The sequence below is a fragment of the Gossypium hirsutum genome, chromosome D08, assembly GCF_007990345.1.
Source record: "Gossypium hirsutum isolate 1008001.06 chromosome D08, Gossypium_hirsutum_v2.1, whole genome shotgun sequence".
In the NCBI taxonomy this organism is placed as follows: Eukaryota; Viridiplantae; Streptophyta; class Magnoliopsida; order Malvales; family Malvaceae; genus Gossypium; species Gossypium hirsutum.
The window spans coordinates 6108999-6179549 of NC_053444.1; the positions used below are offsets into that span (position 1 = coordinate 6108999).

General features: G+C 32.0%; 6 protein-coding genes, 1 long non-coding RNA gene, 1 other non-coding gene and 2 pseudogenes across 13 annotated transcripts; 3 read left to right on the plus strand and 7 right to left on the minus strand.

The window, feature by feature from the left end:
* Positions 1–7570: 7570 nt before the first annotated feature.
* LOC121220238 (nuclear transport factor 2) lies at positions 7571–11853 on the minus strand. 2 transcript variants are annotated; one of them, XM_041099663.1, is made up of 11 exons: positions 11629–11837; positions 11420–11511; positions 11139–11209; positions 10916–11053; positions 10073–10361; positions 9768–9994; positions 9471–9654; positions 9217–9338; positions 9074–9133; positions 8671–8734; positions 7571–8304 (listed from the first exon to the last, which is right to left on the minus strand). In XM_041099663.1, exons 3-11 carry the CDS (start codon positions 11193–11195, stop codon positions 8030–8032), a joined length of 1416 nt encoding a protein of 471 aa, XP_040955597.1. In that variant the 5' UTR covers positions 11196–11209; positions 11420–11511; positions 11629–11837; the 3' UTR covers positions 7571–8029. The 2 variants fall into 2 exon arrangements, with proteins under 2 accessions (XP_040955597.1, XP_040955596.1); XM_041099662.1 differs by lacking the exon at positions 11420–11511 and having other exon boundaries at positions 11629–11853.
* A 933-nt stretch (positions 11854–12786) lies between these two features.
* LOC107908525 (GTP cyclohydrolase 1-like) lies at positions 12787–24584 on the plus strand (annotated as a pseudogene).
* On the minus strand, positions 20733–23556 carry LOC121220239 (uncharacterized). The gene is made up of 3 exons (XR_005917400.1): positions 22864–23556; positions 22123–22479; positions 20733–21987 (listed from the first exon to the last, which is right to left on the minus strand). It is a non-coding gene; the product is annotated as an uncharacterized lncRNA (long non-coding RNA).
* A 2753-nt stretch (positions 24585–27337) lies between the features above and the next one.
* Positions 27338–29694, plus strand: LOC107918866 (40S ribosomal protein S8). Its single transcript, XM_016848449.2, has 5 exons — positions 27338–27466; positions 27534–27606; positions 28351–28681; positions 28903–29072; positions 29469–29694. The coding sequence occupies exons 1-5, from the start codon at positions 27463–27465 to the stop codon at positions 29548–29550; spliced, it is 660 nt and encodes a 219-aa protein (XP_016703938.1). The 5' UTR covers positions 27338–27462; the 3' UTR covers positions 29551–29694.
* A 1685-nt stretch (positions 29695–31379) lies between these two features.
* On the plus strand, positions 31380–31452 carry TRNAK-UUU (transfer RNA lysine (anticodon UUU)). Its single transcript has one exon. It is a non-coding gene; the product is annotated as a tRNA-Lys (tRNA).
* A 1106-nt stretch (positions 31453–32558) lies between these two features.
* On the minus strand, positions 32559–35829 carry LOC107916415 (probable sodium/metabolite cotransporter BASS3, chloroplastic). 2 transcript variants are annotated; one of them, XM_041099664.1, is made up of 5 exons: positions 35306–35829; positions 33912–34007; positions 33500–33756; positions 33158–33405; positions 32559–33040 (listed from the first exon to the last, which is right to left on the minus strand). In XM_041099664.1, exons 1-5 carry the CDS (start codon positions 35502–35504, stop codon positions 33019–33021), a joined length of 822 nt encoding a protein of 273 aa, XP_040955598.1. In that variant the 5' UTR covers positions 35505–35829; the 3' UTR covers positions 32559–33018. The 2 variants fall into 2 exon arrangements, with proteins under 2 accessions (XP_040955598.1, XP_016701190.1); XM_016845701.2 differs by having other exon boundaries at positions 33500–33806; positions 35306–35826.
* Positions 35830–41251: 5422 nt separating this feature from the next.
* Positions 41252–46263, minus strand: LOC107916407 (linoleate 9S-lipoxygenase 5). The gene is made up of 9 exons (XM_016845691.2): positions 45950–46263; positions 44513–44838; positions 44168–44411; positions 43564–44064; positions 43374–43459; positions 43202–43288; positions 42802–43094; positions 42449–42712; positions 41252–42353 (listed from the first exon to the last, which is right to left on the minus strand). The coding sequence occupies exons 1-9, from the start codon at positions 46110–46112 to the stop codon at positions 41465–41467; spliced, it is 2853 nt and encodes a 950-aa protein (XP_016701180.1). The 5' UTR covers positions 46113–46263; the 3' UTR covers positions 41252–41464.
* Positions 46264–47036: 773 nt separating this feature from the next.
* On the minus strand, positions 47037–50425 carry LOC107916396 (rhodanese-like domain-containing protein 4A, chloroplastic). Of its 4 annotated transcripts, none has more exons than XM_041099666.1 (5): positions 49703–50419; positions 49511–49613; positions 48464–48667; positions 48074–48137; positions 47037–47523 (listed from the first exon to the last, which is right to left on the minus strand). In XM_041099666.1, exons 1-4 carry the CDS (start codon positions 50416–50418, stop codon positions 48090–48092), a joined length of 1071 nt encoding a protein of 356 aa, XP_040955600.1. In that variant the 5' UTR covers position 50419; the 3' UTR covers positions 47037–47523; positions 48074–48089. The 4 variants fall into 4 exon arrangements, with proteins under 4 accessions (XP_040955600.1, XP_040955599.1, XP_016701168.2 ...); XM_041099665.1 differs by having other exon boundaries at positions 48431–48667; XM_016845679.2 differs by lacking the exon at positions 47037–47523 and having other exon boundaries at positions 47831–48137; positions 49703–50425.
* A 2754-nt stretch (positions 50426–53179) lies between these two features.
* On the minus strand, positions 53180–56333 carry LOC107908516 (mediator of RNA polymerase II transcription subunit 19a-like; annotated as a pseudogene).
* Positions 56334–56787: 454 nt separating this feature from the next.
* Positions 56788–60476, minus strand: LOC107908513 (60S ribosomal protein L5). Its single transcript, XM_041099667.1, has 9 exons — positions 60257–60476; positions 59318–59387; positions 59138–59229; positions 58729–58855; positions 58559–58638; positions 58338–58454; positions 57574–57708; positions 57274–57443; positions 56788–57125 (listed from the first exon to the last, which is right to left on the minus strand). The coding sequence occupies exons 1-9, from the start codon at positions 60257–60259 to the stop codon at positions 57014–57016; spliced, it is 906 nt and encodes a 301-aa protein (XP_040955601.1). The 5' UTR covers positions 60260–60476; the 3' UTR covers positions 56788–57013.
* Positions 60477–70551: the final 10075 nt, after the last annotated feature.

Sequence of the window (70551 nt, forward strand, 5' to 3'; positions counted from 1 at the left end):
AAAAAGAGAAAGAAAGAAGGAGAAAAGTTAGAGTTTCAAGGGTTCAATGTTCAATTAGTTAGTCAATTTAGTCTATTTTCTTGTAATTTTTATATTTTTGAAATCTTAGTATTAAATACTACTTAACCTATGATGATATTGGATTTTTAGATGTTGTCTATGTTGAATAATTTGAGTATTAGGGATTAAATTGATAGATTTTTAAGTTAGAATTGAGAAAGGGATTAAATTGTGGAATAAATTATAAGTCTTGAGTAATAGGAACTAAATTGTGAAAATTTTGAAATTTAGGGATTTATGTGAAAATGGGGAGTTGAATTTAGTCTAAAGTGGAATTTGCATGAAAATAAAGAACTAAATGTGAAGAATAAAAGTTAGTCTTGGTTTAGGGACTAAATTAAAATTTAGGCAATATTTGAGTAAAAATTGAAATATGAAATATGAAATTGAAGTGTGTTGTATTGATGAATTTTAATTATTTTAATTCCGTAGCTAACGTCGTACCGGAATCATCGATTAAAAAGGGAAAAGATAAAGTCGACGTCGAATAGCTCGAAATTTTCGGTTTGTATTTCTATAATCCGAACCAGTTATTAATTGTTGTATTTTTAATTTAATGTATATGGTAAGTGTTGAGGTGAGAATTATTGTGTTTTGCAATTGAAATGGATTGATTTAATATGTGATGAATTTATTGAATTTATATTGATTGAATTGATATATATATCTGAAATTAAAATGAATATTGGTTATATATTGAAAAGTGAATTGGAACCTTATTAACTGTAGCAAGCTGAATCGGATATAGATGGCATGCGATTAATTCACGAAACAATGTAGACTTCAATCAAAAACAAATTAGAAACCACGATAAAAAATGTTGAAAATGTTCAGACCAACAACTAGCCGAAAGTTAGCGCCGCCGCTGATAAAAGCAAAAAATTAATTTGAATTTTAGCAATTGAAAAGGAAAGGTTTTTTTTTCATAGAAGTGTATTTTCAAACCTTTAATAGTTTAAAGAAAGCATTTTTGTATTAATATATTATTAAATTTGAATACTGAAATCATATTTTAGTGTATTAAATACAAAACTCTTAATTAGGAAAATATTAATTGGTACTAGTTGGACTATTTATTTGTGTACTCCACATTTATTTTTCATTTAAATTTAACAATAAATATGTGAAAAATAAAGACATGATAGATGAGAACAATTTTTTATTACGAATTTAATTAATTTTTAAAGGTAAATTACACTCAATGTCATTAAATTATTAGTAAATTTACATTTTGGTCATTAACTTCAGAAGTTACAAAAATTTTCATTTAAGTCACCGAGCTATTAAAATAGCTATTGTATGGCATTATTTATTTGTACTACCTGCACAAGTCGAAAGCTATTCTTCCTCCTACTCTTTACAATTCAGTTTTTTCATGAAACAACTTTGAACATCATGAATTTACGAACCAAAATTCAAACAACTTTTTTCTTTGATCTCTGACATCGATTGTCAGATCGACTTAGATCTAAGGTATGTTATTCTACTTGTCGATGGGTACTGATCCATTGTACCATCGTTGAATCGTCGTCTGGTGCTCGCTAGCCGAACTTTAAAAAAAATACTTAACAGCCTAATGATTGAAATAAAAACTTTTAAATAGTTCAGTTACCATTTGTAACTTTTTAACGTTGAGTGACCAAAACTTAAACTTACTAATAATTTAGTGACCTTGAATGTAGTTTACCCATTTCTTAATTATTTTACAAGTACCTTTTTGAAAATCTAAAAAAAATAAAGAATGGTAAAAGAAATATTTTTTTTGAAAGATTCAAGAAAGTTAAGAACATTTTAAGAAAATTTTAAATTTTTTATAAAATTATGAAAATTCTAATTTTTTTTAAATGCTAATAAAATCTAAGAAATTATAAAATTTTATTAAAAAACTAAAAGCAAAATTTATAAAATAAAAATTCAATAAAAATCAATACACTCATTTTTAACTGCATTTACATAAGAAATTACTCATTTAATTATGGCATAAAAAATATATTTTTTAATGGTGGATGTAACTAAAATAAAATTTTTTTATAGAAAGTAAATATTGGGATATATTACTATGAGAAAAGATTGTATAAAACTGTGATTCCACGTCATTCCTATCCCTTACTAATAGGAGAATGACAAATCAGATTTTTCCTCCTAATTTTCTGCTTTTTACTCCTGAAAAAATTCAAATTCAACTAAAAATGCTAAAAATCGTGAAAAAAAATCTAATTTGTCATTCTTCTATTAAAAAAAGATAGAAATAACGTAGAATTACAGTTTTATACAATCCATTCTCATCTTAGTATATTGTTTAAAGAAATAACTCCAGGATTTTAATGCACAAACCAGTATTTATGAAACATCTAAAAATATTCTAAAAATATTTACTATCATTTATAGATGCATCAATCAATGAAATAAATTCTTTACTTGGACTGCCATTTTTTTTATTAAAATTTAATTTGATAAAGTAAACATTTAATTTGAAAAAAAATTTAGCAATTGAAAAGGAAAGTTTTTTTTCATAGAATTGTAATTTCAAACCTTTAATAGTTAAAGAAAGCATTTTTGTATTAATATATTATTGAATACATATTTTAGTGTATTAAATACAAAATTCTTAATTAAGAAGACATTAATTGGTATGCCCCTCATGAAGTGCTAGTTGTACTCAAATTAGGGTTTAGTATCAAAAAATGCTCATTTCTAAAATTATTTACGGGAATGGGCCGTTTCAAAAATTAATTATGAGTATAGACTGAAAACCCAAAAATGCGCTGACGTGGACGCGTTTTCAAGAGAAAACCCAGAAAAACGCTTCCACATCAGCGCTTTTTCCTTGTGCCAAGCAAAAAGGCGCTGACGTGGACACGCTTTAGTAAAAAGCACTCACGAGGGCGTGCTTTTGGTCGTGTAATCCCCAGTGGGTCATTTGCAAATTATGGTTTAGGAAAAATTAAATTAGGGTATTAGGTTTTTAATTGTTTAAGATTTAGATAAGGTTTAGGAAAAATTAAATTAGGGTTTAGGTAGGGTTTAGGAAAAATTAAATTAGGGTATTAGGTTTTTTTATTGTTTAGGATTTTAGGGTTTTAATTTTTTTAATTGCTTAGTATTGTTCTGGAAAAAATAATTTTGTCAAGATGAATTCTGAAAAAATAAATTTGAAGTAATGTGTTCTGAAAAAATTATTTTGACAAGATAATCTTTTTTTTTTAAATGCTCTAAGTAGGATGCACAACCAGTAATATATTTGTACAAAAATATTCAATTTTATTAAATAAAACAATATAAAAACAATGTGTAAAAAAATAGTCAAAAGAAGTACAACCATTTATTCCTTTATTCCTCCCTTTGATGTTTACAACTTTTACTGATTTCAATTTTTTGGTACCACTCATATTTGTAATCATGATTATTAAATATAATTTTTCATGTAATTCCCGGTTTTTATTTTTACTTTCTTTTTAGGTTTAAATGCAAAATTAACCCTTAAATTATATCATTTTTTTCAATTAGGTACATAAACTTTTTTTTGTCCAAAGTATTACCTAAATTTAATATTGGGTTTAAGATCCACTTCATTTCATTTTCATCTATTAATATTCAATACAATGATCATAACCATTCAAATATGTAGAATTCATCTATTAAATGTGAAAATCAACTTGTGAATCAGTGGCGGAGCCAAAAAATTTGGGGGGGGCGGAATTAAATTGCATATTTATACGATAATAAAAATGTAATTTCACCATTTTAATAGTCTATATCTTTATAATTTTTAAAGGATTAAATCAAATTTTTATTATTTTTAGGGGACAAAATATAATTTTACTATTACTAGTTTAAAATTTTATAAATTATAAAAGACTTAAATAAAAAAAATTTATTTTAAGCATCCCTTTAACTCCACCACTTCTGTGAATGGTGATTAAATATGTATTAAATATAAATAGATGAAAAAATAATAGGCGGAAGCCAAATCCAATTAAATTACCCCAACCTCTATTGAAAATATCATTAACCAATTACATGGTAATACCTGACATTTTTTTAACTAAAATGAAAATTAATTTTTTTTAAAAAAAAGGCTAATCATACATTTTAATTAAATTAAAAAGATTTTTTTTCACCCAAATTTTCGCATATTCTCTCAACTTATTTCCGGTTAGTAAGGTTATCAAATATTAAATCCAATTTCATAAAAGAAACGTCAACACCAATGAAATACGAGTACCGATTAGATACTTTAGAACAAGTTAAGGGTAAACTACATATTAACATTTCAATATTTGTCTATCAAAATTTTGGTTCTGTACGATTAGTCTCATGAAGTGATTAGCTGCAAAGCAAACAAGCACATTAGGATTACTAATAATGTCCAAGACATGATAGTCGATACTGCTCGATATCATTCGTATCGGTTGGAACACTTTATTCTAATAGTAAACCAAATCAATAAAATTTACGTTTTATTTCGGTTTAAATTTTGGTCGTGCCAAAAAAAAAAACTTAAAATATACTTTAGATTTACATTTAAATTTTTATTATTTATTTGTAACAAAAATCATATAATATACAGTCAACCCTTTCTATAACAACCTCTATGACATGTTGTTATAAAGAGAAAATCATTGTAAGCTTACCATAGAATATATATCGTGAATTTTCATTGAAGAAAGAAAGTAAGAATTATGTTAAAAAAAGTAGAAAGTGGGAACGAAATAAACAAAATTAAAAGACAAATAGCATGTGCGTTTATTATTGCTTTTATGCATATTTTATTTTACATTCTTTCACGTGATTGATTATAAAGTTCATAAATCTAACAAGTTCAATCAATCAATATGAGTTATCAAATTAAATTAATCAATTTATCAGTAGTTACTAAATTCAAATAATCAATTTATAAGTTTATGATGCTCCAAATTCATAGTAGAATATTCAATTAGTGAACTTAACTGTTTATTGAATTGATATCTTTAATTCAACTCATTAAAAATTATTTTCATTTAATGAAACATGATTAATAGATTTCTTCACGGGAAATTTAATCATTTTATTAAAATAATATTTTAATTAATATCATTTTCATTTAATAAATAATAATTAATAGAATTGTTTGTATAAAATAGCTATAATTTTACTTAAAAATTTAGATAATATGCTGTTATATATAACTAATTTAATAAAAACTTACTTCATAACTATGGATGTTGTTGTTATAAGTGAAAATCTGCTATAGAAAGTTAAAATAAAACATAAAAATCGATTCTTTTAGAAACTTGGTTGTTTTGGCGAAATGTTATTATAGCGGGAGGCTTTTATATAGAGGATTGACTGTATTTTAAAATTGAATTTATTATTATTATTATTATTTATTTTGAATTTATTGAATTATGGATTGTTACTTGCATAGTATTGGATGATCTTATTGTTTAATTTAGGCTTTAGGGTAAAAACAAAAAAAAAACCCTTAGTGAAAAATGAAAAAGAATCAATTGAGCCCTTAAAAAAGGTGCATCTTATTGAGTCTTTAATGACAAAGAAAACAATCAATTTGGCCATTCGGTTAATAGAAACCGTTAGTTAACCAGTTTGACCATTAAAAGCATTGATGTGGTTGATGGCAATCACCAAGAGATTGACATGTGGCATGCCACGTGGAAGAATGTTGACATGGCATGCCGCATTATCAAAAAAAATATTTTTTAAAAATAATTAATAAAAAATACATGTAGAATGAATATAGACGTAATATTTTCAAATGAATCTAGACAACCATTTGTCTAGGTTTATTCTAAATGAGTTCAAAACTTAAAAATTCAGAAATTATCAAAAATATTAATAATTATTTAAAAAATATAAAAAATTATAAAAAATTGAAAATTGGAAAAAAAATTCAAGTTTTTATTTATATTTATTTTCATTAATATTTTTTTATATATTCAGATATGTATTTACTTTTAAAAAAATAATGTTTTAAAATTAGTAAATTAAAAATTATTAACCTATTATTCTATAAAAAGAATTATCAACCTATTAAAATTTATTTAAAATAATTACTAATAATGACACTGGTACATAAATTACCGAATCTACATCCGATGCAGCAGTGGACCCAATTCTTTGCAGCAGTGTTAATTAGCAGCAATGGCAATGAAACTCAATTCTTGTTTCATTCTTTGCCTGCAACTAATTTTCATTTTCATGGCGGCCCACATCCTGGTCATCACCTTGGCCCTGCCCTTCCGCCATTTCCGAAGTGGTGACTATGCCATAATCCCACTCGGCAGTACCACTGCCATCTCAATCCTCAGCCCCTTCACCACCGTCAGAATTAGCTCCACCTCCTCCTCTAATTTTCATATTCGAATATATATATATAAATTATTAATAAAAATTAAAAATATATAAAAACTTGAATTTTTTTCCAATTTCAATTTTTTATAATTTTTATAATGTTTTATAAATTTTAAAAAATTATTAATATTTTTTTATGATTTCTAAATTTTTTTAATTTTGAACTCATTAGAATGAATCTAGACAATAGATTATCTAGATTCAAATGAATCTAGACAACTAAATATGTTTAGATATATTGCAGATATAAATTAATTAATTTTTATTTTTTTAAAAAAATATTTATTTTATTTAAAAAATCAAACTTTTTTATGACCTTGCCACATCAACATTCTTCCACGGCTCATCTCTTGGTGGTTGTCATCCGTCACGTCAGCGTTGTTAACAATCAAGCTGATCAACTAACATTTTCTATTAACAGAATGGTCTAGCTGATATTTTTTTATCATTAAGAACTCAATAGAGTGTAATATTTTTTAAGGGTTCAATTGATTTTTTTTAATTAAAGGATTTTTTGACCCACTTTTTAATTTATGGAGTAATTTTTTTGTAAATTAAAATTTATATATAACGAAATTTAAACATACACCACCAACATTTTTAAGTATTTTATATTTGAGATTTATTCAATCTCATTATTTGATATTTATAAATATTTTTTATATACATGTATATAAATCAAATTTTAAAAAAAAAACACACACCATTCACTGACTAACAACTTGGTCCACGGACCCAAAGTCGAGCACCAGCTTCAGAGTTCAGACTTAACGTCACCCACATACTGCAATGCATGAAACTAGATTACGTTTGGTCACTCGTGTTGGAGTAATTGTTCGCAGAAGCAAGAAAAATAGGTTAAAAATTCATGTTTGTATACAAAGTAACGGAGTTAATCGGTCTGATCTAACCAAACAAGGTGTAGCACTTTAATTTTTATCCCAAAACAAAGCACGGGCTTCCAACATCTTTGAACTCAACACCGCTTGATACAAACATAGTTGAAGCTAGGTTTCACTATTAAAAAGTAAAAATACTAAAATAAAATTAAAACACTTTCATAATTAAGTTTCAATATAAAAATATCGGTTGTATTATTGAAAAGGAAAAAAAAAAAAAAACAAATCATTCTAGAATGAATTATAACTTGCCTTGGCAATTAACCCAACCCCAACCTTAGACTTGGGGCTTGTATTACCTCACTTATTTTTAACATTCATATCCAAGACAAGATCACATCATGTCCCGCACTAAACCAAATCCAAACTATGTAAGTTGAGACTACAACAAAAGGCAAAAAACCTTGATAAAGGTACATTTTCCCAAAATAGAATGCTCCCTATCCAGAAGCCTAAAAACACTAAAATTGTATGGTGAACAAACAAGAATTGGATCTACAATCCACGACCACCCAAAACCTTGCAGTATTACATTGTCAAAAGACAAAATGGGCTTAATGAGGAAGCGAAAACCCTAAATTAATCTCACAGCCAAATTTCCTCTGCTAAGCTTTCAACGCTTTCTTCTAAATGATATGCAACAATGTCAATAAATCACTACACTACACACCAAAAAACTTATCTTTGATCACTCCCAACCAATTTCCAAATTAATGTCTTCAAGCAGGGGCAGGTACCCTTGGTGCCATGTTCTTCGCTGCTGCATTAACAGCAAGTCCACCAGTGCGGTTCATGCGGCTGCCACCATTACTCCCCATGTCACCCCTTTGATATCCATCACCTCTGCGGTTGGAATACCCTCCTCGGTTGTTGCTCCTGTTTCCAAACTCACCCCGGCTGTAGCCCCTGCCACCACCACCACCATAGTTTCCCCTCCCTCTTGCTCCATCATTTCTGTATCCAGCCCCTGAACCAGAAGGCCATCCTTTGTTCCCTGTAAATGAAGACAGCCTTGTAACATGCAAAAGAATATCTTTGACTAAATTCTATAGTCTGCACTGATCAAAAAACTTGCTCTTCAATTAAATACGATTTGTATCCAACCAAGAATTGAAACCATTAGTCCTACACCAATCAAATATTTCAAATGCTGTAGGATGGAAACACTTCTTGAATGTTAACCTAAAAGAAACACCTAATTGGAGATGACCAAAGCTCATTTTTAGCGAATTCTCTAATAACCATAAAGTGTCATGTATGATAAGTGAGAGAATCTCATACCCCAATCAATCTTCTTTTGCCAAATCATGCAATATTATTCACTAAATTTTGGGAAATTTTAAAAATAAAAGCAACTTGCCTCGAGAGGTAGACCGCTTTTCTTCAACAATTGCATTGCGCCCACCAATATTTATAGGTGAAGCCTGAGAAAAACGTCAAAGAAAAAAGGAAATAAGGTAAAATCATGTAATTTTTGCAGAAAAGATTAATAAATGCAGCTGAAAAACATTTGGGACATTAATATAAACTTGTAAGATTGCATCCATGATGCACATCAAAAATCAAATATAAATCATGAATTAAGTTACATTTCATATCAACTACAGGAGGATAAACAGATCAAAAAAATAAAGAATAAAGATTCAACACAATTCACATAACCTGTTGCAACCAATGCCATGATACGAGATCTACATATGAACCAAATGCAATATGAAGGAAAATAATAAAAAGAAAAAGCAAAGTACAAAAAAGATAAATACCTCTATGGCACTTTGAGCAGAACTTGCAAGTTCAAACTCCACAAAACCAAAACAGAATCCCTATTGAGAAATACAAAGAAAATATTAACTGGACAAACTGACACTGAACATTTAATGCACTGAAAAATGAGGTAGATGTCTACCTTCTGACTTCGAACTTGAATACCACCGTTCTTAATAGGTCCAAACTTCTTAAACTCATTCTCCAGCATGCTAGGTGTGGCATTCAGGGGCAGACCTTTGACATAGATGGAGGGGCCCTCAGCTGCCACACAATCAGACAACATAAGTAATCATATACAAAGCAAAAATAAATAGATGACCATAATAAAGCAGATTACAAATAATCCGCCTGAGTTCTTTTGAAAGTTGTGCAGGAAAGATGAAAAACTGATACCTTCCACATCTTGATTGATCCCATTTTCTGGAATACTGTTGTTGGATATCTGTGCATCAGACACTGGGGCTGGAGAAATAGGTGGTGCCACAGTTCCTGGTTGGTCATGGCTCTTAACTGTAGACTTCACAAGGGAATGCGTAGGGGTGGATAAAGGAACTGCGTTCTCCTTCATAAACTTCACCTATAACAATAACAAAAGAGGCTAAATCATCACCTTAAAGTTGGGAATATAAACACTAAAGAGGTCATTTTGAGAAAGATTAGAAGCCTAGCATGCAGCAGAGTGCTACGTACAATAGACGCATATGATTTCTTTGGCACTTCCTCAATTTTGGAGTTGGAGTCATCAAACATTTGCGAATCATCAGGAATTTCATCTACAACCTCAGCCACCGGTACTTCCTCTTCTTCAATAGAAGCATCTCCATTTTCAGAAGGGTTATAAACTTCTGGCCCATTAGCTTCTTCAGGCATTGCAGCCAGTTGCTCAACAATGTGATCCTCAGGAGCAGGAGAAGGATCTGCAGACAAATATCTATATCAATTGAAGAAATCGTTACAACTCTGTATTTCATAAGGAGGCCTGGGTTTTCAATTACCCTTCTCGGTAATAAGAGAAGCTTCAATATTACTAACTAGTTCCTGGCTTCCACTTTGATGTTTGGCTTCATCAATGTATCTAAATACATCATTTAAAACAAAATAGCCCTTGTCTTGAGGTGCCAAAAAGAAACTCTGAGTGAATTTCCGCTTTACTTTGTCCTTTCCAGTTAAATGCCCAGTCACAAGAACAATTACTCCACCATTGTGTGAGTCTTGTGCATCTACAGTTGTTATCTCAGCCAGAAATTCTCCATAACCAAGTGAGAGTATCTTCTCATTGATGGCCTGGTCCACAAAATGAAGCACCATGGTTTCAACTCTACCAACTCAAACTATAAGTTGTTAACATTAAGATATTACATAAGAGAATTCAACTTCACAGAAGTTAAGTTCCAATACAATCAAACGTATAAAAGTAGAAGAAAATTGGTATCATAACCGGTTCTTATATGAATATCAAACCATCTCATGGATGGGAAATAAGAAAAATTATCAATCATAACTTTTATTTTTTATTTTTTAAAGCTCTTTACATAATCTTCACTTGTAGAAATATAGTTTAGGCATCAGGATCTTCACTATAATCATAACCGGTCCTTTCATTTTTGCACAAGTGAACCATGAAGAGAGTAGATTTTCACACCAGAAGCAAAGTAAACGTGGATCTACTAAGGCACATACTTTCAAAAGGGTAGAAAACATTGTTTCCAATAAAAACATTGTATTAAAGAAAGAAAATAAGCATGAACATGATGGTACACGTACAACATATGCCCTCATTTAAAATGTCTGACCCAAGCCAAACACGTGTGTGAAAGGGACAGGCATAGAGAACTTACTTGCATGGTTGTTGTGATACTCATGCCGCCATTTTCTTCAGGGCGACCGAGTTTGCTGTTATCATGGTAAAATCGGTGAACCAGTGCAGGGGATTGGTGTAATATAAGGTAGTATTGATGAACGAAGGCATTACCCACCTAAAATCACCAACAACATAGATTAAAACCTAACTTCATATGTATTCTTATTACTAAAACATAAAATAAGAGGAACCCAACATACAACATCAGCAGTAGGAGCTGTAATTCCAGATGGGACTTGTTGTTCAGTAGATGCCATTGCCAATTTGGTGCCTACAAAGCAACGAAATACAAATTCAAATCACTAACATAAATCAAACGAAAAACCCAAACTAAGATTTAAGCCTAAAGGAACAATATGTTTTAGTCCGCAAATAGTCACGAAACATCCCAAGTTAAACGTCCACCGAACAAATAAAGTATTGAGCTATCGAATATACTGTAAAAAGTCCCGGAAATTTCTTTCAGAGAAAACAAACAGACCTCATAGATCCACAGAATGAAATTCTTGTTCAGAGTTAAAACCAATCGTATCTATTTATTGAGAAAAGTTCAGCATCTTTTTTCCACTAAATCTGAACGTTAATGGTTGATATAAGAGGTTAAAGCAACAATAATAATGAAATAAAAAAGAAGAAGCGAAATGGAGAAACAGAAATGAAGTGAAGAATAGTTGAGAAATGAGGATTTACCTGAGCTTTTAGATTTGAATCGCAAAGTATTTATATTTATATGAACTTCGTTTTTTGGTTGTTGATGGCCTTTCACTGACCTCCCTTTTCCAATGGGTTGTTTGGCGCTTTCTAGGGTTTTTGTGGATCTTGAAGAGGCGCGAGACCGAGGGAGGAATGTGAGATGACTCGGCTCAGCTGAAACAGGGTTTTTGGCTTTTATAGTTGGAAAAATAATATGTTATAATTTTCAAATTTACATTTAAATAATTGCCTCTGCTTTCAGATGAATTTGAGTTATAAAAATTGTTTGATGTGTTATTTAAAATTAAATATTAAATATAATTATATTATTTAATAAAATATAATATAATTTTAAATGAAATTAAATAAAATAAAAATAATTGAATTTATCTATTAATTTTTATTACGGCGGGTTACTGAACATAACTAAAATATTAAGTTGTCGAAAATATTAATTTTTAATTAATTGAATTTTTTAACATTTTATCAAACAGGTCTAAATCTTCTCATTTCTTTCTTTAAGGATCTAATATATTTTATCACTATAGATTATCATTTTGTTGATAAAAATATGATTTTATATAATTATATATTATATTTAAATTCCTTTAAATATCATTTTATTATTTATATAAAATAAATGAAATTAAAAATCATAATCAAAATGTACACGAGTCCCACAAAAGCTCAAAAAGACAATTAAAAATTAAATCAAAGATATCACGACAAACTCCCTTAAAATAGGCTTTAATAAATGATCAACACGAAAATAAAGAGGGGCTCATGTCGATAACCTTGGTGGATAGCCATTTGAACGAGTAGAACCACCTTGATACAAAAGAGCTTAGTTGCATCACTCTTATTTGAGGTGGAAAATTTTTTACTGACAGTAGCGAAGTAAAAAAAAAAATTTAATAAAATCGAAATTAAATTATATATTTTTATGATAATAAAGATATAATTTCGTCGTTTTAATAATTTATATCTTTATAAGTTTTAAAAAAATTAAATCAAATTTTTATCATTTTTTAAAAGTAAAATATAATTTTATCGTTACTATTTTAATATTTTATAAATTATAAAAGGACCTAAAAGGAAAATTTCCGTTTTAAGGGACCCCCTAGCTCTGCCTTACTTACTAACTTGAAACAAACAATGAGAAGCTTGGAACATAGCAAAGGTAAACCCTCTAGAAAATTGAAAAATGCCATCTATAGCAAACCTCTAAAATTAATCACTAACAAATGATAACTGCTAATAACATCCAAACTGGAAGGGACTAATATCCCACTTGTAAATGAGCGGAAGGCCAAGGATCTTACTATAAAGCTTTTATAAATGAGGTCTCTTCAATCTTCATGTTGAAAAATGATGGAATGTTGGAAAAGGAGGAAGCAAACCCCATCAAGAGAAGGATATGGGAGAAGAGATAGAAGGAACAATAAGGAGGAATGGATGAAGTGGAAAAGGGAGTAATGGCCATTAATAGTCGTAATGAGTTGGGTCATGGGGTTTCTAGGTTGTTTCCTTTTAATTGGCTAATTGATTATACAAGTTTAGTCCAATGAATTTTTTTCGGTGTCGCCAGTATGTATTTTTTGTAACACCCGTGAAAAATATGATTATTTACTGTGAAAAAAAATTAATGGGTGTTGTCGGTTTGTCAATAGTACTAAAAAGTTTTCAATTTTTTTTTGGTATCGTCGGTAAGTCAGGCGGCACCCATTAAAATTTTTAAAAAATATTCTTTTTAAGTGCCACCATATGTCCTTTTTGTTTTTTATTTTATTTTATTTTATTTTATTTTTTTGCCGTACTCAATAGCCACTGATGTCGCCATTTATGGTGGCTTTTCATGCCGATTTCGACACCAAAGAAGAGATTTCCTTCTCGTTGACTTCTACGATTCAAATCTCCTAGTAGTCGACTCCAAATATTCTAAAACAATGACCAAAGTCGATGCCGCTTGACATGATAGCGACATCTAAAAAAATATTTTTAAAAATTTTAATGGGTGCCGCCTGACATACCAACACAATATATATATTTTTCCTCCATCGTGAATATTTGTATTTTTCATGGGTATTAGGAAAAATACATACTAATGCAGAGTGACACAATGACAGCACCCAATTTTTTTTTTTAAAAAGGTCGATTATTAGCTCATCATTGGGGGCCAACAACATTCCAACAACATTGTAGATTTCAAGTCATTTTCGTATATAATTTTTCACTTGGGTTATTTTTGTAATTAATTAATTAATTGAGTTGTTTAAAACAATATCCAAAAACTAACATGCAAATGGTGTCCATGTATTAGATTACAATTTTTTTTACAGGACTTAACCAGCTAAAGAAAAGCCAAAACAAACAAATAGAAGAGAGATATTTTTGAAAGATTTAAGTATGTTGGGGTTGATTGATTAAGTATATTTTCACTCATCTTGCAATTTTTGGTTTCTAATTCAAACATTAGTATACAATATTACAAAAAAAAAATTGTAAGAAGCTTTTGGAACTTCATGTATGTTTGTATGAAGTTCGTGTTAAGTTTACAAGATCATAGTAAGGTTCTTTTGCTAGTATTTTCTTTGTAATATATATGTGTGTTATTATGTTATTGTGATTTCATATTTTGTGCTAAGTTTTGATCAAGGCTTTTCTATTACATGTTTCAGGTTACAAACAAAAAGTAAAGGATATTGCTGAAATAGCTTTATTCCCTGAACTGGGTTTGCCTAATGAAGTTGGTCACACTGGAGGAGCAGGCAGGGTTGTGATCGTTCGAGATCTTGACCTGTTTTCGTACTGTGAGTCAGTGCTTGCTCCCGTTTCAGGTCAAGTGTCATGTAGGATATGTGCCATCCTGTGATGTAGTGGGGTTAAGCAAACTCTCTAGAGTAGCGGATGTGTTTGTGAAACGACTGCAAGACCCACAACGTCTAGCAGATGAAGTATGTTCAACTTTGCACCGAGGAATCAAGCCTGCAGGGGTTGCTGTGATTGTCCAGTGTTTGCACATTCCCTTCCCAAACCTGGAGCCAGTTCTTGATGGGCATCAAAACCACCAAATAAAAACAATTCATACAATAAAATAACTTTAAACAGTAGTAAAGAGTAGTAAGTTCGATTCCATAGGGATTGGTGATTATGATCAACTTTCGCATTTTTCTCGTGAACATAAATTTTTTGTGCCGATAATCATGGCAATAGACGTGCCAATGACTCCAAACGACCTGCTGAAAAATAAATAAATTATAGGAGTTTCGAAATGACTAGAAATTAAATAAATGAAATAACATAAATAAACAATTAAATAAATCAAAAAATAAATTAAATTGAGAAATAAATTCAGATTTTGTAAACAAAGTTATAAAGCCTTAGTCCTAGACTCAGTAGATTCCGGTTTTTGAATCGATCCTCGAAAATTAGTTTTCTCATCCAAACAATAAGCTGGTTAAGAACGTCATAATCGCCAATTCTTCCTCTCGTAGTTGATCCCGGTATGCCCTGCAAACCAACCCTTACCGATTATCTAACCGCGATATACGTGTTTGCAATTCAAGACGCCGGCAGCCTTGCGTTATGAAGAACCCAACTCGGATTAACGACCTCAACCGCGCAGAAGTTTAAATCCAATCACAATCTCCTTTAACTTGTTCACAGAAATCCGGATACAACACGGCCGATTCGACTTCCCAACTGTACGCCAAAACAACTCCAACCCAACGCACTTTTTGAATTAAAATCGAGTTAACTTTAAGGGATTAATTTGTCAATCTCGATATTCCAAAGAGATGATGAATACCGATTTAAAGGATTTTTAGTGCGGATACAATTTCTCACGATTCTTGACCGGAAAGAATACCGACCTAAAACTAATTTTTAGTGTGAATTTAATGGTAATGGAGAAAGATGGAAAGGGGAATAGACTTGGGAAATAATGAAACAAATTTGCTAAGAAAAATGAAATGAAATGAAATGAAAGTGGTAGTATGCCTACTGACGCAGGAAATTGAAAGAATAAAAAACAATTTCAATTCAATTCCAGCTAATTAAGATGTATTTTTTCAAGTCTATTATGCCACATATTTATATATAAACCATATGCAAAAATTAGGCTAATCCCACCTACCCATTAATTACATGAAAAATATCAGATTTTATTTTCTAAATTTAGCTTTTACAAGGTCAAAAAAAAATTGATCAGCACTTTAATATCTCCAAATTTCTGGTTTGGCCCTTCTTCTATTGTTCATGCTCCAATTGAATCCTTTTCTGCTTGTTTTTTTGCTTTAAAGTATCCGAATTTCATTCCTAACAAGATTTAAACATAGAATTCACCAATTAGCAAGAATTAATTCAAGAACAAATTGATTTGAGCACGTAAAATATGCAAAATAAAAATGCTATCAAATCCCCCTACTTAGCCTATGCTTGTTCTCAAGCATACTGTACATTCCTCCATTAGAAATTATTCAGTAACTTATCAAAAATCAAGTCTCTTTTCCACAACCATGATCAATGCAAACAATTTAGGCGAAAAATGAATCAGTGCTCAAATACTTAGTTTGATCAACAAGTGTCCATAAAATTCAAACATATAAATTAAATCATTTCACTAAATTGAGTTTGAACCAAAATTTGCAAGGTATTATTCTTAATTAATTATGTATTAAATTTGGAACATAGTCAAACCTTTTTACGCGAACAAGGATAACAACCCAAGCACTCTACTCCGGTTACTCAATTTGATATATCTCTAAACGGACTATTTTTCCCTACTCATGGCAACTCGGTTAGCGGAATGTTTGTAAGTTTTCGGTTCGTCACTCAAACCTTTTTATGTGAGATGAGATGATAACTAAAGCACCTCATCCCAGTTACTAAATTCGATCATTTTTACGAAATCTTCACTCATAACTTGAGCCATCAACGGAGTAGTATTTTTATTTATTATTATTACTCATTTTTTTCTTTCTTTATTTATTTACAAGAAAATACAATATTCTTACCAAGCAATTATAAACAATCAATTTTCATGAAACAATCTAATTATATATATCAACTTTATAACACACATGTCAATTAAACTAGATAATGAACACTTTAATTCAAGAATCACTCAACTATCTAAGTTGACTAAGCAATGGAATTAGAGGTTCAATGTCAAACAAATTAACGAATAATCTAGCATAAGAATTAACACATGTGAAAAAGAAACAAACATGCAGCGAAAAGAAAATCAATCATGCACACTGACTAATCCAACACCCCTACTTAATCTATGATTATTCTCAAGCACGTTGTATACGAATTAAAATATAGTAGAGAAAAAGTTCAAGTATACTCCCTGTGTATAGTGGTTGTCGGCGTTGGGAGTGGCTACTTTGCAAGATGGCGAGAATTGTGGGGACTTGGGTTTATTTGAAGAAAAATGGATTGGGTTAGGTGTGCATGTGTTTTTTTATTTGGGTTTGGGGTGTTGGGTTGTGAAGAAAATAAATGGCAGTACTGAGCAAGGCGTGCCCATGCCACGATCAATATTTGATTTCTGAAAAAATCGACGGCCTCCACCAGATTCTTGAAAAACAACACATTAAATGGATTAAATAATAATATTGTTATTATTCATTTTATTTTCAACCTAAATTTTACTGAAATTTAAAATTAAATAAATTAAAATAAATTTGGGTTGCCTCCCAAAATGCGCTTTTATTTAACATTGTTAGCTCGACGACCTTAAATGTTATCTGTTTGGCTCATTAAGAATTAATTTTTCCATCTCATGCACTTAGATGTTCTTGTAAAAACATTTCAACCTTTGCCCATTGTCCTTAAAGCACTTCCCGAATTCCCCCATCATCGGTGGATTGAGGTGTCTTTGAGCTTCTCTGTTCAAGTTTGCCTTTTCCTCTATCGGAATCCTTATATGTTCTAGAAACGGTTGGAGCTCTAATTTTAAGGCCTTCATGCGAATGACAACTTCACGTATTGATTTTTTTATCATCGAAAATTCCTCTTGCTTAACATCATGATCTACACTCCTGCAAGGCACAAATTGTAACTTATCCTTTTCAAAATGTAAGTTTTTCAATGGTTTCATTCCATTGACATTAGAGACATTTGTTATTGCACTGAGATGTCTCATATCCTCATAAACATTAAACCTAACCACGTCACTGTCAAATTCTATGGTGAGTTCCACTCCAAACATCAATTTTCATTCGCGTGGTGCTTAGAAATGGTCTCTCGAGTAGAATATCGAAAAAATTGGCGGAGTTATCCTCTATGTAACAGCCCAATTTTCAGTAGTGTCAGAATAATGATCTGAGATCACTAAATTCGATGAAAAAGTTAGAAAAAATTATTAATTAATAAATATAAGTTAAGCGTGATTTTAGAAATATTTTTGAATTAGTGAATTTTGTGATTTAAAAGAAACTATTAGGTAAATTGGTTGAAAACGAGGTATCGAAACCTCGATATTATAAATTGAGCCATAAATATTTTTATAAATATTTACAAAGTGTCATTAGGGTAGTATTAAAGTTTCGTTAAGAAATTTTAACGTTTCGATGGTTAATTGATTAAAAAGGATAAAATTGAAAAAAAATATTCTCGAGACTCCATTTCGGTAAATTGGACTCGTAAATATTTATGATAAATATTTACGAAGTTAGTTGTGTAGTTAATTAGGTTTTAATTAAGTGAATTTGTCTAACTTGAGGTTAATTATAAAAAAAGATTAAATCACCAGAGAGATAAAAGTTTAATTATAGATTAAAGAAAAGTTAAAAGGACCAAATAGGAAATTATGCCATCAGCCTAAATTGAGGTGGCATAAGAAAAGAAATATCTAAGATATTTTTAATTTAAAATATATATTATATATTATGTTTACTTAAATAATAAGTATATTGTTATATTATATTATTATAATATTATATTATTATAATAATAAAACAAGAAATAAAAGACAAAGAAACAGAATTGAAAAACGAAATAGAGAAGGAGAAAGGAGAAAGAAAAGAAAAAAAAAGAGAATAGGGGTTTTGAAGTTCCAAGCTCAATTGGTAAGTTAATTTAGTTTTTTTTTTGTAATTTTGATGTTTTTGGAATCCTAGAACAAAATACTACTTGATTTAAGTTGAAATTTCAAAAGTTTGTAAATTTTTAGATGTTGTTTATGTTGAATAAATTGAAGAATTAGGGATTAAATTGATTGAATTTCAAGTTAGAAGTTAGTAAAATGTTGATTTGTAAAATAAATTATAGGCTTTGAATTAATAGGGACTAAATTGAGAGAATTTTGAAATTAGGGATTTATGGTGAAAATGAAGAGTTAAAATGAGTTTATAGTAAGAATTAAGAGAGAATATGGAGTTAGATTGGGAAAATAAAATTAGTATTGATAAGGGATTAAATTAGAATTTAGGTATAAATGGAAATATTTTAATGAAATTGTGTATTAATGCTTTTTAATTGTTTAATTACGTAGCTAATGTCATGCAAGAGTCATTGTCCAAGAAAGGAAAGGAGAAGGTGAACAGTGAGTGATTCGAGAAAATTTCGGTTAGTATTATCATAATTCGAATTTAATTATTAATTGTTAAAATTTAAATTAATATACATGATAAGCAAATTGAGGTAAATATCATGATTGAATTGAATGATAAATACGTATTCGTATTGAATTTATTAATAGTAATTGTTGAATTTTGAATAATATGTTTAATAAATAAAAATAAGGTGAATATCAATATTGAATTAAATGATATTGAATTGTTTGTGAATTGAAATAATAGATGTTTTGAATTGATTGAATAGTTGAAATTGTTGTGGAAATGAATTCGATATTGGAAAAGTAAAATAATACACTATTAACTTATCGGACTAGATTGGATACAAATGGCATGCCATAGGATTTGTGATGTGATGAGGAGATTTGTAGTTCGGCCAAGAAGATGATTCTGTTATTATATGCTTCGGTTTATCCGAAGAGGCATCTAATGCCTTATTGGTGTGTTTGGGAGGATATGATATATTGGTGCGTTAAAGATGATTTATATTATTCCGGGTGTGTTAGGTTGGATATTCTATTGTGTTTGGTTAGATCCGTGTATCCATCAAGGTCCGAGTTTTGTTAATAAGGGTAAATAATTAAAATGAGAAAATTTGAATAAGTGTGGTTGATTGAGCTATGGAAAGAAATGAGAAAGTGAAATTGTGATTTAATATGTGAATTGGAAATCGAGATATGAGATTTGAATATATGAACCCAAAGTTCATGATTTGATTAAGAGTAAATTTTTGTTATATGATATTAGTGAGTACAAATTGCAATAGAATTGATATTGAATATAGTGAATAATTGAATGAATTGTATATGAATTGAAATGAACTATTGGAATGAGATGTGAAAATTTCAATGGAATTGAGATAGTCAAAATAGTGTATGAATACAATTAAATACAAGATTTAAAATATTGCTTATTGTTATTAATTATCAAGTTGATTTAAAGTATGAGATAATTAATGAATAATTATAAACATAAATTAAATGTATATAATTTATCGATTAATGTTAGAAATTTGAATTATGACAATACCATTGAATATTCCCATACTCAGTGTACGGTTATTTCCGTGCGCAGGTTAGTAGAAAGCCAGTGTCCGGTCCAGTATCCAGAGCAATCCCGACCTCAGAGAAATTTTAGTGATGTACCTTTCTTTTGATAATGTGGCTTGTGTCTAGGTGATGTATTGATTAAAGTACGCTATGTATGTTATTTATTTTTTAATTAGTTATAAGTTATCCGATATGTCTGGTAATGCTCCATAACCCTGTTTCAGTGACGGTTTGGGGTTAGGGGTGTTACACTCTATGTCGATAATGTATATATCTGCAGGAAAAATAAGTTTGTTTACCTTGGCAAGAACATCCTCCAACACTCCTTCTGGATGCATTACTGACCTATCTGCAACCTGAATGATTACACATGTTTCCTTAAAAGGACTAGCATTCAGTAGTTTATAAATAGACAAAGGCATAACATTAATAGATGCACCTAAGTAGCACATAATTTTTTTAATCCCAACACTACCAATCTTGCAAGATATAGAAAACATACAATGGTCCTTACATTTAAGTGGTATTTTCTTTTGTAAAATAATGGAGACATTTTCTCCTACACTTACATTTTCATTGCCTAAGAGCTTCTTCTAACTCGTGCATAATTCTTTTAAGAACTTTGCTTATCATGGAACATGCTTAATCGCATCAAGAAGATGGATCTTTATTTCTACCTCTCGAAATGTGTCAAGGATCTTCTTTTCTTCTCACTCCTTTTTGCATTGGACGAGTCTTTCAAGAAATGGAGACGGTATTACAAACGACCTTTGAGGAGTCAAATCTGTAGTTGACACTGGAACGGGTTTTTATTTTTTCTGTTTTGGGTTATGGGTACGATTTGTGTCAGAAACTGACTCCAAAATGGTTCCACTTATCAATGTCTTAACACTTACATTATGTCGAGGATTAGTTTTAGTTTGATATGACAATTTTCCTTGTGACTCGAGTCGACTGACTGCAAGCGCAAGCTTACTCATTTGTTTATCCAACTCTTGAAGATGTGATTTCATCTTCTGTTGGAATTTTTAGGTACTGTTGGCTAGCATTTCCATTATGTCTTCCAGAGATGATTTTGGAGGTAGTAACTGTTGATTAGAAAGTAACCTTTGTTGATATGGCTGATTAAATCGAGAATTTGACCCATAATCAAGTTTAGATGATTTTTCCACCACACATTATAGTTGTTTGAATAGCATATCGCCTTTGGCGTGGCCTTAGAAAGTTTCTGACAACATTCGCTTGTTCTGTCGAATCATTGTGCAAGATAGGACATGAGTTCGTCGAGTGATCTGCTATAACACAAATTTCGTACAACCGAACTAGGCTTATTTTTTCTGTAAGCAAATTTTGAACAACATTAGTAAGCTTATCAAATTTATCTTTTAAAGATAGAGAACTTAACCCATGAACCTGTCTCGTGGGTTTTGTAGCCGGTCAGAATTGCTGAGAGTTTACAGCCATAGTCGAAATTAACTCCCTTGCTCTCTGAGGTGTCATATTAACAAGTGCCCCTCCACTAGCATTATTTATCATTTTCTTTTTCATTTCCATTGGGAGTAACCCCCTCATAGAAATACTGTAAGAGTAACTATTCAGTCAGGCCATGTTGTGGGCAACTTGCACATAACTTTTTGTACCATTCCCAGTATTCGTAGAGCGATTCACTCATCTTTTGTCGAATTCCTACAATGTCCCTCCTTAATTCGGCTGCTCAAAAGAATCTGTTAAGAAATAAGCAAGACGCGTCAAACCATGTTTTGACAGATCCGGAAGGTAAATAAAATAGTCATTCTCTAGCAGAGTCGGCTAATGAGAAAGGAGAAACACGAAGTTTAATTTGATCTTCGGTTACTCACTGAGGTTTCATGCTTGTGCAAACCATGTGAAATTCCTTGAGATAGGTATGCAAATTTTCATTTTGTAATCTGCGGAAGGTGGGCAATAGATGAATCAAGTGGGATTTCAACACGATCATCATTCCTCCTGCTGGATAAGTTATACATAAGGATTGTTGTTCATCTGGGGCTACTATGAGTTGGTGTATAGTTTGCTCTGCCATCTCGTATGGTTCGTCAAATGAGAAAATGTCCTCGGTGTAATATACAATTTTGAACTCGGGATGTGGTCGTTTATCACGTCAAATGGCTTCTCTTTGTAGTTTTCAAGCCAACTTCTCTATTTTTGGTTCAAATTCTAGAGACCCCGGTTCTGATCTGGTCATAAGGAAAATGAACAAAAGTTAGAAAAATATTTTCAATCCCCGGCAACGGTGCCAAAATTTGATGGGCATCGAAACCACCAAATAAAAATAAATCCTACAATAAAACAACTCTAAACAGTAGTAAAGAGTAGTAGGATCGATTCCACAGAGATTGGTGATTATGATCAACTTTCGTGTTTTTCTTGTGAACATATTTTTTTTGTGCCGATAATCGTGGCAATAGACATGCTAACGACTCCAATTAGGGGAGTTTCGAAATGACTAGAGATTAAATAAATGAAATAACATAAATAAACAATTAAATAAATCGAAAATAAAATTAAATTGGGAAATAAATTCGAATTTTGTAAATAGAGTTATAAAGCCTTAGCCCTACACTCGGTGGATTTCGATTTTTGAATTGATCCTCAAAAATTAGTTTTATCCTCTAAACAATAAGCTGGTTATAGCAGTTAAGAACGTCCTAATCGCCAATTCTTCCTCTCGTAGTTAATCCCGGTACGCCCTACTAACCAACACTTATCGATTGTCTAACCGCTATATACGCGTTCACAATTCAAGACCCTGGCAACCTTGCATTATGAAGAACCCAACTTGGATTAAAGGCCTCAACCACGCGGGACGTTTAAATTCGATCACAATATCCTTAACTTGTTCACGGAAATCAGAATACAACACGACCGACTCGACTTTCCAACTGTATGCCAAAACGACTCCAACCCAACGCGCTTTTTGAATTGAAATCGAGTTAACTTTAAGGGATGAATTTGTTAATCCCAATATTCTAGAGAGGTGGTGAATATCGACTTGAAGGAGTTTTAGTGCAGATACAATTTCTCACAATTCTTGACCGGAAAGAATACAGACTTAAAGCTAATTTGAATTTAGTGAAGCATGAAATTTATCATGCTTTGTTGGTTATGGAAGTGGATTTAATGGTAATGGAGAAAGATGGAAAGAGGAAGAGACTTGGGAAATAATTAAACAAATTTGATAAGAAGAAAAAAAATGAAATGAAAGTGGTATGCTTACTGGCGCAGGAAATGGAAAGAATAAAAAACAAATTCAATTCAATTCCAGCTAATTAAGGTGTATTTTTTCAAGTCCATCATGCCACCTTTTTATACATAAACCATATGCTAAAATTAGGTTAATCTCACCTACCCACTAATTACAAGAAAAATATTTTTCTTAAAGTTGACTTTTACAAGGTCAAAAAAATCTGATCAGCCCTTTAATATCTCTAAATTTTTTATTTGGCCCCTCTTCTATTATTCATGTTCCAATTGAATCCCCTTTTGCTTGTTTTTTGAATTAAAGTATTCGAATTTCATTCTTGACAAGATTTAAACATAAAATTTACCAATTAGCATGAATTAATTCAAGAACAAGTTAATTTGAGTACTTAAAATATGCAAAATAAATATGTTTTCTGTCGTTCTTGACTCAAAGCATCAAGGATGGATAAAGATGTTGGTTTCTTCGGGTTCGGGAGTTTTCGAAAATGGAAAAACTGATGTTTGGAGTGATTTTCTGGGTCCTTTGAGTTTCAGAGGTGTAACTGTGGAGAAAATTCCAACTCGAGACTCCACAAAACAACGTTGGTGCGCTTCCTATTCGTCTTCTGTTGCTAAAATATCCCATGAGCATGTAAGACCGAACCCTGGTATGCTTGTTGCAGTAGCTTCTATACTTAGATCATTGAGTTGAACCTACCATTCTGGTCCCAATGCGAGCATCATCTACTTCCTTTTCATGGTATCGTCCATATCAGATACATCCGCCCTGCAGGCGAATTCAATCCTGTTGAAACATCCCTTTTGCAATTGATCGTGCATTTTTTTGGATTCAAGCTTCCAGTGCAAGAACGACTCACCAGGCAAATAGCAGAAGCACTTTCACCAATCTTAGGTGGAGATATCACGGTGGTTGTGGAGGCTAACCATACATGTATGATCTCTAGAGAGATTGAGAAGTTGGGCAGTAACACGACCACCATAGCTATACTCGGTCAATTTTCGACCGATCCGGCAACTCGGTCCGTGTTTTTGCAGAACATTCCAAACAATACTACATCTGGAACACTGTAAGTTATAACTTGATTTTTTTTTATTTCCTTTTCCAAAGCTTTATATTGACATTCTTTTGCCTTTGTTCATCTTTCTGTTAGCCTGCAACAATGCATAAAACAGAGTTATTTATAGTGTATATATTTTGTTCATAGATCACCAACACCGACCCTCGCTTTTGTTCATAGATCATCATATCATATATACCTACATATACATATGTCTATCTATACAACTACATTCACAGTGGACACCTGTCCATTTCTTTTTCGTTCTTTTTTTCAGGAGAACTTTATACGTAAATTTCAATTCCAATTTTTAGATTATAGGAATGATTAAATTTCAATTTGATTCTTATATTTCACTTAAATTAGAAATTTAATTTATATATTTTAAATTTGATATAATTTGATACCTTAAATTTTATACTACCATTAGTTAGTCTAAATACTTTATTCTAATCAAAATGATTATGTGAATTTTTTAAGAAATGTTAACACCATTAAAATTCTTTACTAATTACAGTTTCGTTACAATGTTATTTTTTTGTTACGTAAATATAAAGTTTATTTTATTTTATTTTTCAAAATGCCACACTAACACAAAGGAATTCTAATAGTGTTAACAAATTAACCTAAATTTTTAAATTCTAAATATACAAAAAGTAGAAAAACTTTGAGCAATTTGTAACCTTTAAATTTTTACACCATAATTTAGTTAAGAAATAAATAATTAACCTAATACAAAACGTGTGTAAAAACCATACTATATATATTATTACAAGGTACACATATATGGCAACAATTCAATGTAGATCACTTCATAAAGCAACACATAAAAATCACAATGAATTTTTGAAGAGAAAATGGAGAGAGTAGAGGTGCCCATGGGTCGGGTCGGGTTCGGAAAAATTTTAGGCCCGTTTGCTAGGCCTGAACTCAAAAAACGGGCCTAATTTTTTACCCAAACTTGGCCCGGATAAAATATTAAAACTCGAGCCCGACCCAGTCCTCCCATATTAATTTTTTTATATAATTTTTTTAAAAATATATATAATACATCAAAAATACTAAAAACATTAAAATAAATGTTTCTCAACAAATTGAAAATAAATTAAAAAAATGTATACTTAAATAACACTAAGATAAATATAACTTAACAAGCAAATGTGAAAAATAGTAATAAAATTAACAATAAAACAAGAGTTATACAATATCCAAATAATAACAACAAAATAGTAGTAACATAATTGTGAAATGGTAGCAAAATAGTGAAAAAACAACAAGAAAATAATAAAAAAGCAAAAAAAGTAAAAAAAAAGCAACAATTTTTTTTTGTTTTCATTTTGGGGCTGGGCCAATAAAGCCTTACTCGAGGCTCAGTTCGTTTCTAAACGGGCCTTATTTTTTTTGTCCAAGCCCAATTTTTGGGCTTATATTTTTACCCAAACCCTCCCACTTTTCAAACAGGCTTTTGAGCCGGGCTAAGTGGCTCGGCTCATGGACAGATCTAAGAAAGAGTATCTTAATTTTTTTTTAGTGAATTACAAGAGAAGGGTTAATAGCAATGCGACTAGTGCGGCTCGGATCCAGGTCACATCTAGGACAATAAACATCTTAATCATCATGCCAATACATAAAGTTTGAAAATACCTTAAATTTGTTCGAAAGTGAAAGTAAAAGTAAAAAAAAAATATTAATTAAAAAAAAAGTAAAACACCAAATGTTAACGAAAAAATGAAGTAGTAAAAGTAATAGTGAACAGAACTAAAATAAATTAAAAAAACAAACTAAAATGCTAATAAATGCCGTTTTTTTTAATTATGAAAATAGGACGAATTTTTAAATATTTTTAGGTATTCACTGATTTAAGTAAAACACTTTCAGTTAGAAGTGGTTTTTGTCACAATAGGATTTTATATAGATCTTAAAGTCTTGTTTTCTTAAATAATGTGAGATATGAGATATGAGATATGTATATGTATAGACTCATGAATAGGTTTGCAGCTTGTTCCTAAATAATGTGAAATTACTTTCTCTTTTAATTAACTACATAAAATTAAAGGCTATGTATAAAGGAAGAAAAAAAAATCTTTTAACTAATATCAAAAAAATCTTTCTAGAAACATATTTATTGCTATTTTCGTAATTAAAAAAAAGACATTTATTGGTATTTTAGTCGAAAAAACAAGACAAAGGAAGAGTTACAATAAAGCTAATGAATATAAATTATTTATATAATATAATACATATAATCATAGAGATAATGAATACAGATTATCTCAATATATATATTTTAGTTTTTAAATTTAATTTGAAAATTTACTAAATATTTAAAGATGAAGTAGATATAATTTTTAAAGTAAAATTATAAATGTTAAATGTTATTTCTTTTAAAAAAATTAATTTTAAATGAATAAATAAATAAAAATGTTCTTATTTTATGTTAATTAGATAAATAAAAATTTACTTTTAAATTATTTTTATTTTAATATAATTTTTTTAATGAAACCTTTTTTATTTTAAATTTAAGTGTTAAGATAAAACATTTTAATATAATTTAAAATTCAATGATTTTTTATATTTTTAATTTGAAAATTCGCTAAATGTTTAAAAAGGTTAAAATATTAAATTTTTAATTTTATAATTTAAATATCCATATTAATAATAAAATTTAAAAAAATAAATAGATATTTAAAAAATAAATTTAAATTAAAATAGATTTTATAATTAAATAGTAGTTTAAATAAAATTTAGAAGAAAAAAATTTGTTCAAAATACGTACCGAATTGGTAGGCGATTAGCAGCTAGCCTCTAATATAAAAACAAATGTAGAGGTTTGGTAGCGCCTGGGAGAGTGAAACCAAAGAGTGAAGCAGAACCCGTCCCTTGCGCCGTTCTGTCATCATGGGTAATTTTCTTGATACCTCCATTTTCTCACCCTCCAAACAGTCTTTATGGTGTTTTTTTTTTCTCAGGTATTTCCAGGGATTCTATGCACAAGAGACGTTCCACCGGTGGCAAGCAGAAGGCTTGGAGGAAGAAACGAAAGTAATTTTCCATTTTGTGCCCATTTTTCTACGTTTTTGTTTTTTGTTTTTCTTTTTGGTAAATCTGCCGATGAATAATGCGTTGGGATTCCTTTTCCTTAAACAATCGATCTGTTAAAAAATTTGTTGATCAATGATCATTGATGGTAGAAATGGAGTGGGATTTAGCAAAGGTGCCTCTTTTTGAAGCATAACATTTGATTTTATGATTTATGATTAAATCTGACAAACTAACCATTCTTGAGTCAATACGTATATATATGTATGGATTATGGAAGATTCAAATCACGTAATACCTACATGACACGCATATATGTATAATATACATACTTATATATGTATATGCATGGATCTTAATTCAATCATGTATATATATTCATGAACGATTGATATGTTTGTTTTTGATGTTGCTGTGGTCTTCACGTATGGTTTTATGTTTGAAATCTTACGCTTAGATGATTCAAGTTTTATTGCTCCGATGCTTTATGTTTCTTGAGTTATGCCTGTGTGATATCGGTGTCTAATGTTACACCTGGACCTGGAAATAAGGATATGACCTTCCAAATCCATGGAAAAACTCGCATCTGACACTTATTTCGAGTCCAAATAACATAAGATTCGAGGGCCAAGATGCCTGTTATTTGAGGTTCTTGGGCAGTACTTTATGGATGAATACTTTTGGCAATATAGATCCACTGAATTCCCGGTTTTCTTTATTGATGATCTCGGTTTTTCTCGGTTACAGGTATGAACTCGGCCGCCAGCCAGGAAATACAAAGCTATCAAGCAACAAAACCGTCAGGAGAATCCGTGTTAGAGGAGGCAACGTGAAGTGGAGAGCGTTGAGATTGGATACAGGCAACTATTCATGGGGTAGTGAATCCGTAACCCGTAAGACTCGTATTCTCGATGTCGTATATAACGCCTCGAACAATGAGCTTGTTCGCACACAGACTCTGGTAAAGAGTGCCATTATTCAAGTTGATGCGGCTCCGTTTAAGCAATGGTACCTTCAGCACTACGGCATTGACATTGGGAGGAAGAAGAAGATGGCCTCTAAGAAGGAAGCTACTGAGGTAGAAAGTTTATAAATTAGCTTTCCCTTACTGAAAATTGAAGGTCACTTTCAAACTATGCTGCTACATAATAAAAATGCTTAGGAAATGAAATTGAAGATGCTCATATTAGATACATACATATATAAGATTCTCAAACTCGAGTTAAAGTAGCGTAGGTTTTGATGATTGGGTTTAGCTTTGAGTTGATATTTATTGTTTCTGCATAAAAAAACTGACAGGAACCAGAAGGGGCTGCCGAGGAAACCAAGAGGAGTAAGCATGTAGCAAGGAAGCTTGAGAAGCGCCAAAAAGATCGCAAACTTGATCCTCACGTTGAAGAACAATTTGGTGGTGGTAGATTGTTGGCATGCATATCTTCCAGGCCAGGTCAATGTGGCAGAGCTGATGGGTAAGTTCTGGTTTCTAATCTGTTTCTTATTGGGATTTGCATGCGAGAGTCGTGTATGATTATGCATATGACATGTTTTTTCGATGTATCTGGAGGGTCATATTTAAAGGAAGTGAATAGATAGAGCAACACAACTTATTACTAATCTTTATGTTTTCTCAACATTTTTATTTGTTTCAAATATCTGTGTTTGACATATATTTAAAGCGTCTTTTAGATGATTATGGATTCTTCCAGTTTTTCTTAAGCTATCCTCCATCAAAGGACTTTCAAATACATCAAAAATTGAAAATATATATATTGAACATGCATGTGTAAAAAGATGCTTGCATGCCATTTGACATGCAATTTTATTACAAAATATTATATTTAATTTAATATAATTTATATGTTTAGGTACATATTGGAAGGTAAAGAACTGGAGTTCTATATGAAGAAAATGCATAAGAAGAAGGGCAAGGGTGCGGGAGCTGCTTAGATGAATTAATTTGGTGTTTTTGTTTTTTCAGTTAAAAGTTTGGTGAGAATAAAATGGAAATTGTTTTTATATTATTTTATTTAGTTGAATTAATGGTATTAAATTGTTTTTTAGTATGAATAAAGTTTTTAGCTGCTTTTTTTAGTTTGATTGAGTCTTAGTATTTGTGCGAGTTTTAGTTTAGTTAGTTCTAATTTGTTGGCTTTAGTTTGGATTGTACCAGTTTTTAATCTGTTTGTATTGTAATAATTTGATTCTACTTGGTGATTGCTTGGATAGTCTGTTTGTGATAGTTTGATACTTGTGACTACTTCAACTTGTAATTGAATTGGACTTGTTACACTTTAAAAAATTAAGATTAAAATTTGCTATTAATCCCTATAGTTTGCAAAAGATGTGGATTTAGTCCATGTACTTTAATTTTGTCATTTTTAGGCTTTATACTTTTCAAATTCTAAAGCTTTAGTCCTCATCAAACAGTAACTACCAAATTTATTAAGTTCAAGTTTTTCTATTTCCAATCTGATTGGTAGGCGCGTATTATCCTGTGTAATGCCTTGTCTGTTTATTATTTTCATATTTATGTGTAATGATCTAATTGGAGAATATGGACTAATTTGCAGCTACGCATATGGTACATGATTAGTAATTGAATTTAACCAAATAATTAAATACTATTGTTTGGTCCAGGACTAAAATTTTAAAATTTGAAAAACACAAGACTAAAATTGATCAAATCAAAAAGTAGGAACTAAGATTGATCAAATTAAAATATATGGACTAAATTTATAATTTTCCTAAAGTACATGAATTAATAATAGAATTTAACATAAAAAAATAATGTAGCAGTTTGTTTAAGGTTTAAACTCAGATGATGTATCAATTAAAGATTTAAAATCAATGCGAGTTCTATCTCAAAATTGTGTAACAAGCATTGTATTAATCGTTCCCACTTTGCGTTTGTTTTAAGGATTTATTAAACCAACTAGATATTGGGTTGTACACGTTACGTTATATAAAAAGTATTTCAATTCTTGTCATAATTGTACCATACTTTAAAAAAGTATTTCGAATTCTAAAAATATGGCTTGATTTATTTTTGTACATTTTCTTATACAAATATAAGATTTCTTTAAATCACTTCAATTTGATACATTATTTGTATATCCACTAAAATAAAAAAGAGGTTTTCTCCGTTGAGTAGAAAATAGGGGAGGGAGATATAATAATTCAGAGAAATAATGATTCGTAAAATCACAAAATTTAAACTTAATTATTTATCATTATAAATTGAATATTATAAAAATAACAAGTTATTATAACACTAGCATAACAAACACAAATGGGGGATGGGGAAAATAAGAACCCTAGAAATGAAAAAAAAAAGATATTCAAAAATTGAAGATTTTAAATCAACATAATTTTTTTTTCGGTTGTATTGGTGATAAATGACAAAATTCCATATAAAAATAACGGATAATTATTTTATACTCCACAAGCGGATCAATATGATGTTAAATATATATATTTTAATTATTTAATTATTATCTTATTATACCTTGAAAACGAAATTTTGGTATTCCACCCACAATGTATAGAATAATAATCCAAAAATAATATCTTAATATAAATGTATCCCCTAGAAGCCAGAGGTGATGAAACACAGTTACAGCTTCAATAGGGGAGTATTTGACCCTAACGTCCTAATTCCCTCCAAAGAGAGGGCAAAAGTTGAGTTTGGTTTGGAAATTTTACCCTACTCTAGGTTGGCATGCATTAAGTGCCGAGGTCAATGTCGACTTTATAAAACTTTCAACCGTGAAACGTATGCCGTCTTAGCTCAGCCGGTAGAGCGCATGGCTTTTAACCATGTGGTCGTGGGTTCGATTCCTACAGACGGCGGAACGGTGGTTGGGGTTTTTAGGTTCAGTAGTGTTCCTTCTCTTCTTCTTTGTTTATGTTATGATAAAACCCAATACCATCAAATAAAACAAATTTGATAAATGGTTGATTTATTTCTTTAAAAAAATAGGGTTAAACTTACTACAAGTGTATGTACCATATCAAAAAGTTCAATTTAGTCCTATTATTTTAGAAGTCGTTAAGTTCGTCATTAATGGGATGACATGTTTTAATGGTAAATCAAATTAAAAAGTTTACTTGTATTGAAAACAAATGGAATCACGTGGCTTAATGATGGCTAACGTGGACAAAACACAACAAAAATGTACAAAAAGAACAGAAAAAAGAATCAAAAACAATTTGAGGTAATAGCAAAATCAAATTCTTACCTTTGCTCATTCTTCAAAATTGTTATTTAACTTTTTAATTTAATTTAATGCCATGTCAGCCATGCCATTCCATTAATAACAAAGTTAACGTGCAGTGATTAAAATGTCAGCTTTTCAAACATACAAGAGCTAAAATATTCTTTTCAATAATAGAGGGATTAAAATGAACTTTATGATATAACAGAAGGACTTGTTGCAAACTTTAATAAAAAAAAAATAGATTGCCTTTTACTTCTATACCTTAAGTTTCATATGTAAAATATCGTGTTTCCTATATTTTTTTAAAAAGATGGAAAATGTTAGAAAAATATATTTAAAATAATATAATTTATTTTTGTAAAATACTAATATTTTAATAATTATTTAATTAAGTTGATTTATAACAACAATTTTAAAATGTTTAATATGGAATAGATATTTATAAAATATATTATTTACTAAGCAAATATATTTATAAAAAATAAGACTTTAATTGAAGTAGTAAAGTAGGTTTAAATTTTATTAGGTTGTTTATTCTTTTCATTTTTTATAAAAATAAAAAAATAAAAATACCGTCAAAATAATATAATTTACTTAAAAAATAGTGATATTTTAGTCAAAACTTTAATTTGAGCTCGAGTTTAGTGGCATTCAAATTTGGCTTGACTTGATTATACCCGAAACTCACAAGGTGAAAATTTGGGAAGAGAGAACGAACAAAAGAATGCACATTCACAGTGAGAAACTACATTTTGTGATTTATATACCTTACCTGTACATGCATACATACAAAGATTAGAAACTTTCAAGTTATAGGTACTGCTTTTCTAGCTGTTATATGTTCTAGGAACAGTTGGTTCTTTTACCTTCTATGAACTGTACAACATTCCTTTTCCTATTTCAGACCGTCTTGTGCCGGAACTTTAGCTTTGATTCAGTTCTGAGTTCCAGGAACATGTTTCGGGTCTTCGATTCATTGAGCCTCCTGAACAGCAGGGCCGGTTTGTGGGGCAAGTAAAGACGGTAAGTCTCTAAGACGGTAACCACTGCCCCAGAAAGAGGCAAGTGAAAGACCCATAATAGCCATTGCTATGACAGAGCATGCCGCTGGAACTGCTTGACTGCAACCTCCTAGGAACTGGATTGCCAGAAGCCCTGCCATTGTCGAGCTTTGCATTCCACTGCATAACGATACTGTTCAGCAAACTTCTTCTCTTTGCCTGCGCATAACAATATGGTATCCCCATATCGGTAACCGGTTATGTGTTGGACGTGGTTAAAGCAATTTTCGGGGAACTTCTAAATACATAGGATGTAATATAGGAGGTTTGAATTACCTGAAAGCAGGAATCTTCAAGATCCAATATCCCATAGCGAATGCCACAGCGTGAAACGCCAAAACCGGAAGAACCAATTGGAGACCATCTTTTGATAGAATTTGACTCTGATTCAGTGCAAGAGGGCTACCGATGCACAAGGATGTGCAGATCATAGCAACAAAAGGCATCACAGGTCGGAGGATAGTAACTATCGGTTTTGCATACGTATTAAGCACAAGTCCAAGAGCGACCGGAACAAGAACCACCTAACACGAACAACCGAGCTAACATTTTACATTTTTGCACCATAAAACAAGAATGCTAACTCCAGAATGCACACCGGTTTAATCTACACATTACCTGTAAAATTGACTTCGACATCATTACTGCATCAACTGGAACAACGGATCCAATGAGAAGGCCAGTTAAAAGGGGTGTGAGGAGCACCGATGCAATGGTGGTAAAGCTAGTGAGAAGAATACTCACTGCAACATCTCCTTTGCTTAAAAAGCTAGCATAGCTAGACAACTGTGCCCTTGCAACACACGATGTGAGTATAAAACCGGCATAAAACATTGGAGACATGCCGAACGCCTTTGCAATTAGAACCCCGAGACCTGGTTTGAGCATATACTGTACGATAAGTCCAACAGATAGTGGTAATGGTCTGTAATGAATCAGAAACATAAAAAACTTGAGAAAAACGTCTCAAATGAACTGATAGCAGCATAATTAAAAACTATATATAATACATATATATATACAGTTATACCTTTTGACTGCAAGAGCAAAATCATCCAAGGAAAGCTTAATTCCAATTGACAACATAATCCCACCAAGAGCAGGAGCATATAATTCCTTAGATACCCTGCACAATAGTTTTATTTATTAATTCCAGAATCTTTGTCCATTGTCCAATAAACTATTGAGCATTTCTGGTTCCAAAGCAAAAGCCAAGAATAATGAGAACTTAACAGAAATATAATAATAAAAACCTGTCAAAAGAACAAATATTTAAAACGCAAAAAGTGGGGCAAAAATAGTAATGAGTAACCAAGATATATATATAAATAAAATATCTTGAAGACTTGAATTAGGCAATTATTCTCCTATGGGACTTTGAAATTTTTTGGGGTTCTTTATAATTATTGAACTTGATAATTGTTTCATATTTAACTTGGATTAGGAGTGATATCGATTTAATTCAATCGGGTTTTTAAATTGTTTGAACTGTTCATAATTTGGTCCTCGACTTTTCATATTAATTTTTTATTTTAAAATTTTAGACTTATTTTAACAAAATGAGCTTTGCTTTATTTTATGGGTTTTGAATATTATTTGACAAAAATTCAAAATCCTTTTTATAAATACTTTAAAAAATCAATTTTCAACAGTTTTTAAATTATTTTCACTATAAAATGTTTATTTTTATATCATAAAAATTAAAACTTAATTATATATTAAATAAAGAAATAGACTTCATTCTGTTTTTAAATTTGCATGTCCAATCACTTCAATTCTAGTACATTTTTTATTTTTGAGTTTTTCTTGCTCGACATTGAATTGACCTAAATAATAGAGATAAAGTACCATTTAGTTATAAACTTGATAATTTTGTCCTTCCAAATTTTTTATCTACATCAGTTTCACAATTTGACAACTTTTTTAATTTAATCCCTAAATTTGAATTGTATTAAAGGTGTCAAGGCTGATACGAAATTTATATAGAATTTTAAAAGTCTACAAAATACAAAAAAATATTAAGAAATTATATGAAATATATATAAAATTTTCAAGTCTTAGAGTGTCTGGAGAATCCAAATTTAAGGACTAAATTATGAAAATCCACCAAATTAAGGGACTAGACGAAAAAATCAAGGATTAAAGTGTATAATATTGGCAAGTTCATGTGCTAAATGCTGCTTTATCCCAAAATAATATGCTTTCATGTATTGAAACTGTAGTTCTTCGAAAGGACTCCATTATATAAAAATAAGAGAGATTTCCCAATAACGGATTCAGATTCAGAGTACAAAGTAAAACAAAACAGTGGAATTTACACACACACACAAAAAAACGAAAACCCAGAAAGTTTAAAGAAAACAATCATTACAAAACTGATTAAAAAGCCAAAAAGGAAAAAAAAACAAATAAAAAGAAGTTTACCAAGTGAAAGTGGAGGGTTGAACAAGAGAAGCAACAGCAGTAGCAGCGACGACGAAAGGAAGCATCGCCGACAATGCCTGAGACAAATCACCTTTCCTTGCCCCACCATCTGTCTTATTTCCAATCGAGACCCTTTGCGACCCAATTCCTCGTACGTACGGCGTCGTCGAACAGGCGAATACCAACAACCTTTGTCCATTACCTTTTCTGCCGACGTCGACACCACCCTTCCTCCCACATGGAATCGAACCAATTCTCGAATAACAACACGGGGTCACTTGTTTCGAACAGATTGAGAGCTGCTTCCTGGTTGAGACTGCGAGAGAAAGAAACGGAGTGATCGACGTCATTGTGGTGGATCGATGTTTTCTTCACGATTTAACGCCGGCGCCGGAGATAGGTGGTGGCCTGCCGGGGAGGTTTTAGTAATGGAAGGGGGCGAAAACGAAATCAAAGGAGGTGATGGATTTGGTTTTTGTATGTAATATGTAGTTTGGGAATTTTAAATTGTCCTGATAGTGTAGTTTAAATTAGATGGTCATCATGAAGTCAAAGTCATTTTGTGATATTTGCAATGGAGTCCTTCAACCGTTACACATTTCTACTATCTTCCCAATTTTTTTTACTTTTGTCTCGTAAATAAGCAATATTATTTTTTCTTAAATGAAATTTATTGGGTATAATAATTAAGAAATTATTTTCTAAAATGGATATTTTTATTAATTTGCACTCTAATTTCCCTTTAATTACACATTATTAAACTTATTCACTTTAATTAAATTATTTTAATTTTCACCATTCACTTCCTTTCAAAACTAATTTTCTAAAAAGTTTATTAACTTTGCTGATATGATATATACATGAATTGCCACATGAAAGATATGTCAATATTTAATTAATTTAAAAAATATATTTTAATACTTTTTTTAATGATTTTGAATTAAAAAAACAATTTTTAAATTTTGTAAATTTTTAAAAATTAAAAAAATAATTAAATATTGATATGTCATCCATGTGGTATTCCATGTGTATGTCATGTCATCAAAGTGAAAACAATGTTATTTTTCATCCATATTGGAGTGATTTGACGAGAAAATGTAAATTTAATGACTAAAAAGATAAAAAAATAAATGAATGGTTGAAATAATATTTTTAAAAAATTGGAGGATAAAAAAAACCATTATGCCAATAATATTACTTAACCATCACAGTTTTAAAGTTTGAGATTAATAAAAAAATACATATATATTTTTAAAATAATAAAAATGCGAAGATTAATAAAACATAAAACATTGTTTATCGTAAAAAAAGATTTATGCCTGGTAGCAAGATAAATTCGTATTTGTAATATATTTATTTTTGGCTAATCATAGGATAAAATGCTATTAAATTTAAGTTTTTCTTATCAGGAATGAAGTTGGTTTGCTGAATTTAAACTCTTACAAGAAAAATGTTCTTAATTGGAACAAAAAGTAAAGAGGAGGGCTTGATTGAAAGATTGAAGATTTAAAGTTAGCTGGATAAAAATTAAAGGGTTGAAGATTTAAAAAAAGGGGCTGGATAAAGATTGAAGGATTTTTTATATTGTTAAAATTTTGTAATTAGTTTGAATTTAATTTCTAGTTTAAATTTAATTTTTAAGTTTTTGATTTATTTAGTCATAATATTTAGAAATACCTAGTGGCTACAGCCAACTAAACACACACATTGGCTTTTGGCATTTAATAAATTCTTTTTTTTTTCCTTCTTGTGTCATACTCTATTCTGCCACGTGGTTGGAAATTCGACAAGGGTCGATTTGCAAGTGATACTGGGATCGATTACGAGAGGAAAAATTGACGGTTTGAGGGATTCTCGATTGCTATAACCAGTTATCGCTTGGAAGGAAAAATCTATTTTAAGGATTGATTCAAGATTGGAGTACACCAAGACTAATGCTAAGCTTAAAAATATTTTAATTACCAATTTAATTTATTTGCTTAAATTTATTTTTGAAATTTTGATTTTGTTTTTATTACACTTCGTATTTCCTTATTTTATTATCTTTTTCAATTTAAATCCTCCATTTTATTTTTTCAGCATTGCTACGTACAGGTCGTGGGCACGACTGTGATTTGCAACAACGAATCTGGTCACAAGAAAAGATGAAATTAGATTTACTGTTATATTTGTCGTAAGAATTTATATTTGGTGGTTTCGACGCCCATCAATGGCCAATGTATATATTTAATTTGATCCATATATATATATATATCAATTATCGGCCATTTTACCAAAAAAAGCCTTTTTTTTTAATTTACCGAAATGGGCCACTTTTTTAATTATTTATCGGAATGGGCAATTTTTCGCGAAATCGCTGCCACGTAAGCGCGATGTCAGGGTACGTGATAGATCATCGCGTCCACGTCAGCGCGACCTGCTGACGTGGACGCGATGATCTGCCACGTAGCGCGTTTCCGGGGACGCGATTTTGACGTTAATTTTACGTTTGGGTTTTCTGGGTTTTAAAGTTTAGGGTGCAGGCTTTTTAGGGTTTAGGGGTCCTAGGAAAAATTATTTCGAGTTGACGTTTCTGGTCAAATAGTATAAAATCGCTTCTACCAGGATGCTATCAGAGAAGAAATTGTGAAATCGTGCCCTCGTAGACGCGATTTCGCTACAGTTGGTCATGTAAGAAATAATTTTTTTTGACGTTTTCTGAGCAAATAGTATAAAATCGTTGATACCAGGATGTTATATGAGAAGAAATTGTGAAATCGCGCCCTCGTGGACGCGATTTCGCTACAGTTGGTCATGTAGGAAATAATTATTTTTTGACGTTTCTGAGCAAATAGTGTCAAATCGCGCCCTCGTGGACGCGATTTTGCTACAGTAGCAAGTTTGGGCTGAGGCTATAAATTAGGTAGAAAATGTTCTTAGAATGCATAAGTCATAGAGTAAACATTTTAGAGAGGCTAAGAAAGTTAGAGTTTCAAAATGAGTGAACGTATTAATGCTGTTATTTACTACGATGGTGAGGTTTGCCACACCGAAAATGATGTTGTTTTTTTGTCGGAGAATATGGTGCGACTGTCATTTAGCCAAAACATAGATTTGACAGAACTTCGTAAAAGAATTAGGCGTAAAATCTTCGGAACGACGCCAATGAAAGTTCTGTCAATCACGTATTGATTTTGTTCTTCTGTTCATCCGGTGACATATGACTCATTCGACATAAAAGGTGCTCGTAGCTTGGAGGCAATGGTGCAGACTCATATTGCTAGCGGAGCAACTTATATTGAGTTATATGTACAATTTACGTCGCCAACTGATGTACTTCTGTCCAGTGTTCGAGATGTATACACGACCCCTGGCCGACACTCGGTTAGCGGGTTACAAAATACGGAACAACCCATGTTCAGTAGTGGTGTCGAATACACATCCCCACCAAGACACTCTGTCGGTGGATGGGACATGTACGTCGGTGGCTCGACGTTTGACGCTGGAAATACGAGCTGGGGAACTACATCAAGTTCTAGTGGATGGCAATCTACATCCAATTGGGGACGTTATCAAATGCCCAGATGAAGGGATGACGTACTACTTACGACATCAACCGGTGAGGGGACGTCGTACGCTGCAGATGATTGTGGGTTAGAAGATGAGTCCAATGTGGATCCACCTCGAGAGCATAATTAAAAACTATATATAATACATATATATATACAGTTATACCTTTTGACTGCAAGAGCAAAATCATCCAAGGAAAGCTTAATTCCAATTGACAACATAATCCCACCAAGAGCAGGAGCATATAATTCCTTAGATACCCTGCACAATAGTTTTATTTATTAATTCCAGAATCTTTGTCCATTGTCTAATAAACTATTGAGCATTTCTGGTTCCAAAGCAAAAGCCAAGAATAATGAGAACTTGACAGAAATATAATAATAAAAACCTGTCAAAAGAACAAATATTTAAAACGCAAAAAGTGGGGCAAAAATAGTAATGAGTAACCAAGATATATATATATATAAATAAAATATCTTGAAGACTTGAATTAGGCAATTATTCTCGTATGGGACTTTGAAATTTTTTTGGGGTTCTTTATAATTATTGAACTTGATAATTGTTTCATATTTAACTTGGATTAGGAGTGATATCGATTTAATTCAATCGGGCTTTTAAATTTTGTAATTAGTCTGAATTTAATTTCTAGTTTAAATTTGATTTTTAAATTTTCGATTTATTTAGTGATAATATTCAGAAAAAATCTAGCTAAATTTTAACACTAGAAATTAAACTTTTTCAAAAAAAACAATTAAGCCCTTTTTTTACAATTAATTGGGTACTTAAACTATCAAAATGTATAAAAAAAAACTTTCAAACTTAGAAAAAATACAATTAAGCCCCTGCTTTTTTTTTTACTCAATTGGGGTACTTGAACTGCCAAAATGCATAAAAAAAGACTAGGGGCGGGTCTAGGGGCTGGCAGGGGTCCCAACCCCCCTAAAATAATTTTTTTTCCGTTTAGGCCCTTTATAATTTATAAAATTTTAAATTAGTAATGATAACATTTCACTTTGCCCCCCCCCCAAATAATAAAATTTTAATTTAATCCTCTAAAAATTATAAAGATATAGGTTATTAAAATGATGAAATTGCATTTTTTATCATAAAAATATATAATTTAATTTCGCCCCCCAAAAAAATTTTGACTTTGCCCCTGCCCCCTAAGTCGTATTTCTGGATCCGCCATTGAAAAATGCCCTTTGGCTGTTAAAGTTAGTCGCCCTAATTTTTTCAGTTAAAGTCACCACATGTCACAATAACGACGTGAGAAGTGGTAAAAAAAAGGATAAAATTAAAAATAAATAAAAGTTGTAAAAATGATTAAATTTTAATAAAAATATATAAAATATTTAAAACTTGTTAAAAATTAGAAAAATATAAAAATCGTAAAAAATTTGTAAAATTTTATAAAAATCATAAAATATTATAAAATATATAGAAATATAGAAAAAATTTAGAAAATTATATAAAGTTGTAAGAAAATTATAAAAATGTAAAGAAATATAAAATTCGTAAAAAAATTACAAAAATTATTGTACCTAAAGAAGCATTTTATAATTTTTCTATAATTTTAATGGTCAAAGGGTCTTTTTTAGTGGTGGATCCAAAAATATGACTTAGGGGGTAGGGGCAAAGTCAAAATTTTTTTGGGGGGTCGGAATTAAAATATAAATTTTTATGACAGTAAAAATGTAATTTTATCATTTTAATAGCTTATATTTTTATAATTTTTAGAGGATTAAATCAAATTTTTATCATTTTGGGGGGTCAAAGAACAATTTTACCATTACTAATTTAAAATTTTATAAATTATAAAGAGCTTAAATGGAAAATTTCCATTTTAGTGGGGGTCGAGGCTCCTACCAGCCCCTAATTAGATCTGTCCCTGGCCTTTTTGATGCATTTTAGCAGTTCAAGTATCTAATTGAGTGAAAAAAAAAGCAAGGGCTTAATTGCTTTTTTTTTTGAAAAAGTTTGAGGGTATTTTTTATGAATTTTGGCAGTTTAAGTACTCAATTGAGTGAAAAAAAACAAAGCAAGGACTTAATTGCTTTTTTGAAAAAGTTTGAGATATTTTATGCATTTTAAAAGTTCAAATACCCAATTGAGTGTAAAAAAAAGAGACTTAATTACTTTTTTTGAAAAAATTTAAAGATTTTTTTACAACTTTAAGTCTATATTAAATTTATAAATGAACAAATTGTAATATATATATATATATATTATTAATTGAAACAAATTATAAAACCCAATATTTTTGTTTTGGATTAAGATTATAAAACATATTATATTCTTTTTAAATGTTGGTGCTGGTCATCTATTGGCCAAAACTCAATTTTTGTTCAAATACTAATATAATGTATATTAGTATGATACGCTGTCGATAGCCTGATGTCAGCCATTGAAATCTCAAAATAAATAAATAAAATCAATACTTCAAAGTCATAGGCAATCATTGGATCAAATATCAAGAGGATGTCGGCTATTGGATTCCCATAACCCAAATTAACTATTCATTTAAGGTCATTTGGATGAATGTTTTTGAATTATGATTATTTTTATAAATATTAAATTTTTTTTATATGATGGGTAAAATAGCCGAGAAAATTAAATGGAAATACTGTTAGGGATTCCACTTTCATTAATATCCGTCCTCTCAGGATGATGTTTCCCTTTCTCCTTAGACGTTGGAGGCATGGATTTTGACGTATCAGGGTACAAGAGCTTGTACGGAATCTTTGCATATCCCCACCTGTTCATTAAAAGATATTCTTTATTCCTCTCCTTTATATTTTGCTCTATTGCTTCAAGGTTTTCCCTGAATTCTTTAAACTTTTTCTGAATTATATCGTCATCCTCAATCAATGGCCACTCTTTTTGGGGGGATGTTTGACCCAAATAAACCTCATCTGATGTATGTCGTGACAGAAGATCCATTACCGCAATTGCCAACTTCATTTGGAACTTATCAGGCAACATCTCCTCCACGAACTTCATGATATCCATTCTTTCCACTTCATCCTCTTTTGGGAGGAATTTTCTCAATAACATGGAACGATTTGGTGGCCAACCCCCGTATCCATACTGTCCGAAGTTCACTGCTGCATGCAATCCTGAAGTGATCCATATGAGAGTTGTCAGAGCTTTTACGAGGCTTTCGAATGTATTAATGTCGTACCATCCCTCCTTTCGATCTACATGTCCTCTCGTTTTGATTTCATTCCACCATTCTTGGATTTCCTCATCTTCCTTCACATCATTGTCGTTATGGTAGAAAACATTGCAGTATTCTGTCACCCAGGTTTCAATGGCGGTCCATATCTCAATTCCATCTTTTGCATAGGGATAGTCTTCTAAAACCAGCTCCACCTCAGCGTCAACCTCAAACATCTCCTGTTCTGCACCTTTCGCCGCCTTGTTGCTTGATTTGTCACTCTCGACATGCTCCATTGGCCCCGACACAACCTCATCTCTGACTCTGGGTTTCGCCATACCTCTGAAAATGTTATGGTCCTCATCGTTAGTTGTACAGCTTGGAACATTTAAAGGAAGTGAATCCATTCAATTCTAATGGATTCAAGAATTACCAACCTTTCGAGAAGGTCTTCAGGAAGAGCCTGCTTATCAAATCTCCATTCTTTATACAAGTGAGAAGACAATTCCATGGAGTATTCACCAGTAAAAAGAAGAGTCTCCACAATCCCTCCAGCATTAAGGAAGATGGCTCGAGCCAATGCATTTATATGCAATGTGTCTTTGAAATGAGGATCCAATAGCCTATGGATTGGATGCATTACGCTCAACCGTCTTCTCGTCGCAATTATGAATGGCTCAACTACTGCATGTGTATGCAACCTTGATTTGGATGCATTGGCACATCAAAACAAACATATAAATTTAACAGATACGAAATTAATTGGGTTAATTTAATGATTACTACTTACCAATGGCTAACTAACTGGTGGTAAGCTGTATCGTTGGATGCAACGTGAAATTTTGCCAACTCCCATAACACTCCGGAACAATTTTCTTCAACAAGGAACATGCTGCGGCCATCGTCAGAGTCTTCAGGCAAGCTTAGTTCTATTGCTACTGGTACAATCCCTTCAGACGATGGGTCATCTGCTATTAGTATCGTTCGAGTTGCGTAAGCGTGAACACCTTTCCCGTTTATCATTTTCAGAAATTGCTCAAGGTAATGGTGATCCAAGATGAATGCCCTACTGGCTTTCATTTTCTGCCATATAGTGTAATGTATGCATTCATAAAGTTGTTAATTTGAAAGGAAAAGAAATACATATCTCTGTAAAATGATCTTGAACAAACTACTTTTCTTTTTTATACCTCTTTCAGAAGATTTTCAAGATCTTCGAGTTTAATACCTGGGTACCTTTCCTGAAAATTTTCCATTAGAAGTGAGAAATCCTCCTCCTGCAACGTTTATAATGTTAGAGATTCCAATCTATTAATTCTTAAGGCTCAAAAATTATATATTATAAACCTAGGAATGAGATACCTTCAAGCGCCGGATTCGAACAGGATTTGTTCCTGCAAGCATTTGGCGACCAAACTCCTCCTCCTCAAAAGCAGCGAATTTTTCCTCTTACAACAACATAAATCGTTTCAATCAACGTATTTTTGATCATATATCGTGCTCGTGATAAATAGAAAAATATCTATAGCAGTTATAAGTTCATGTTTCCCACCTGCTATAATTGAAGGCAATTGAGCACTGACATGTTGTCTTTTGAGAGCAAGAGTGGCAACAACTTGGTCAAGAATTTCCTTGGGTACCAATTTTTCCAGCCGCTGCCTGTCCGAATCGTCCAGTTCTTCCACTTCTTTGTCTGCATAAAAGCCTATAATGTCATCAAAAATGTCTTGTTCCTCACTTGGATCTGACCTGCTGGGACCTCCATGAGAAGATGGTAATTTTAGCTTTCTACAGAAATCTATTATGGATCGAATGAATCTAACGTCTTTCTTCGATATCGCTGCCTTGGGTACAAAGAAATGTGCAACTTTGGTGACGAAGTCGGGACATTCTCGATCCCACAAGTGTGGGGGCGTTGATTCTTGCGCAAGAAATCGAATAAGAGCCTCGACGAAGTTGTTTTTCAGTTCTTGTAGCTTTTCATCGCTCATTCGCTCATCGGGTGGAACATAAAACTGGAAGCACCTTGCTGGTCCAGACTCCCTTGAATGGTCTACTTCACATACAACCAAATATATCAAATGAAAGCAATTCAATGAAAAATAAATAATTAGACAAATTTAAATTTATATATTCAATGGTCTATTTATATTTACCGTGTTGGCAATTAAGGTGGCCCGTTTTCAATCGACGTGGATATGGAAATTTAGTGGAATCACCCAACACAGGTCTATCATATGATCGACCCTTTTCAGGATCTCCAAGATCGTTATAGACATCATAATCATAAATTCGATCCCATGGGTTCCATTCACCCTTCAGTCTTGGGGCTTGTAGTTTCAGAAGTTCTTTTTTTCTCAATTCTGCTAAACCTTTTGGTGTTTCTTTCGGAAGATATAACTGTAAAAAATACAACACTTTCAATCATAATCAAATATCATGCATTGAACTACATATGATTTAATAACTAAGTTATCTCAATTATACATATGTAAGCATACTTGATCTGAGAAGAAAATCCGTTTAAATCCGGTCTTGGTAATGGGGTAAACCCAAGAATCGCAATAGAAATGAAACTTTCGTTTCTCGAGATCTGGATGCTTAATGTAATGTAATGTGACGGATTTTAGGAAAAACTCATGCTTCTTATCTCTATTTTCAACAACAAAAGCCCCTGGAATCCCGAAATCTCGCGTCACCTCGAACTTCAATTCGAATTTGATCACTTTCGTTGGCACCTTCATGCTTAAGACTTCATGTTTTTTCTTTTCTAGCTCTTTCCCCTTCATTACATATGCATTCTCACTTTCAACCCCTTTTCTCGTGGCTGCAATATATACATATATATTCGTATAAACTACTAACTAGAATTAAATTATTACAATATGCAATTAAAAATTTAGACTGAAAATCAAAATAAATTTAAACCTAAGTCAAAATAAATTACCCTAAATACGTGTGATAAGACTCATACTCAAAATCCCCAAAACTTAAATCTTAATGTTAATTCAGTAATCAACCATTTCATATATTATAAATGCTTAGATTTTTTTTCTATGTTTTTTATACAATTAAAAGTAATAACTTACGTTTGGATGATACTAAAAACTAAAGTTTTTATGTACTAATAAAAATTTATCACATCATCAAATTTTAAAAATATGAAATTATTATTTTAAACTTATCCATAAATAAATTATTTTATGAACTCTTCCCATTACATTATTCATGGTCCCCCCAATTATTTAATAACATTTCAACATTTTTTTTCATGTCATTGACACATAATATTGGTATTTTTTTACCCTAAACCTAAAACTTAAAATCCCAAACCCTAAACCCCAATCCCGAACTTTAGACCCCAAACTCGTAACATGTAAGCTCAAACTCTTAAACCCTAATCTTGAAGCCCAAACCTTAAACCTTAATTATTAAATCCTAAACTCTAAATCTTGAGGTTTAGAATTCAAAGTTTAAGGTTTAGGGTTCAAGTTTAAGGTTCGGGGTTCAAGGTAAAATAATTACCAAAATTATGTGTTAACATCGAAAAAATTGTAGAAAAATTACTATTTTTGTAAAAAAAATTGGTTGCACAAAAATAAAAAATAAAATGATTAAAATTTGTAAAAGAAGAAAAGATGTTTGTTTATAATTTAAAATTTTAATTATTTTAAGTAATTAATTAAAGTTAAATTAAGTTAGAGAAGATATTAGATATAGACGAGTGTATAATGAAAATTTGTTATCTTTAAAATTTAATGACGTGACATGATTCTATTGGTTCTTAAAAACTATACTTTTTAGGATGATCCTAATATAATTTATTCTCTTATTTTCTTTAATAAAAAAAAAGTAAAAATTAAATCAAAATATATACATTTTTTAAAATAATATAGCCATGGTTGGATACTGTATGACAAAGCCTTGTATATACTTACTTGGATCCATTTCGTCTTGGCTGTAAAGCCGAAAAACAACAGATGATCCAGAGGCACAGAGAGAGAACCAAGGACTGCGATCGATCTCAATTTCTCCTCGGATAATGTATTTTTGAGGGTCATGGCGATGGCCATGTGCTTGTAATAATCCACAACAACCCATGATTTCTACCACAATTTGTTGCCTCCTTTTTCAGTTCCCAGGGCTTTTCCTTTTAATCCTTAAAAAAAGATCACCACCTGTTTGATAAATAGCATACAAGATATTTTAGCAAAGCTATGGAACTTAATCCGAGGTGACGAAGGAGAGCGCAAATATATAATGCTTGCAGTAGAAGTTCATTTTTTATGGTGACGTACGTGACCGAGTCGAAAGAGCTAACCAGCCCAATTAGCGTGAGGAATGTTCTTGGCTTTAGTTGGGAGGTTAAGCTTTGAATCTAGTACATTGCCTAGCCATTGAGTTTCCTTGTTGGCCACTTTTTTACTTCAAATTTAGATTCCCCCACCCTCGTGTTTTCTGCTTGCTTTCCTCACTGTTTAAAATCCTTGTTTCGTTTTACTGTCTCCTTCTGTGCAGCATGCATAGATGCTTCCATTGTCAATTTCTTCATATCCATCAGCCCACAAATTTTCATTATGCAACCATTGTATATTAATGCCCTTACCAACCATTGACACTTATTTCATAAAGAAAAAAAAACATTGATCGACTGGTTGTGATTGTAAAATAATAAAATAACAGATATTAATTATTTGGTCTAACTGATGCTATTATAAAAATAGAGGATCAAATTATATTAAATTAAAATATAAAGATTAAATATCAAATGTGATCATAGTAGAAATCAAATTTGCTATTTTACTAATTAAAAAAAAGGAAAAAATAAGTCGCGTTATTGGTTAGTCTAAATAATTAGTACCCTTGAAAATTTTGGTAATATTTTTTTTAGATCACTCCAAAAATTTTAAGAGAGTAATTATTAACTATTTAAATTAACTAATTATATTGTAAAATATAGAGATCAAATTTTATTGAAAATTAAAATATAAGGATTAAATATTAAATTTAAGCATAATAGAAATATAAAAATGATATTTGAGCATTTTCTTATATGTGGGGCCTTCCATTGGTAGATAAGTACATAGATTCTCTTGATAAGCTTTCAAACACATACGAACTGTTTCAACATGTCTTTTTGTTCGGTATCTTCCATGCTCTTATTAGATTCATTAAGCTTGAACAGTGCACATGCTAAGTTACAGTACCCGTGCGAATTGTCCGTGACCTATTGAGACATATCTTATTCAGACACCTACTCAGAATTCAAGTAATATAGATTGGGATAGTCATTTGCCAAGATTCTCTCGGTCAACTCAAAATTTTTCAGATAATAGTTTTTTTTAACTCCTTCTGCGGGTAGGAAGAGGTGAGATAGTGAGAGGACCCCATGTTCATCAGTATGCATAATTTTGTTGAAACAACATCATCAGGATGTTGATTTTCTGGCTTTGCATAGAATGAATGATATTAGGTCCTTGAGTGAATTTGATATTTTGCCTCGCTCTGAACCCTTCATAATCAAAGACACAAGAGTAAAGCCAAGGAAGATATGATATTACATGCAGGACAGCTTCATTGTCACATATGGGAATCTTATTGCTTTCAATATTTGCATCTCTAATTGAACTGCTCAATTGAAAAATTACAAAAATACCTTTTCTATATACAAAGCCACAACATTTATATGAAGTTATTTTTGTCTTTTCATTTGGTTATAATATAAACTTTTTATAAATATATTTTGTTACATTGATTTTTTTCACCTGTGACATAATTTACACCTATATCTATTAATCTATCTATCATGGAAATAAACATGTAAAACTTGCATGGATGGAATTTTATATGAAATGTACCTTGGCTCTATTTTGTTTAACTCTGATTCTCAAATTGTATTTATTTGACATAATATAACCTAAAATTGAGAATGTTTCTTTAAGAAACATAGAACTTAAATTATATGGGTAATTACAAAAATGAAAAGTATGCTTTCCAAAAGTGGAATGATCTTCAGCAATGGATAATGATGAGCGTATGTGACCACTGGCAGAGATACTCACAGACAGCTTATCATTCTCATGGTTTTGATGGAGTTGGTGAAGATGGTGGCTTCAGATCCGGGTACTACATAGAAAAGAGGGTGAGTTTCAGTAAAATTAATTCATGTATTAATGTAAAAGATTTAACATGTAAATTAGTCTTCGAATTGGACCTCAAATGAATATATTCATTTCTTTCCTATGTATTCAAGGGATTGTTAAAATGTCATATCGCACTAGGGTAAGGAGAAGAGAGAATAGGTGAGTGTCCAACATGAATATGTTCATATTTTTAAAAGTTCTTCCCGTACTCGTATTCGAATATGCAAAGAAAAATAAAGATTCGGAGCAACATAATGTAAAAGAGAGAAGTCATACATTAGGGTAAGGAGAAGAGGAGTGGGAACCAACTTTTGCATGTGGCATAGATTCAGTAAGTTCATGATCTATGGTTTGACTTTCTAATATGGGAGCATTTGTAGAAGAGGAACCCTCTTTCTTATCCTCAACTTGATCAACTGCTCCGTTTACTCCGAACCCTCTAGAAAATTTGACCTTCTTCTTCTTCTTACTCGTAATATGCACAGAAGGTGGCAAAAGGGTCTCCTGTATTGCCTGCATGAAACCAAAAAACCATAACACATGCAATCCATTTTCTATCATGTTAACCGAACTCAAGGGTGAGTGTCCAAATAGGGTTACACGTAAACGATGATATTTTAGTAAAAAATAAGAGTTCAGGTAACATATATGCGTATACATATATATACATACTAATAGCAGATAGCCTAATACCACTTTTACACAGACATGATCAAACTTAGATGTTTTACCATTTAAACTATAAATGAGATATAAACTAAAGGAACCTATGTTGCTGGCTTCATTTTTTCTAAGTATTTGTGACCATCACATATCTTAATATACTCTCGTGTTGAACACATACTCATACTTGATACTTGTACTCGACTCTAATGAACAATTGGTCAATTTTAGACATGAGAATGAAGGCAAACAAAGAAAGCAATATAAGGAATGAGATTTTAAGTCCAAAGTATTTCAGTCTATAAACAAAAAACCTCATATTCAGGTGATGTTTTGTTTCAAGTTCTCTATTAGCCAAAGGTCAATACTAATCTAATTAGATCAATTGCTAAATCTACCAAAAAAGATACAAGAATAATACAAACATGTACTCAAAAACATGATTTAGAAAGAAGGAACATTGCTTAAAAGAAACCAAACTAGAAACATAAAAATGAAACTGAATTACTATCCTCAGAAGTACAGAATGTATTCAAAACAGAGCTTTACTAAAAAGAATCCATGAACTCTTTGATTCGGCCATTTACTAAGAAAAAAACAGACTTATACAACCATCCTTAAATCCCTGATTGCCCATGACTCCATCCATGAACTCTTTGATTCAGCCATTTACTAAGAAAAAAACAGACTTACCAACCATCCTTTCTTGCCCATGACTCCATCCCTGATTGCATAAGCCTCCTTAAACCCCTTCTTATACAATAACTCAGCTGCTTTCAAGGAATTCCCATCAAAACTGCCTTACACAATAAGAGGAAACAACTATGCAGTTATGAAATGATTCTACAACAAACAAAGCAATTAAAGTAAATCCCAAAGGCTTACTTGTCAAGAACACAAATAACAGTATTTGCAGGGTTTGGAAACTTCTCCAGGACTTCCTTCACGAACCCATCTTCATTTTCAGCAGTAAACTGAAGTTGAACCGTGTCCTTGTTGAGGAAACTCAAATTTGGGGAGGCCAAAGAAGCCAGAGTCTTGTTCTCTCTAATATCCAAAAGCTGCGCACTTGGGTCATCACGGAGTTTCCTAAATGCATCAATGGCGGGTATGAACTTACATTTACTCAAGTACTGTTTAGTTAAAGGCACAACAACAAGCCAAATGAAAGTGCATCCAGCAACAAAAAATGGATTCTTGTTAAAAAATTCATCAACCGAGACCAACACTGCTTCAAGGTTTACTTTGCCAGGCTCGGGAGAGGATATAACTGTGTCAGCGACGGCAAGACAAGGGAAAGAAGTAAAGAGGTTAAATAAGGTAAAAGAAACATGGGTTTTGGCTACAGTTTGTAAAATAGGGGAGTTTTGAAGGATCGAGAGAGGGTTGTGAGAGGGTAGTTTAATGGTGGGAGATTTGGGTTGTCGAGAAATAGAGTTTGAAGAAACTGATTTGAGGGTTTTGGGATGACTTTGGAAGGATGGAGAAGATGAAAGGATGATGGAAAAGGACTCCATTAATGACTGTCGAGGAAAAAACACGAGAGTGGAAAAGATGATAAGAATGGAAATGATTGGGCTGACAGGGAATCTAGCTGGCATGGTTTCGGTTTCACCAAATTCTATTGAAGGCTTAATACAGATCTGCTGTGTTTGAGCCTTAATTTCTTTCAAAGGCCCAAATGGAACTTGATAATTTTGGTAACATTATTATAATAAGGCATTTTTTAACAATTAATCAAAAAAAATATTTATAAAAATGACCCAACCTGAAAAATTATGACGGAAATAATCTAAAAGCTACAGTGTCAAGCGGTGCCAGCACCCAACTCAATCAACCTGCAATCATTACCTGCTGATTGGATCGGGGTTTAAAAATAAATTTTGTTGGTGCCGACTTTGCAATGGTCGATACTCATATGTATATTTTTGTATACCTTTTGAAAGATACGAGTATTTTTCGGTTAAAAAATATTTTTTATTAAGTGCCAACGTCCACGTGGCTGGCACTATCTATGGAAATTGAAAAAAAAATTGGTAATTTTTTGTGTCGGCATTATGGTGGCCGGCACCCGTGCCAGAAAATAAATTTGGTCCTGTGTTTCTTGTGGCCAGGACCCGGGTAAAAAAAATTAATTTTTTTTGTTGTCGGCCTTCCCCATGTCGGCACCTGAGGATTTGTCAAAAAAAAAAATTGGTGCCAGGCTTCCTTATTCCGACACTAGTGTTTAAAAAAAATTTTGGCCCTGACTTTTTCTTTACCGACACCAATAGGCTTTATATACCTGTCGTGGTTGCACATTGGTTTTAGTTTTGATAAAACGGGAAAGGAGAAAAAAAATTATTGAGATTACCCTGATGAAGAGAAAAAAAAAAGAACCTTGACTTGGGTTCCGTTTGCCAGTTGCAAATGTATCTTGGATACTCATCGACGACAATACGTTATACCAATGAGTTGTGATGAAAAATATAGAACCAAGGTATCGCCAGTAATCCAACTACCTGAAGATGTTCATTGTAGAAAGAACATTGACTTAATAGATCGAAGTGCTACGAAGACCCCCTTGAAAATGCCGGAGGTGTGGCAAACCAATGTGAAGCATGTTGAGTTATCGGTGAGGCTACCACCTATGAGAGAGGCTTGAAAATGCTAGAGGTGTGGCAAACCAATGTGAAGCATGTTGAGTTATCGATAGGGCTACCACCTATGAGAGAGGTGAGTTGTAAATCGAACCTTGTGAGAAAAGCAGTGATGCAAACTAGGCAATTAAATTGATTAAATGCTACAAGTAAAGTACATCTCAAACATTTTCCTAGTGTTTTACATTATGACTCATTGGCTTAACAAAGACGCATAGGCCCTTTTAGAATTCTGAAGTGGGTAAGTTGAAGGGTTTACAAACCAGAATTAGCAGCAATGCTCAAGGTTTGTTTCGAGGGGCAAAACTACCAACAAAGAGAATGATTGGGAATCAATTGAGGTGTCGTGGCAATTTCGAGACGAGTTGGATCAGTGTCATTCCAAGGATGCAACAAGGACATCCTTAGAATGTTCGACTCATTTAACCAACTTGGATTGCCCCGATTCGTGAAACAAATGAAAAAGCTCATCTACTTGAAACCTTGATGGCCTTATGGAGCACTCCAATAAAACTAGAGTTACTATAGTAAATATTGTAAATCCAAAGAAATAAGATTGTATGGAGTTAAAATTTCTTAAGAATCTCATCTTGTAGATAGACAAGTCTTAACCGTCAATGTAATTTAAATTGTATCATTAGATCTGAAGAGCTCAATTTAGTTCAATTTGAGTTCATTTGTCTTTTGATTTTGCTTTTGCTTCATTCTAGTGCCTTAGAGAATTTCCCTTGAAGAATTTTAATTTTCGAGAGATAAGCTGACTTAGGCGGATTTAAAGCAAAAGAATCGCCTAAGGCCGTACGGATTACCAGACTAAAGTTCTAGCCCCGTAATATATGTATGCACACACACACACCCTTGAGACCTAACTGCCATGTAATCACCCTTCTCAACCCTACCCCAACCCCATAACAGATCACATAATGAATAGTCAAAAGAGGATCAAAATTCAAAATAGTCAGTGTTCATACCAATTCAAGACTAAGAGAAAACATTTGTTTTGATAATACAACAGTCTTTCTCCTACTCTGTTGAATCATAGTCCCCAAAACTAGAAATTGTGAATACTTGAAGTATGCAATTTATTAACTATGCACAAACCCTATGAGAAGTCAAAAGAACACCATTCCACAACCTTTTCAGCCACAAGATCGTCTGGTATCATCTCGAAAATACTAATTTAGCAGATCCAGAATATTGCTTCCCTTATGACACAGGTTTGACTGAAAAGTAGAAAACAAATATTCAATGGAAGCCAGTTTCTCTGCTTCAAATAGAATTACCTTGGAAGTTATACTTTTAGACATTTTTAAAAACGTTTACTAAAAACCTAATGCGGCAAACAGTCTAGTTCTAATGCACCATTTACACGAAAATATTGAGTGATCACAGTTATTTCTTCATTGTACCTTGATTTGCCTGAGTGAGAGAGAAGAATGAAGTATATAATGTTAATACCAAAATATCACAAGTATAAAAGATGATCCACTAAAAGATGATCCACATAATGCAACAAAAATAGAGCAAATCCGGAATAATATGCAATACCTTCTTTTTTGTGTTTGTGGACATCATTAAGATCTTCATCTCCATCATGCCCCTTTTCTGAAATTAACTTAATTTTAAAAAGATGGATTATTTCTTGACATTCATGATGACAAATCAGTTGGCAAACTTGTGCAGGGAAACATTAGATACCAGTTTTATTCCTGGCAACAGAAAATTTTATTTTTAAAGGTCGAAAGCAAATGCTTCATGCATAACTTCAAAGAAACAATGTCATTCTTGAACAAATAACTGATAAATTAGCTGACTGATTTTGTATCCTTGCACAGCATCATAGACTTTTATATCCATGAGCTTAACAATCCTTCCACAATACTTGAGGCCAAATGACCTGATCAAGCAATAGCTTCAAAAGAGGTAACAAACTTCCAACCCTTTTTTTCATGGTGCTTTTTTGAGTGAATCATGACGCCTACTTCTATCCTTCTTTGTTTTCTTATCTTTATCTTTATGACGGTGCTTGAGCTTCTTATTCTCTTTATTCTTATCCTTATCTCTATCTTTGCGCTTTTTATGCTTCTTCTCTTTTTCTTTGTCTTTGGCTTCAACCTTTGATTTCCCAAAAATTGTAGGAACCCCTTTTTCATTCTACCAAAAGAACAAACTGGTTAAGAACTTCAAATGAAGTCATGACTAACAAAGCAAATTTTTGTCAATACGAGAACATGTATGAGCATGAATTTTTTACCGACTCAATAATCAATCGGAAACTTAAATAAAGCTAATCACAAAGAAGAAAATTTCTTACCTCAGGCAATTCAACAGGAGTGGTTTCTCTCAGGTCGAAAGCATCTGTAAGAATATCCAGGTCAAATGGCTGCAAGCGGACATTAGTTTCTCTGTTATACGATGTATTCTGAATAAGTTGGCCCAATAGCATTCCTTCTCCTTTTCTAATTTCAGTACCTCCCACCACAGTATGAAGATAGTGAGTGTCTAAGATGGACATCGGAAGATGTTTCTTGCAGAAGAAGTCATGGTGAACCAGCAAGTTATACCGACTTACAAGATCAACAACACCACTAAGCTCCCTTGGCCCTAAACTATCTTGTCAGTTAATAATAATAATAATAATAATAATATCCAATACCAATTAACTTTACATGAAATTATAGTCAACTAACCCTCAAATCATCAATCCAAAATTTTCATGTTATACTGAACCAGAATAGTGTCAAGGAATCTAAACTTTTCTGTGAGTAATACTATAAGCAACATACATCATGTGTGATTTTCGCATCATTTGAGTAACTTAGTTAGCAAGTAATAGATAGTGGATGGCCACGTGCTTACATTAGGTAATTATTTAATAACTGACAAGCAAGTCATATAAATGCAACAATTTTATTAATTAAATACTTTGATATTCTCTTGAGGATAGTTTTCGAGTTATAAAAATTTTTACAAGAAACATGTGCTACATGTATACAATATATGACTGATGAAAAAATATAACCAAGCAAAATAACCATCATGCATGAATTTCAGATATTTTACACAGATGCAATATAAAATAGGGAATGATGGTGACGTATCATAATGATCCTGACTGATATCAAAGAAATATCATTAACCATTATTGTCTTATGGAAAAAAAAAAACATATAGTCCACAAACTCTGACAGTGAAGACTGAAGAGTACAATAATAGGTAAGAACCTAATAGCAAACCCAGCATCAACCAAAAAATGCAATGTGAATAACAGAGTAAAACTATAAACCACATGCTAAAGATATGGTACCTCTTCCAAATTTCTGGCCTTCCGAATCCATGAGTTAATGATTCATGAAACATTTAACATCATAGCTGTAATTTTGTAGCCAAAGTCAGGGGAAGCATCCATGAATATCAAGTAAAAGATAACCATAGAGGTAAACAAGATTTAAGGAGATCTTGATTAACGTAAAAGCCTATACTATAGCACAACAATGCTATTCTACCATTTTAGAATTCAAATGCATACATGTCTGGTAAGTACATTTATTTTTTAATTTGTTCCCCTTCTCTCACATGTGTGCAAAAGTAGCATCTTGCAACTTTTAGGTTCTATAGCTAATTTTCACCTCAAATAGATTTCTCTAACGTAGCAATTAATTCCTCTATCATCATCTTCCTTAATTTCATTTGTACTCGGAACAAATGTATCATTAGTACCAAAAGCTGAAAACTTTTGCCACAGCATATATGCCATTCCCAACCATCATTATCTTCAACTGATGCAGATCTGATGGGGAAGGAAATCCATGGAAGAGGGCACAGAGGCAGCCAAATCTTCGTTCTCAAATGTGTAAATTTGTATAAAGATTGCAAGATAAAGATGGGTCAGTGTAAGGGTGTTGTGCATGTCTAAGGGTAGCTGTGTAGGATAGACCTGCTAAGTAAAAGGAATCTCCAAACTGACCGCTTTAAGGTGGAGTTGGCCAAGAATGTCTTCAGAAGGCCGATTTTGGACACAGGTTGGGCAAAACTAGGAAACCTTTTACTTACCAAACAACTACTGTCGTTTGAATGAACAAGAATGAGATCCAGCCCCTCTGAAGCTCTTCTCATACTTCAATAATTTAATGATTGACACAATTCACAGTTGTGAATTAAATATGTCAACTGTGAAGTAAAACTGATAAAGGCCAGGTCGTTTACATGATAACCATTTCAGTTCAAAACAAAAGGCCAAATGGTTGTGGAACTATAACTAATTCTATGAATAAATTTAGCCCTGGAATCTTCTTCGTTTCATAAATTTCCAAGAAAAATAAAGCTAAACTATAACTAATTCTATGAACAAAGAAGAAATAAGAGGAGAATGAGAAACATAAAAAAAAAATCAACTGAGAAACACGAGAAACGTAGAAAGAAATCAAGACTACCACGGACTTGGAGCAAAGTTGCTGAGATGCTTTTACAGATCACGAGAAAGCAAAGCACGTTCCTCTTCTTCTGTTCAGCAGTCTTCACACCCCAGTACCAATAAAAAGGGAAAAGAGTGCAACAACAATTCGAACAAAAATCAAAACGGAGTAAATTTCAAGCAGGAGAAAAGGATTGAGAATTGAGGAATGAAATGAAGGGAGCCCAAAAGGTTGGAATGGAAGGGTTAGAAACAGTTGATCAAAGAACGCTGGAGGCAACGAAAGCTGTACTTTTTCAGGGTTTTGCAGTAAGATTAACGACCACTTTTTGTTTGTAAATTATACCTCTCGGCTCAGGCTTCGGGTCCGCAGCTTCTCTGGGGGTCCGTCGGTGTGTTCTATTTGCTGTCGAAGAGCGTGGGGTGATTCCTCCCCTTTTGCCAATTCCAATTTTCTTTGGATTCACTTATTTAATTATTTTAGAATAAAAATAATTTCAAATAATTAAATAAGTCACGCTGGCTTGCTGAAATTTCTATGAAGGCTGCTATTTACTTGTTTTTTATACGTTAAATTAAAAAATTAATTAATATTTTAATTATTTTATTTTATTTTTTAAAATTTTTATCCACATAACAGGCAAGATAATCAAATAACAAATAAATTTTAATCAAATTATGAATTTGCTCACAATTTTGTTTAAGAAATAAAATTCAATTTTTAATATAAACAAATACTTTAACCTTAATTTATATTATTAGATTAATATCTTCAACAGGATATTTGTTACTATCGGTAAAAATCACTCGAATCCAAGGTTTTTACTGATTATCTTCGAATAAGTTACTGGAAACGATTAACCCGTCTCAACAGCTCTAATCTTGAATCTGCCGGGAGTGAAGATTTAGAAGCCACGAATAGAATAGTACTTATATAATTAAACTATCAAATAACGGAAGCAGCAGGCAAAAATGCCAGTTCCTCATATACCTAATAAAGAAGCAAAGCCTTCAGTCCTTTTTTTTTTAATTCTAGCAGCAAAAGGATGAAATTTTAGAAAAAAAAAAAAACAAAAACAAAAATTCCGATGCTGAATTCACCCAGTGTTTTCCTCAACCGTAGCATCAACTTCAGCGGCTTGATCAATCATCCTCATCAGAATCATTATCAACTCCGGCAGCTGAATTCAAAGCCTTCAACCTATCAATCAACTTCGCCTTCCTTTCCTCGTAAGACAGCTTCTTCAGGTTGTACCTATCATGCAGAACCACGTATGGAATAAAATCAAGTTTTCTTTCGAGATTATATAACTAACTAGTTTGGTCAGTCATGCCTGATTTAATAGGCTATCTGAACTACGTTAATAAGTAAATTGCAAGAAGAAAGAGAAAGAAGCTTATACCTCTTGTGTTCCTTGGGAGGAGCCTTCTCGGATTTCTTTGCTTCTGGACTTGCACGAATGGCGGCATGGACCTTCTTGTACATTCCCTCTATGGTGTCAGGCTCAATGCTTCTCTTAATGTACTCACTGAAGTGAGACTGGTACTTCTCTGGCTCATCTTCCATTAAATTCTGTCAACTTGACAAAGTGAGACTTGCAGACAACAAGATATGAAACTGTTTCCAAATTAAGACAAGAGAGAGAACTTCAACACCATCATCACTCCCCTCTAACCACCACTTCATAAACTTTAAACCTTACCCTCATGTATGCAGCAACATGGCCACCGTAAATGTATTTGCGGTGAACTTCAGGATCAAGTTGCTTACTGTCCTTGTTAAATCCAGCAAACCTCTTGTCACTGTGAGGAATATCAATTCCCCCATCCAGAGCCCCCTAAAATGAAACAGGACTACACATTAAAACTGAATGAACAGAAAATGCAAGTGGAAGATTGTTGAGCTAAAAGATAATATTCAAGAATAATTTTGCTCAGCAATAAATGGCATGAAAGCATGGCCTAGCTGCTAATATAAACAGAAAATCTTAAATACTCATTGCACAAAATTTTATCATATCAAAACAATTGTTCCGATACACACACAACTCTTCTCTTTCACTTCCAGAAATTTAACCTCAACAAATAGGGTTTAGGGTTTAGGGTTTCAAATGCATACCAAACTATTAGGGTTTAGGGTTCCAAATACATACCAAACTATTTCTTTCACTTCCAGATTAACACCTCAACCTCAACAATGGTACATGCACTGAAAGAAATGTTGAGGTATACAGATGAGAAATATCAATGCACTGGGAAATTCATATATTTGTGTTATTTTTGTATATTTTTCTTGTATCATAAACATGGCTTAGGTATTTTATATTTATCCAACTTTGGTAAGTTAGAAAATTTGCCTAGTCTAGGTATGATCAAAAGAATCCACAACTTTGATAAGACTTGGACAAAGAAAACCAATGAGCACAACCTGCATCAGGACCCATAAATAGGAAAAGGTTCCACTTACCTTGAGAACACCAAAAACACGGTTACCAGTAGTAGTTCTGATAAGACCAACATCAAGAAGCGCACGAAATGGCCTCCTTGTCTCTGCTGGTTCAACAGTGAAGTCCTCCCCAGTTGCCTGCGAGCAAATGACACATGATTTACAAACTTATCATACATCTAAACGAAAGATGTAAACAACCCATAATTCTTCAAGCCTTAAAAACAATGGCACATGCATACCTCAACATTTCCCTCATACTCAGCATCCATCTCCAGTTGCTTCAGTGTTCGGCGAGCCAAGAGGAGTCCAACACAATAAGCTGTGTTTGAAGCATCATCAAGTAAGATACCACCCTCAACCAGGGAGTAAAAAGACCATTTGAACATTCATACAGAAGAAAATGACACACCTGCAGCATAATTGGTAAGGCCCACTTCAAGTCCATAGCGGGGAAGTTCATGAGCATAAGCTGCTGCAAGAACTATATCACCAGAAATACTAGCATGTATAATTTGTGCAACTATATCCTTATTGGTCTAATAAATGTGTTAAGGTTGGAATGTTAACCAGCGGCCCAAAAATGTTTATACGAAGAATAATGTAAAAAATGAAAGAATAATCAATATAGTTTAGCACATATAATTGCATATAGAAAATCTTGGTAGCCTCAAACAAATTATCAGGCTGTCGGAACAAATTACTCCACAGAAGTTGGTATAAAAAATGGCTGCTTGCTAGTTGCTACCCACATCATAAACCAAATGAAAGTGAGGTAGTGGGGGTGGGGGGGGAAGACAGTCAGTCAAATATTAGGATACAAATCTTGCAACCAAACGATATTTTGGGGTATTGTACTTGTTCTTATCCTGATTGATAAGACGGTTCCTAGCCCGGTAGTCAGTCTTGCCCTCTACAAGATTAAAAATGTATTAAAACATCAAAGAAAGCAAGGACAGATCTGCATATCACTATTTAAGGTACAGGCATCAGTATCATACCTCGTCTTCTCTTGAACTTAACTTGATATCTTTTGAAGTATGCCTTTGACTTTTGAGCTTTCACGTAAGGCTAGGCAACAAAACAAACCAACTCAGCAAAATGTGGAAGCATCTATGATAACCATTTCAAACACAATTAAACCTATAGAACTGATAAGTACTATGTTATTTAGACTCGAATGTAAATGTCATAGAGAGTATGTTCAACATTTTTTTCAAGTTTTTCCATGTTTTTGGGGATCTTGGCAGATTTATTTCCTAATTCTATGTCCAAATATAGATCAAACGTAGGTAATTAAAAGAAAGATAGCTAGTCAAAGAAATATAAGCATAAGTTAAGTACTTAAGTCACATGCTTTTCACAATTACAAATATTTTACATTACATCAATACTTACCACCATAATTTTTCAGCTTTAAGAGATAATATTAACAATCAGTAAACAATGTTATCTTCTATAAACACGTTTATTTTCATTTCTCTTCTGGAAGTAAAAAACGAAATTGCAAAACAAACAACCAAACATTTCCTAAATCTTTCCAATGAAAAATAATAATAAACAGCTTTAATTTCTTGATGCTTGCTTCGATTCGGGTCAATTCTACTAAAGAATTCAGGAAAAAAGGAAAATGACAAAAAAATAAAAAACACCTCGAAGACACTGCTTATAGACTGAAGTTAAATATATTACAGGAAAACAAGAGATTAGCTCATTCTATTGATTCTTTTCTCAAACAAAATTGTAACATCGTAAAGAAAATGCATCCAGTATTTCATGTTTTCATGAATTTTAATCAATAAAAAACGAAGAACAAACAGGAATCTGACATTAAAAAGGGTACAAAAACAGATTTAAGAGAACCTAAATTAACAAAAAAAAAGAGTAAATTAGAAAAATATATAAAGATAATAAAGTATTGTGAGGAGATTGAGATTTACCATAGCTTTGAGCACAGGGGTTAGCAGCCGAGCTTTGAGAGAGTGTAAAGAGAATAAAGATCTATCACTAAACCCTAATGGAGTCTTTTATAGTAAAAAATCAACGGTGACGAGTGGTTTCATTTAGATGCTTGATTTCTCTAGGGTTGGAGGTGCACTTTAGGCCTGTTAAAAGGCCGAGTTAGCTGTCCAAACCCGGAATCTCGTCAGATATTTGGAGGCTGACTATTTCTTAATTATGTAATTTATTATTATATTTTATATCACATAGAAATTAGATTTATAATAAATATGTAATATTATAATGTAACATTAAAAAATATATTTAATTTTTTTATATTAAAATTTTAATAAAACATATTAAATTATTGTTAATATATTTTTATAAAATTTAAAATTATAAATTTAAAATATATTTGAAAATGGGTTAGGATTTTAGGGATGGTTACGGGTTTAAGTAATTGATTTATAATTTAGAATTAGTATGGTCTAGCACTTTTGGGATCAAAAACTCTCGAAATTTTTTTTTTTTTAGGTTATATATGGAAAGATAGAAATAAAGTGGTCACAATTTTGCGTATTCACTTAATTTTGTTCGGTATAGGTGCTTTCTTCTAATGCTCAAGTCTCTTTATTTTGGGGGCATATATAATACTTGGGTGTCGAGAGGGGAAGATATAAAAGAAATTACCAACTTGACTCTTAACCCAAGTGTTATATTTGGTTATTTACTAAAATATCCTTTTAAAGGTGAAGGATACTCATGCTACACGTTGTATTGATTATTTGTTTGTATCAATTTATAGAGTAAAAATTTGAAAATCAAAATATACTCTAAGCAAAGTTTTCAAAACTGGATTGGTGACTAAACTTGTTAGGCCATTGGTTTGTATTAAAGAAAAAATTAAAAAATCATAAAAACAATAGAATATATATTTTTAAAAAAACAATTCAATCTCTTTTTAACCAGGTTTAATTGGTCTATATTGGTTCATGAATCAACCAACTTGATGTCTTTCTTTGGATCGATACCTCAATTGGTTCCTGGTTTGACTGACCAGTCTGATTCAAACAACTATGACTCTAAGTATCTACACTTCATATATTTTAATTTAGCCCTCCTACTTTTATTTTCAAGAATTCAATGATTCTACTTTTTGGATTTAAAAATCCACTTTCAAATTTTATACTTATTCACGTAACATTTTAATTGAAAAGTTAAATATATTAATTATTCAAATCAATTAATTAACATTAAAATATATAGAAACCAAATTATGTTAGAAATTCAAATAAAAGGATTAAAACTCAAAGTTAAGCATATTAGAAGGACCAAAAGTAAAATAAATCATTTTTATAAAAAAAACAAAAGTATGGTGAGTGTATGCCAAGTGTTAGCATGAAGAAGATGGAGCTTCCTTTTATATACCATATTAGAATGAATCCTTTTAGGTTAAATTATAAAGTAAATATTAAAATATACTTCATATCTATGTAGTCTTTGAACTTTTATTTTCAGGAAATTACTTTCTCTATTTTTCAGTTTTAAAAATTTAAATCTAATTATTAATGTTATAAAATTCTTTTATTCAATTCATTGGTGTGATATTTTGAAATTAAAAAAAGATACTCACTTATAGTCATGTAACAAAAAAAACATTGAAATGGACTTGAATTTAACAAATGATTTTAATAGCGTTTACAACTCTTAAAAGTTACATTAATATTTTAATCGAATAAAGTATCTGGGCTAATCAAATGACATTACAAAAGTTGAGGTACCTAATTATATAAAAAAGTTGAAGTATGAAGATTAGATCTTAAATTTGAGTGTAGCACAAAGACTAAAATAAAAATTTGACCATTGTTAAATTGTCGAAACCATTTTTTATTTGTTTTTAAAAACGAGAGTTGACTTTGGAAAACGAAAATGGAGTCGTCACCAATCTTTTATTGAGGTGGGATCGGATCACCTTGAAAACGCTTTTGGTCTACGAGTTCCAGAAAAATGAGTTCGGGAGTCAGTTACGTACGAGGAAGAGTTAGCACCCTCGTAACGCCCAAAATTAGTACCTAATTGATTAATTAATATCTTATAGTCGAATGATAAAAATTCAAGATTTAAAAAAATGATTCCCCCTTTTATTAATATTGTATATTTTTTAAGGAAAAAAATGTTTGGATAAAATTGAACGAGTGTAAAAGGCTTTCTCGCCTCGAGGCAACAAAATGCCGTACCCCGTAAATTAGGATGCAACATTTGAATTTCCAAGAATAAGCTAACCTTCAAAAACTTTATTGAAATTTATCGATTTTGAAAAATAAGAAATGTTTAGCCGTTTTAGTTCGACGAGAAAATCGAAATCCCGTAAGTTAGAGTACGATCCCTCGAAGTTCCAAAGACGACATGAAGTTTGCTCTTAATTTTATTAAAAACATATGTTCTTGAAAATAAAAAAGGTCATTTCGAGTTAACAAGAAAACCGAGATCCCGTAAGTTAGGGTACAATTTCTCGAAACTTCGAAACGCATTATAAAGCCGACTCAAAACGTAATTAGTTAATTAGCTTGACATATAGGGAAAAAAATGATCACATACATTTGAATTTGGCTCACGACACGATAGCGAGAAATACGAGTGTAATTGTATGCATGGCATAATAATACATAGCAATAATATAAATAACAATGAAAATACAAAAGAACAAATTACATATATATAGCAATAGTCTCACATCATATACTATGCCAACATACACAGGTTAATGAATTAAAAGTCGATCAAGGCACCAAGCAAATTAACACACATGAAATTGTACAAGTTTTAAAATAACTAAAAACGAATAGCATGAAAGAAAGGAAATTACAATTGATAAACCATGTGTTAAAATAAATTTAAAACAAATAATATATACATATGAGAATTTGAAAAAAAATATATAGTTAAAAATAAATACTACATAAAATAATAGTATCTAAATAAAATTTAAAATAAATATTATATAAGAAGAAAATTAAAATACATAAAATAATATACGTATATTAATTTAAATAAATAATATATATGGAATGAAAAACTTCATATAATAGTATATATAGTAAAATATATAAAAAGCTTAGAAAAATAATACATATAAAATTTAAATGGTAATAAATAAATTTAAACAATGTTAATAATAAATTTAAAATAATATTAAGCTTAATCATTAAAATAATATTAATTTTAAAATTAAATGCATTAAAAATAAGGGAATAAAATTTAAAGAAAATCAAGCACATTAGATTAATAGGGATTAAATTGAACTCAAAATAAAATTAAAGGGAAAAAACAAAAAAAAACAAAATGAAGGGAAAATGCATAATGCGCGAATAACATGAGGGCCAAATGGGATATATTCCCTTCCCTCAAAACGCTGTGTTTTGGTAAGGACCGAAATGAGACAAAAATAAAATGTCAGGCAAAATTTAAAAAGCTGTGAAGGATTAATTTGAATGCGTCATAAACGCAGGGGACCATTTGCGCAAATTCCCCATGCGCTATAACACACGCGGATTTGGGACCAGCGGGTCGGGTCATCTGGTCCATGGCCACCAAACGGCGTCGTTTTGAGGCTACTGAAGCAGGCCCTAAACGACGTCATTTCTTACACCGTATATAACCCATTTTGAAACCCTAAATCAGCAATCATTTATCAATTTTAAAACAAACTTTAAAAAAAATGCCACCTCCCAAAACGCTGCTCAGAAATTAGGCCATTCTAAGGCCTTTCAAATCTCGCCAGAACCCCGATCGCGACGGAGCCGGCAGACTCAATAGCACCAGGTAATGTCTATCTTTTAACTCTTCCTCCTCCCCCTTTCTCTATTCCTTTTTTACGATTAATAAAATAAAAAAACAGAAAAGAACACTCAGAGAAAAACAGAAGGAAAAGAGAGAAAAAAAAACCTTCTCTCAAAATTTTTCATTCATTTCGTTCCACCATTTACAAATTTAAATCGACCTTATATAGCCGAAAATAAGAGAGAAAAACAATCAAATTCAAATCTATATCTTTTCCGTTATTCCCCCGTATTTTCCTATTATTTTTCTATATCTTTCTTGTTGCGTGGTTGTTTCTGCTGCTGTTGTTTGTTGCAGGAGCCAGATAGAGGTGAGACACACGCGGGGGAGGCCGATGCGTGCGCGCAGAGGAGCCTGGCTTGACTACGGCGCAAATTATTCCAGAAACCCCTAGGGGTTTCTGGATGCTTCAAGCAAATAGGCCAGTTCGAGTTGGGCTAGGGTTTGGGTTTGGTGTTGGGTTATTTGGGTTTGTGTATTAGGCATGCTATTGGGTTTGTAAAAAAAAAACTGAATTGTTTTTGGACTTTTAATTTTTTTACAGGCCTGAGCCAAAATTGGGTATTACATAAATAATTTTAAAATTGAGGGTAACATAAGGCAAAAATTTAAAATTTATCATACTGCTAAATAATGCAAAAATATAAGAAAAAAAAAGAGGGAGAAAGTGACCCATTATATATAGGTATGGGTAACATAGGGATTTAAATTAAAATTTTACCATTTTTATATAAGGGAAACAAAAAATAACACTCATAAATAAAGTTTATATACGGGTATATAGATTATATATTATATTTATAATATAATAAATAAATATCAAAGCTCTACTAGGGGTTTCCGGATGCTTTAAGCAAATGGGCCACTTTAAGTTGGGCTAGGGTTTGGGTCTGGTGTTGGGTTATTCGGGTTTGGGTATTAGGCCTGCTATTGGGTTTGTAAAAAAAACTGAATTGTTTTTGGACTTTTAATTTTTTTACAGGCCCGGGCCAAAATTGGGTATTACAGCTGCCCCTCTTTACTCGTTATCGTGTAACAGGAATGCAGCAAAGACCTAAAAATAACCAATTTTTCCCGGTTGTACTGGACCTTGGTGTTCCTCTTCTTCAAGTAGCCTCATTCCATCCTACTGCATCTTCGGAGGTATAGGAATTGGTGTTTCGATCCACTCCACTGCAACGTCGGGGAGATAGGATTGGTAACTCGTAACCTTTCAAGCGAACAACATTTTTTTATTTTTAGTCTACTCCACTGCAACTTTAGGGAAATAAGACTTGATGTGATCCACTCTACTGCAACTTTAGAGAGATAAGATCCACCATCTTTAGTCTGCCCCACTGCAACTTCAGGAGATAAGACTTGCTTTTTTCAATTTTAAAGCTAGGGAGATGAGATTCGTTGCCTTCGATCTGCTCCACTACTACTTAGGGAGACATGATTTACAATCTTCAACCTACTCCACTACTGCTCAGGGAGATAGAATTTGTGGTTTAATTCTACTTCCCTACTACCTTAGGAAGATAAGATTCACCGTCTTTGATCTACTCCACTACTGCTTAGGGAGACGGGATCTACATTCTTCAACCTACTCCACTGTTGCTCAAGGAGATAGGATTGGTGGCTTAAATCTGCTTCCCTACTACCTTGGGAAGATAAGATTCACCGTCTTGATCTGCTCCACTACTGCTTAGGGAGACAGGATCTGCAATCTTCAACCTACTCTACTGCTGCTCAAGGAGATAGGACTGGTGGCTTAAACATGCTTCCCTACTACCTTGGGAAGATAAGATTCACCGTCTTTGATCTGCTCCACTACTGCTTAGGGAGACAGGATCTACAATCTTCAACCTACTCCACTGCTGCTCAGGGAGACAGGACTGATGGCTTAAACCTGCTTCCCTACTACCTTGGGAAGATAAGATTCACCATATTTGATCTGTTCCACTACTGCTTAGGGAGACAGGATCTAAAATCTTCAACTTACTCCACTACTACTCAGGGAGATAGGATTGGTGGTTTCGATCTGCTTCACTGCCAGTACAGAAAGACAAGATCTGATGTTTTTAGTCTATTCCACTGCAAACTCAGGGAGGCAAGGCTTGCTATCTTTGATCTACTTCGCTGTCAATACAGGAATACAAGATCTGTTATTTCCAACCTACTCTACTGCTGCCCAGAGAGATAAGGTTGGGGTCTTCGATCTACTTCGCTGCCAATACATGAAAACAAGATCTGCTATTTTCAACCTATTCCACTGCTGCTCAAGGAGACAAGGCTTGTGACTTCAATCTACTTCTCTGCCAATACAGGAAGACAATATTTGCTATCTTCGATCTACTTCGCTGTCAATACAGGAAGACAAGATCTGCTAACTTCGATATACTTCGCTGCCAATATAGGAAGACAAGATCTGCTATCTTCAACCTACTCCACTACTGCTCAGGGAGATAAGGCTTTGTGGTTTCACCGATCTGTTCTCTAGGGAACATGACTTGTATAATTCATTTTATGAACCTAATTATGCCTAGTGATTAGGATGTCATGATCAAAATGAATCAAATGCTCCTAACTAGACGCGTATGAATGATGTTTATATGAATGCAAAATGTCATTTTTCGAGAATGATCTTGATTATCGCTTAGGTTGTTGTTGCTCAAAGTTTATTAAGGCTTTATCACTGACGTGCTACAATGGCTTCTTACTCGACTGGCATCTCTAAAGAAACACTTGATCAAATTGCCCCCACTGTAAACCTCCAAGTTCGATCCACTGGGATGCAAAATTTTTACCATATTTCTCCCGTTGTAACCCAAGGGTAAAAAGATCTGGCATTTTCTCAATCCTCTGCTATCACAATTCAAGGATACAGAATGTGAAACTCTTTGGTCTCTTACACCATTCTCAGGATGTCATACCAAATGCTCATGCATAAATGAAGAATTTTCTTCTCCGAGGCAACCTCTTCTTATTGCTTGGTGATCATTGATTGCTTGTTCATTTAATCTTTGTCACCAACCTGACATCTTGCCATTTTGTTCAATCAATATTTTTGACAACAAAATCCAAAGAGAAAGTCTTAATTTAGACTCTTCATTCTCAGATTTCCAACCTTTAAGCTTGGTGCATTCTAAACAATAGTCTTGTTTCAGATTCCCATATTATTTAGAAACTTTTAGAGTAATATGCAAAACTTCTCTTGTGAAAGTTTTATTAGTCCATTAATCATTATTCCAATGCAACATGCTTGCAAGAGATCATAACAATGGGTAAGAATAGAATTAATTTAGAGCATGGCTCCAAAATTATCAAATATAGTAAAGAAAGATAACAAAGAAATTAGTTGGAATCACATATCTTGGAAAATAATAAAGTATTCCAAAAACAACAAATTCAATATAAATAGTATGAAGACTAGGTGCCCCAGATATTGCAGCTTGAACTTCTCTGTACAAACTTCCTGAAGATCATTCTGAGTTTGACATGTGTTTAGAAGATCTACAGTACTCTATCGATGCCTTAAGATGTCACATACCCTTTCCTGCTGATTCAAGTATAGCAGGACCACTGCATGCCCCATTCTGATCAATATTTGAGCTGCCCTGACCATCTCATGCCCTATTCTAATCAATATTTAAGCCGCCCTTTTCGGGTTTTCAACTCAAATCCCCTTTGGTCTCAAAGCGCCCTTTGCGGGTTTTCACATTGGCCTCTCTATTTTCTTTTTCTTTTTTTCTTTATTTATTTTTTTGGACTCAAGGCGCCCTTTACGAGTTTTCACCTTAGTCTTCTTTTCTTTTTTCCTTTTTTTAGGACTCAAAGCGCCCTTTGCGAATTTTCACCTTGATCCTTTCTCATTTTATGTACTTCTTGACTGAATCTGAGTTTACAAGGTTTGGCAAGTTTTTACCATCCATCTTACTCAAGATTAAAGCTCCCTCGGAAAAGGCCTTCTTTACGACATAAGGACCCTCCCAATTTGGCATCTATTCTCCTCTAAAATCCTTTTATATAAGAAGGATCTTTTCCAATACTAGGCATTTCTCATGGAATTCTTTAGGACGAACCTATTTGTTATTGGCTCACATCATTCGTTTCTGGTACATCTGACCCTGATGAATAGCACTTAGCATTTTTTCTTTTATTAGGTTCAACTATTCTGCTTCATCCATCTTTAGCTTAACTAAAACTCGGAGAGAAGGGATTTCTATTTCAATGGGTAAAATTACCTCCATCCTACAAACCAAAGATAAAGATGCTGCCCCGGTGGAAGTCTTGATAGATGTTCAACAAGCAAGAAGGGCAAATGGTAATTTCGTATGCCAACCCTTGTAAGTCTCAATCATTTTTCGCAATATTCTTAATATCCATTTCTGGGCGATACATGGATAAATCGCGGTGTCTGATTTTGAATTGATTATAGACCTCAGCTATCATGCTATAATTCAAGTTCAACGCATTTTTCGATATCATTTTCTCTGAAATTTTATATCGGCACATGATGACATTAGCGTATGAAGCAGCCTCTACCCGTTTGATGAAGGAATTGATAACCTCAAAAATTGGACGATGCCCATTGAAGCCTTCGGTGATATTGACGTCCATACCCAATTTTGCTCAAAATTTGAGTCGCCCTTTTTGGATTTTCAACTCAAATCCACCTTTGGTCACAAAGCGCCCTTTGCGGGTTTTCGCCTTGGCCTCTCATTTTTCTGTTCTTTTTCTTTCTTTCTTTTTTCTTTTTTTTTTCATTTTCTTTTTTGGATTTTGATTTTTTTCTTTTTTGAAACTCATAGGATTAGACAAGTCATTGTTATCCCTTTCGATCAAAATCAATATTTTTCTAAACAAGATCTTCCACTTTCATCTTGTATGCAAAAGATCTTCTTTGGTATCAGGTTTTCCTCACAGAGCCTTCTTGTAACACCCCTAACCCGTATCTATCACCAGAATAGGGTTATAGAGCTTTACCAAAGTTTACTAATTAATTTTCAGACTTTTCTTTTCATCATGCATTCATATTTATAACAAATCAAAATCAAAATATTAATGAGCTAACGTTAACCAATTTCACTTGTACATGCCATTATAACCAGAATCAAATCATCCAAAATTATCGATAGAACCAATGGATAATGTGATATATCTCCAACAAGCTTCCAACTCAATCGAGCTTCCGGTAATCATTTCAATGCATCAAATAATTATACGTATTACCAATAATAATTCAATTCCAATAATAAAACACACACATATATATAATATTCATTACCAAATAGCATTCACTTCAATTAAAATTATACAGAATATAGTTCATACGAACTTACCAGGCTAAATTGCAAAAATACCAAAATTCAGGGACATTTTGGAAATTTTTTATTTTTCTCAAATTTCCACCCAACCTTGATCTAAAATTAATATTTCATTCAATTTACTAATTTAAATAACAAAACAATTAATTTCATGCAATTTGGTCACTTTTGACATTTTTACAAATTTACCCTTAAAGTTTTACTTTTATTCAATTTAGTCCCTGGGCCTAAAACGTGCAAATTATCCATGCTATCTGAATATTCATATATATATATATATTCCTCCTCCTCCTCTCCATTCCACATCCTTAATTTATATAATATGCTTATAAGTAACATTATCTATGATTTTACTATTTACTTGTAAATTTATTCAAAACTGTTCATTTGAGTCATAGCCACTAAATTATTTTTATCTTGAGCTAAAAAACTAAAAATTAAGATTCTATAATTTTTCCTGAAACTAGACTCACATATCTTCTTACCATAAAATTTTCAGAATTTTTGGTTTATCCAATAAGTACAATTTATTCTTTAAAGTCACCTCTGTTCTGCTGTCTGACAGTTCCGACCCTTCTTCACTAAAACTTAATTATCTCCTTGTAAAGAATTCCGATGATATCCTCGTTTGTTTCTATTGAAAATATACTCTTTAAGGATTTTAAAATATAAATTTTAACCCATAATTATTTTTTTTACAATTTTTTATGATTTTCCAAATTCAAAAAAGGGGAACCCAAAATCATTCTGACCTTGTCTCACAAAATCTACTATATCTCATGATTTACAATTCCATTACTTACACCATTTCTTCTGTGAGAAACTAGACTCAGTAAGATTTAATTCCATATTTTTTTTCATTCTCTAATTTCATTTCCACAATTTATGGTGATTTTTCAAAGTTAACCTACTGCTGCTGTCCAAAACTTTTTTAGTGCAAAATGTTAATTACTAAGTTTATAACTTCCTTATTCCCTTTCTCTATAATATTTCCCATCACTTTCACTTATTTCTCTTCACTAATATATCAAGAACATAAGAATTTATATAAGAAAGTTCTACTATAACATATTTTCCATGCTATTTCAATAATATCAAACTTAAAAATATATTGAAATCTCAATGTTCTTACCTTGTCCTATTAA

Coding starts and splice junctions, on each gene's coding strand:
- LOC121220238 (XM_041099662.1), bottom strand. CDS start 11,195: ATGGCATCTACTGAACAACAAGTCCCATCTGGAATTACAGCTCCTACT. Junction 9,995..10,072: donor TTCTCTTATTACCGAGAAGG/GTAATTGAAAAC, acceptor ATTTGTCTGCAG/ATCCTTCTCCTGCTCCTGAG. Junction 8,305..8,670: donor AAAGCGGTCTACCTCTCGAG/GCAAGTTGCTTT, acceptor CTTCATTTACAG/GGAACAAAGGATGGCCTTCT.
- LOC107918866 (XM_016848449.2), top strand. Junction 28,682..28,902: donor CTAAGAAGGAAGCTACTGAG/GTAGAAAGTTTA, acceptor AAAAACTGACAG/GAACCAGAAGGGGCTGCCGA. Junction 29,073..29,468: donor CAATGTGGCAGAGCTGATGG/GTAAGTTCTGGT, acceptor TTATATGTTTAG/GTACATATTGGAAGGTAAAG.
- LOC107916415 (XM_016845701.2), bottom strand. CDS start 35,655: ATGACGTCGATCACTCCGTTTCTTTCTCTCGCAGTCTCAACCAGGAAG. Junction 33,807..33,911: donor TTTGCTCTTGCAGTCAAAAG/GTATAACTGTAT, acceptor GATTCATTACAG/ACCATTACCACTATCTGTTG. Junction 33,041..33,157: donor TTGAAGATTCCTGCTTTCAG/GTAATTCAAACC, acceptor TGTTATGCGCAG/GCAAAGAGAAGAAGTTTGCT.
- LOC107916396 (XM_041099665.1), bottom strand. CDS start 50,418: ATGCCAGCTAGATTCCCTGTCAGCCCAATCATTTCCATTCTTATCATC. Junction 49,614..49,702: donor GTTATTTGTGTTCTTGACAA/GTAAGCCTTTGG, acceptor TGTGTAAGGCAG/TTTTGATGGGAATTCCTTGA. Junction 48,668..49,510: donor TGGGCAAGAAAGGATGGTTG/GTAAGTCTGTTT, acceptor GGTTTCATGCAG/GCAATACAGGAGACCCTTTT.
- LOC107908513 (XM_041099667.1), bottom strand. Junction 59,230..59,317: donor TAAGTTCAAGAGAAGACGAG/GTATGATACTGA, acceptor TTAATCTTGTAG/AGGGCAAGACTGACTACCGG. Junction 57,126..57,273: donor CCTCCCAAGGAACACAAGAG/GTATAAGCTTCT, acceptor TCTGCATGATAG/GTACAACCTGAAGAAGCTGT.
- LOC107916407 (XM_016845691.2), bottom strand. CDS start 46,112: ATGGGTTGTTGTGGATTATTACAAGCACATGGCCATCGCCATGACCCT. Junction 44,839..45,949: donor CCAAGACGAAATGGATCCAA/GTAAGTATATAC, acceptor TATATATTGCAG/CCACGAGAAAAGGGGTTGAA. Junction 42,713..42,801: donor CACCAGTTAGTTAGCCATTG/GTAAGTAGTAAT, acceptor ATCCAAATCAAG/GTTGCATACACATGCAGTAG.